At 41.2% G+C, this 72,089-nt stretch overlaps 2 protein-coding genes, 1 long non-coding RNA gene and 1 pseudogene across 3 annotated transcripts; 1 reads left to right on the top strand and 3 right to left on the bottom strand.

The window, feature by feature from the left end:
* Positions 1 to 22,040: 22,040 nt before the first annotated feature.
* LOC121758481 lies at positions 22,041 to 47,241 on the bottom strand (annotated as a pseudogene).
* Positions 31,017 to 32,699, top strand: LOC121803146. Its single transcript, XR_006050925.1, has 3 exons — positions 31,017 to 31,270; positions 32,090 to 32,154; positions 32,664 to 32,699. It is a non-coding gene; the product is annotated as an uncharacterized LOC121803146 (long non-coding RNA).
* Positions 47,242 to 53,519: 6,278 nt separating the features above from the next.
* LOC121758380 (DEAD-box ATP-dependent RNA helicase 24-like) lies at positions 53,520 to 54,644 on the bottom strand. Its single transcript, XM_042153820.1, has one exon. The coding sequence runs from the start codon at positions 54,642 to 54,644 to the stop codon at positions 53,520 to 53,522; it is 1,125 nt and encodes a 374-aa protein (XP_042009754.1).
* Positions 54,645 to 60,713: 6,069 nt separating this feature from the next.
* On the bottom strand, positions 60,714 to 62,634 carry LOC121758282 (ankyrin repeat-containing protein At5g02620-like). Its single transcript, XM_042153731.1, has 2 exons — positions 61,864 to 62,634; positions 60,714 to 61,574 (listed from the first exon to the last, which is right to left on the bottom strand). The coding sequence occupies exons 1-2, from the start codon at positions 62,632 to 62,634 to the stop codon at positions 60,714 to 60,716; spliced, it is 1,632 nt and encodes a 543-aa protein (XP_042009665.1).
* Between the last annotated feature and the right edge of the window lie 9,455 nt (positions 62,635 to 72,089).

Below are 72,089 nucleotides of genomic sequence, written 5' to 3'. Positions count from 1 at the left end.
GACAAATAATTAATTAATTTCTTTACAGAAATTTCGTCTCTTTCTCTCTACAGAAGGAGACAATTTTTCTTCAGCTCTCCTCCGTGAGATTTTTCTGTCTTCTTTATTCGAGTCCTAGTATTTTGATAAGATCAGCCCACCCTGATATCGAGATACAGTTCGGGAACCAGGTAGAAGATCTGTGGTCTAGTATTGAAGATCATCACGTGGAGAAGGCGCAAGCAATGGACGATTCTTTGGAGAATCAAATCAGTAACTCTAAACCGTAGTATTCATGTTTAGGATTTACTTTCTTTAAGCATGAATTATTTGCGTTCTAACATGCAATTATCTGTTTAACATGTGAATTGATTAATCGCATAATCGGTCAAATATATCCATGTCTGATTTATTTGTTTTGTACAAGTCTTCTGCTGTGCAAGGGGCACCAAACCCCATCAATTAGTATCTGAGCCAGGTTTTGGCTCTGATTATGTGGATTAATTTCATGGGAATTGGCTGAATGCATGATCATGTGTGTTTTCGGCGTCTGTTATATGTTTAGAATAACGAAGAACACTGAACATATATGATATCAATTTGTGAATAATTTATATGTAATATTTGTTTGTTCACAATTACGTGTAATTCTTTCTTGGTAATCATCTTTTTGATTAAAGAAAGGCTTACGTCATATTCGTTATGAGAATTGGTGTTGACGAGGACGACGGCTACGATCTGTCCCAAGAGTCTGCAGCAGCGTTGACGAGGACGACACAGCAGCAACTGCAGCGACTTCGTCACACAGGCAGAGGCGGAGATCGGGCAGCGGCGGGTGCGACGGGTATCCTGCAGAGTAGCGGCGGGTGCGACAGGTGCGAAGATGCAACAGCGAAGGTGTAACGCCCCACTTTCGGAATCCTAATTTGCGAAGCATAAAATTTTTGCATTTAATGCTTTTAATGCCGTGAAGTAGGTGAATTAAATGATGAGTGAATTAATTGCATGTTTTCTGTGTGACCTAATTGCGTTTTGGAATTTAGATTTGATTAGTCAAATCCGTTGAGCATATGACGTGGCCACTGAAAGGTCAAAGTGTTGAGAATATGTGGTGGAAGTGAAAATGGTTGAAATTGTGACGTGGCTGTGTGAATAATCTATGCGGGGTGAAATATATTGTGGCGAATTATTTTTTAAGGGATGAGTGAGATTAAATAGGAGCATCAGTATTCATTTGGCATTTTCAACTCCTGTTATTATGGGAGAAGAAATCATATTTTTCCTTGGATTTAATTAATTGCTTGGGATATTTATCCAAATTATATCCAAAGTCCGATTATTCCTTATTCTCTCCATGAGAAAAACGACACCTATGCCTTACACCATGGAGATTTCGAAATTCTCCTATTTATGGGAGGAGGAAATTATTCATTATATATTTTGATTCCTTATTTATTCCCTTCCATGAATAAATATAAAACATCCTAGCAAATCTTACCATATCTAATGAGATCTTGCCATATCCTATTTAAATTAGGATTTGAATTTAATTCCCTGTGGGAGAATATATATATAAAAATCGCCTACTCACTATTTATTTGGAGGATTTATTATTTTCTGCTCCGTAGCATTTTATTCTACTCCGTGAAATATCAAATTAAATCATAGGCTAATTAAATAGCCTAGAATTCGAAAATCCTCTTATTTCTCCCCAGATTTCACGCCAATTCCTTTCCCCATATCTTCTCAAATCTCTAATTATTTAATTGTGGGATTATATTCTTGATCTATATAAATACATGAGAAAACCCTAACCCTAACCCCACTAACTACACGCCTACTCCCTCTCCCTCACGCCACTCTCCTCTCCCCACTCTCTCCCAATTTTTCTTCTATTTTTCTCCATAAATCCTTCATCTTTTGAGAAGAATTTAAGTTGAAGCCTCAAGAATTGTTGAAGAATCAAGACTATACTTTGTTTCTACCGATTGCTTTTGATCAAGAAAGGTATAATTGAATTTCTTTTCCTCATCCTCTCCATTGAAACCTTGATTTTTATTCCATCATGCATATAATAAGTGTAGAGATCGTAGATCTAATATTTAATCGGGTGAGATTAATGGTTGCATGAAAAAAGGGATATGTATATGCATTTAGGTTGTTTATGAATGAACTTGTGGATGCTTTGTGGTGAATGCTATGTGAATATATGAGAACATGATGGTGAGATCTTTTTGAAGCATGATTATGTGTTGGAAGTATGAATATATATGTTGGGATGAATATTTGATAAACCCTAATTCGAAATTTGGAAGCATGACAACTGTGGTGTTCGAACAGTAGATTCCGACGTATGTTTGACTGACCAAACAATCTTATTTTGGTGTGAAATTTTAACCGAGTCAACTTCAAGGTGTCTTCTGTGTTGTGTGTGAATATATCAGCCTTTTTGGTTGGAAGATGAATTTTTAATGAATTTTTGAAGTCGACTGCGCGGTTCTATCAGAATTTGTATTCTCGACCAGTGAGTTTTGTTTTTGATTTGACCGACCTAAGGATGTGATTTTTATGTGAAATTTTAACTGGATGATCTTTGATATATCTACTGTATTGTGGTAACATTTCAGCCCCAACGGAGGTCGGATGGATTTTTAATGATTTTGACAAAACGACTGTGCTTTTCTGCCAGATTTAAGTCATGCAAAGATAATCTATGTTGTTAAGCTTTGAATGATATACATGATGCATATGTGTTAAGGAACCCATTCTATGATGTATTGATGTGTTGTACGTTGATGTATGCGATGGTGTGTTTCCTTATGTTGATAAAACGAATTGATGGGAAAGGGGAAACGTTGGAGACATGCATGATTTTGAGTCGATAATTAAGACTGATTTATGATACACATAAATTTTAAAGGTGATAACTCGCGCTCTCAGCGTGATAGAAAGGGGAAGAAAGTACTTGAGATCTAAGCCGTCGAGGTGGGCTTTCTTTTAAATAAGGACCATGTCCTAAATATCTTATCGATGGGAATGCAACTATATTTATCATGCGGTATTTTAATTTTAACGTGCCTATCTGATGTGGCTTTGGCCACTATTATTTAAATCGAATTCAGGTCCTCGTAGGGCCGCAAACCCTACTTGGATTAGTGTACACCTATGGTAGACTGTGTGCTAGCGTATGGGCTGGCCGATCTAGTGACTTGGTTTGTGGCCACATTCCAAGTCATGTATTGGCAGATATGGTTAACGTCTATGGGAAAATGACTGACCAGACGACTTTTACAATTAGAAATAATTTTTAGTGCCTCGGGCCTTTTTAAAGCTAAACCCCGATGGTTACTTATGTGTAGCATGATAAATAATACTTTTATTGAAAATGTTTTCGGCATGAGCTCACTGAGTATTTTATAGTACTCAGCCCTGCATGTGTTTTCCCTATGTGCAGGTTGAGCGACGACGAGAGTATGGTGGTGTTGAGCAAGTTAATTGAAGAATGAATTGTTTATCTTTGATATGTGAGTGTTGTTGTGTCTTCATACATAACTTCACTCTTCTCTTGCATGCTTCCGATGAAACCTGTTTTACTTATTGTTTAATCTAGACACTATTTTGAGTTCCATTTTAGAATCTAAAGACATGATACGTTTTGGAGTACGTTGAACCCGTATTATTTTGAATACCAATGATAATAATTGTTTTCTCCTTTTGGTCTATCTGTCAAAGCGTCACTCTTTTCTCTTGATTTATTGTTCATTTATTTCCTTGGTCAAACCCCTTTTTATAAAACCCTAGCCCTTTTCTTTGATTGCATTTAAGTCCTATTAGGTCACGATCGCCGCATTTAATTACCCTAGAAGGGCGGTCGTGACAGTTTGGTATCAGAGTCTCAGTTCTTTCCGCTCTGGACCCAAGAGCCTTGTTGAGTCAAAGTTTATTCATGTGTAAATTTACTAATTGATAGTCGTCGAAGGCTCAACACCACGACTCGTCTCCGCCCAACCACGAAAAATGAGGTAACAAGCGTTTCGATAAGTTTGATCTGAACCTGTTAAATGTTGGAAAGTGTGATGGTGATATTCCTCTGGTGGAAAATGAAATTATTTCGATGGGAATCGAAGATAATATGACGTCTTTGAAGATGTTGTTTGGAAGTGTGGGATGATGAAAATACATGGATATGAAATTGCTTAATACGATTATGCCAAAAATGATGAATACTGTTGTGCACACCCCGATAAGGAAAATCGGCGAATATGTGATTGGACTTCTATGAGTTTGGATAGATGAAATTCTAAATGATTGAAAATTACATTAATTTTGAAACGTGGAGTACGAGTGTGATTACTTGATTATACTATGAAACAACACCTGCGAGAAATAAGTAAATACTATGGCTTTTGGAAAATGTTGTGAATATATGAACCGGGAGACACTATGAGATTATACAATTGCTTTTGTTTAACAATGAGGCATGATGGCGTTGAATGTGCTGGATATTGAAGTATGATTGTGAACTTGTATTGGTTGATGTTGAGATTTGCTATTACGTCCACGAAACTGCAAAATTTACTTGAAGAAAATACATGTTGCTTCCAGGAGCGACAAAATTTTATGCCTGGGCGGTTAAAATTTCATGACTATGAAACTGTGAAATGCAAAGCATCATACGCGTGTAGTTGCGAGTTGTGATTGTGATACAGATGAGCATGAACTGCATGATTTATGAAATGCGATTCCATGGATGATTGTTTGACTGAGTGTTGCTATTCACATATATTAATGTACGATGTTTGTTATGCTATGGAACACCAAATGATTTATACGAATAAATGTGTTGATTGTGCAATATATGGATGACGTTTATGTGGTGAAATTTTATGACCGATGAAGTATGAGGTATTGTGGAGAACCACTATTAAAGTGAAATGTGGAACTTTTGAACTTCGTTGCGAACGTAGGAGCCATATGAAGCTTGAGTTAGGTAATGATCAAATATACGTTGAAGTACGAGACTTCAAGCTATACTTGAAATTATAGAGTGCCTACAAGGTAGGCCAGACTGAACGTGCTAGAACTTAGTTGTAAGTTGACAACTGCAATATCACTTTCCTGAGTGATAAAACCAACGAAAGTATATATTTCTAACTTTGGTGTATCCTCACAATGGCGAGATCAAACCTAAGATCTAATAAAACTATACAGTCTAGCATACCATGCCAAAGTGGCGATGCGACACAAGTACGACGACGTTTACGACACTTTAAGACCACGTGTACAATGGCAATGCATTTCGAAAACTACGTGGCATGGCAAGAAGACTTTGAAGATGCGACCATCAAAAATAGTTATTAATTTCGACGATACGATGAATCTCAACTTGGAATCCACGATTTCATAGAACAATGTTACCATGTTCAGGCTCGGGAAAATGCGCGAGGGAGTGCGACCCTCGTAACTAGAATGAACGTTTTACTTTCAACAGTACTTACTTGGATTCTAAGTTCCTTTCGGGACGTTTTGAATAAACGTGAGCCCTTGTCTATTTAAACACCTTGGTTGACTCCCAATTTGCAAGAAATGTCCATTATTTCTTTTTTCCCTATATCGAGTCATGACTCACTTGTCTCGAAAGTTTGTGTTTGCCTTGTAACGTTAGATAGCTTGATTGAGTAGTCTTCTTTGATCCTTCATTCATAAGGACAATATTTTGACCTTATGAACTTTCGTCATTGAACTTCATTCCTAAGGTTGTTTGTAGTTATGACCTTCAGTATGATCACACCTCCAGACATGTTTTCTTCAAAGAATGGAATTTTATTCTTGGAACTACTGGTTCACCTCTTTATTTTGTAACCATGTATGTGACAAGTTCTTTCTTGCAGAAGTGGAATTCTTTTTAGCTCGGTTTCACTACATATATTGTTTCATACTCAATGATTTTTTTTTCTGCAACACCAAGTTAAGGCTATCATGTTCTCTTCTTCCTTAACGGGTTGATCGTGTTAAATTTCTGAAAAGTTCCATTCACTTTGAGTTGTCTTTAAAAAACCCGCGAACCCATTGATGTGATTTCATCTTTTCCAATAACCTGATGTTGTTGAACCATCATTTGTACTACTTCATGACATTTGTCCATGTTTCTAAATCCTGCCGCGACTGATTATTTTAGGCCTTGACATGTTTGAACGATATCTTTCATTGCTGTCCGGAATTTTGCAAATTGTGATCTAGCAGTTGGCTAATTTTTGCAGTTTCATCCTGTTTCCATGACCTATCTCATGTTCTTCCGAGCTCTCATCAGAAGTAAATTCTCAAAGCTCTATGGGTTTTATTTGATACCTCTAAACAATTTAATTCTCAGAATGGACGGGTTGAGTCCAATGAAACTCAATCATTGCATTGTTGTTCTTGTTTCCTTGATTAATTTTGGAGCCTTCCCGACTAAAGACATCCTTAGCAATGTTGCAATAATTTGAAATCTGTTCATATCCAAGTAAGACTGTTGGGTCAAATTTCGAATCCTTGATACTAGACGGTAGGGAAATGCAGTAGTCGACTCGGATATACACAAGGAATAATTTTTTATAGTTAGACATGCTCAAAAATGACACACCACTCCCGGGAGAAAAGGAAGTGGGATGATTCTCGAACTCCATACGACGGAAAACGGTACCAGTCGAGTCCGCATCGATCTCAACACGGAGGAGGACAACATACTTCTAGTCAGAGAGGAGACTACCGATCTAGGGCACCACAGTGCAACGTGTGCTCTAAGTATCACTTCGGAGAATGTCGGCATCAAAACGTTACCAAGTGTTACAAATGCGGAGGGAATGGTCACTTCTCTAGGGAGTGTCTGAGCAAGAAGGGAGGATCGGGATCGAGGCAGAACGATCAAGGATCCCGTCAGCAATCAAGGGCACCGCAGAGTGAATCGAGGGGAAATCGCGACCAGCTGTCACGACAACAACAACCCACTCAAGACTTCCGTCTCCAGCTAGAATGTATGCATTGGAACAAAAACAACCGAAGATGGAACAAGACGATCGAGAAAAAAGAAACCTGACAGGTATGGGCGAAATTTTCGACACTCATGTCGTTGTGTTGTTTGATACGGGCGCATCGCATTCATTCGTATCTGATTTGTGTGTGAATACATTGAGCTTGCCTGTTAGCAAATCTGAACATAAGATGGTAGTGTCTTCACCAGTGGGTGGGACAATAGAAATCTCTCGAACATGCTCGAACATAGAAATCGTTATGGGAAACCTTAAGTTAGTCGCTCACGATCCGCAAGTTATGGAGATGGGAGATATCGACGTAATTTTAGGAATGGATTGGTTGATCGCGAATTTTGCGACGATTCGTTGTAAGGAGAGACAAATATCTCTACAAGCTCCGAGGAAAGAAACCCATCGTGTACCATGGAATCTCGATGAACCGGCGAACCGCTATAATCTCTGCACTTCAAGCTACCGCAATGATGAAGAAAGGGCGTCCTGTATATCTCGTTTATCTCCACGGAGAGAAGATGGAGGAAAGGAAAGTGGAAGACGTCGCTGTTGTGTGAGAATTTCCAGACATTTTTCCCAAAGCGTTACCTGGACCGCCGCCAAATCGACAAGTGGAGTTTACAATCGACCTCGAACCAGGAGCCGCACCTGTGTCTAAGGCACCGTATCGAATGGTGCCTAAAGAGTTGGAGAAACTCAAGATACAACTTCAAGAGCTCATGGACCTAGGATTCGTTAGGCCTAGTGTCTCACGGTGGGGGCACACCAGTGCTTTTCGTCGAGAAAAAGGACGGGTCGATGAGAATGTGTATCGACTATAGAGAGTTGAAAAAATTCACTCTCAAGAACGAGTATCCACTGCCGAGGATAGATGACCTGTTTGACCAATTTTGAGGAGCCGACGTGTTTTCAAAGATGGACTTAAGGTCCGGATATCACCAACTGAGAGTTCGAAGGGAGGACATACCGAAGACCACATTTCGTACAAGATATGGTCACTGTGAGTTCGTTGTGATGTCGTTCGGTCTAACGAATGCACCTGAGGTATTCATGGACTTGATGAATCGGGTATTCCATCCGTACCTGGATAAATTCATTTTGGTCTTCATAGATGACGTCCTGGTCTAGTCGAAGAACGGGAAGGAGCATGAGGAGCATCTATGAATCGCTTTGGAGACGTTGAGGACCGAGAAGTTATACGCCAAATTTAGCAAGTGTGAATTTTGGCTGAAAGAAGTAAACTTTCTTGGACACATTGTATCGGCAGAAGGAACCCAAGTGGATCCCGCCAAAGTTGAGGTAAGTTTTCAACTCTTGAAGGAGAAATTGACCACCGCGCCAGTGTTAGCTGCGCCGGAGCCTGGAGTGAACTACGTAGTCTGCACCAACGATTCAAAGGTGGGACCAGGATGCGTGTGATGCAGAACAACAAAGTGATCGCCTAAGCGTCACGACAATTGAGACCGCACGAGTTGAACTACCCAACCCACGACTTGGAGCTAGCAGCAGTAGTGCATGCCCTAAAGATTTGGAGGCACCATCTCTACGGAGTTCGATGTGAAATCTTTACGGACCACAAGACCCTGAATTATTTCTTCGAGCAGAAAAATTTGAACATGCGACAATGAAGATGGCTCGAATTAGTAAAGGACTACGATTGTAGCATCAACTACCACCATGGCAAAGCAAATGTAGTGACAGATGCTTTGAGCCGAAGGAACCATTCGCAACTAGCTGCTTTTCGGACGGAAGAGGAAAGTCTAATACGAGAGTTTAGTAAAATGCAATTGGAAGTGGTAAGGGCACCTGAAACAGTGGAAGGCCGAATTGCCACCTTAGTGGTTGAACCTAATCTATGAACGAGAATCGTTGCAGCACAAAGGATGGATACGAAACATGAAGAAATTCGAATTGAAGTGAGAACTGGCAAATCTGGAAGTTTTAGTGAGGAGTCCGACAACGCCCTCACTTTTGAAGGGAGATTGTGCCTACCAAACGACGTGGAACTCAAGAACGAGATGATGAGTGAAGCTCATGAGATTCCATACACCGCTCACCGGGAAGCACGAAGATGTATCAAGACTTGAAAAAGTCCTTTTGGTGGAATGGCATGAAGAGAGACATAGCGGCATTTGTGAAGCGCTGCTTAGCCTGCATGCAAGTGAAGGCTCTACATCAACGACCGTACGGAAAGTTGCAACCACTAGAAATTCCCGAGTGGAAATGGGAGCACATCGCCATGAATTTTGTGACGACATTGCCAAAGATGCAAAAAGGGAATACTGCCATATGGGTAATTATAGACCGACTCACCAAGTGTGCGCATTTCATACCGATTCCCGTAACGCATGGATCGAGCAAGCTAGCTCAGATCTACATAAAGGAAATAGTGCGACTGCATGGAGTCCCAGTGACAATCACGTCCGACCGTGACCTGAAATTCACCTCAAGATTTTGGATAAGTCTGCAACGCGAGCTTGGAACTCGTTTGAATTTTAGTACGACGCTTCACCCGCAGACCGATGGACAATTCGAGAGGGCGATCCAAACTCTCGACGACATGTTAAGAACCGTGGTGCTCGACCACGGAGGAAGTTGAGAATCAGTGCTACCGCTGATCGAATTCGCTTATAACAACAATCTCCAAGCAACGATAAACATGGCGCCATACGAAGCCTTGTATGGAAGAAAGTGTAGATCTCCGCTCTATTGGGACGAAGTTGGCGAACGAAGAGTACTTGGACCTGATGCAGTTAAAGAAATGATTAAAATTTGTTCGACAAATTCGTGAAAAAAAATCAAAGAAGCCCAGGACAGACAAAAGACGTAGGCGGATGTCCGACGAACCGACTTGTGATTTCAAGCCGGCGATAAAGCTTTCCTCAAAGTATCCCCGTCGAGAGGGATAACGCGTTTTGGTGTTAAGGGAAAGTTGAAACTGCAATATATCGGGCGTCATGAAATTCTAGAAGGAGTAGGACTCGTTGCGTACCGACTGGCACTACCGCCAAGTCTCGGAAATGTGCATAGCGCCTTTCACGTATCACAGTTGCAGAAATACATGTTCGGCCCAAAGCATGCGATTCATTACGAAGAAGTTGCGTTGAATTCCGATTTGAGTTACGAGGAGAGACCCCAAATGGTCCTGGACAGAAAGGTTTAGAATTTGAGAAATAAATCGATAGCTAGCGTTAAAGTGTTGTGGACAAACCACGGGTATGAAGAAGATTATGGAATTGTACCCAGAACACTTCTCATGAAGGTACCAAATTTCGGGACAAAATTTCTTTTTAGAGTGGTAGGATGTAACACCCCACTTTCGGAACCCTAATTTGCGAAGCATAAAATTTTTGCATTTAATGCTTTTAATGCCGTGAGGTAGGTGAATTAAATGATGAGTGAATTAATTGCATGTTTTCTGTGTGACCTAATTGCGTTTTGGAATTTAGATTTGATTTGATTAGTCAAATCCGTTGAGCATATGACGTGGCCATTGAAAGGTCAAAGTGTTGAGAATATGTGGTGGAAGTGAAAATGGTTGAAATTGTGACGTGGCTGTGTGAATAATCTATGCGGTGTGAAATATATTGTGGCGAATTATTTCTTAAGGGATGAGTGAGATTAAATAGGAGCATCAGTATTCATTTGGCATTTTCGACCCCTGTTATTATTGGAGAAGAAATCCTATTTTTCCTTGGATTTAATTAATTGCTTGGGATATTTATCCAAATTATATCCAAAGTCCGATTATTCCTTATTCTCTCCATGAGAAAAACGACACCTATGCCTTACACCATGGAGATTTCGAAATTCTCCTATTTATGGGAGGAGGAAATTATTCATTATATATTTTGATCCCTTATTTATTCTCTTCCATGAATAAATATAAACATCCTAGCAAATCTTACCATATCTAAGGAGATCTTGTCATATCCTATTTAAGTTAGGATTTGAATTTAATTCCCTGTGGGAGAATATATATATAAAAATCGCCTACTCACTATTTATTGGGAGGATTTATTATTTTCTGCTCCGTAGCATTTTATTCTACTCCGTGAAATATCAAATTAAATCATAGGCTAATTAAATAGCCTAGAATTCGAAAATCCTCTTATTTCTCCCCAGATTTCACGCCAATTCCTTTCCCCATATCTTCTCAAATCTCTAATTATTTAATTGTGGGATTATATTCTTGATCTATATAAATACATGAGAAAACCCTAACCCTAACCCCACTAACTACACGCCTACTCCCTCTCCCTCACGCCACTCTCCTCTCCCCACTCTCTCCCAATTTTTCTTCTATTTTTCTCCATAAATCCTTCATCTTTTGAGAAGAATTTAAGTTGAAGCCTCAAGAATTGTTGAAGAATCAAGACTATACTTTGTTTCTACCGATTGCTTTTGATCAAGAAAGGTATAATTGAATTTCTTTTCCTCATCCTCTCCATTGAAACCTTGATTTTTATTCCATCATGCATATAATAAGTGTAGAGATCGTAGACCTAATATTTAATCGGGTGAGATTGATGGTTGCATGAAAAAAAGGATATCTATTTGCATTAAGGTTGTTTATGAATGAACTTGTGGATGCTTTGTGGTGAATGCTATGTGAATATATGAGAACATGATGGTGAGATCTTTTTGAAGCATGATTATGTGTTGGAAGTATGAATATATATGTTGGGATGAATATTCGATAAACCCTAATTCGAAATTTCGAAGCATGACAACTGTGGTGTTCGGACAGTAGATTCCGACGTGTGTTTGACTGACCAAATGATCTTATTTTGGTGTGAAATTTTAACAGAGTCAACTTCAAGGTGTCTTCTGTGTTGTGTGTGAATATATCAGCCTTTTTGGTCAGAAGATGAATTTTTAATGAATTTTTGAAGTCGACTGCGCGGTTTTGTCAGAATTTGTATTCTCGACCAGTGAGTTTCGTTTTTTATTTGACCGACCTAAGATGTGATTTTTATGTCAAATTTTAACTGGATGATCTTTGATATATCTACTGTATTGAGGTAAAATTTCAGCCCCAACGGAGGTCGGATGGATTTTTATTGAGTTTTACAAAACGACTGCACTTTTCTGCCAGATTTAAGTCATGCAATGATAATCTATGTTGTTAAGCTTTGAATGATATACATGATGCATATGTGTTAAGGAACCCATTCTATAATGTATTGATGTGTTGTACGTTGATGTATGCGATGGTGTGTTTCCTTATGTTGATAAAACGAATTGATGGGAAAGGGGAAATGTTGGAGACATGCATGATTTTGAGTCGATAATTAAGACTGATTTATGATACACATAAATTTTAAAGGTGATAACTCGCGCTCTCAGCGTGATAGAAAGGGGAAGAAAGTACTTGAGATCTAAGCCGCCGAGGTGGGCTTTCTTTTAAATAAGGACCATGTCCTAAATATCTTATCGATGGGAATGCAACTATATTTATCATGCGGTATTTTGATTTTAACGTGCCTATCTGATGTGGCTTTTGCCACTATTATTTAAATCGAATTCGGGTCCTCGTAGGGCCGCAAACCCTACTTGGATTAGTGTACACCTATGGTAGACTGTGTGCTAGCGTACGAGCTGGCCGATCTAGTGACTTGGTTTGTGGCCACATTCCAAGTCATGTATTGGCAGATATGGTTAACGTCTATGGGAAAATGACTGATCAGTCGACTTTTACATTGGGAAATGATTTTTAGTGCCTCGGGCCTTTTTAAAGCTAAACCCCGATGTTTACTTATGTGTAGCATGATAAATAATACTTTTATTGAAAATGTTTTCGGCATGAGCTCACTGAGTATTTTATAGTACTCAGCCCTGTATGTGTTTTCCCTATGTGCAGGTTGAGCAACGACGAGAGTATGGTGGTGTTGAGCAAATTAATTGAAGAATGAATTGTTTATCTTTGATCTGTGAGTGTTGTTGTGTCTTCATACATAACTTCACTCTTCTCTTGGATGCTTCCGCTGAAACCTGTTTTACTTATTGTTTAATCTAGACACTATTTTGAGTTCCATTTTAGAATCTAAAGACATGATACGTTTTGGAGTACGTTAAACCCGTATTATTTTGAATACCAATGATAATAATTGTTTTCTCCTTTTGGTCTATCTGTCAAAGCGTCACCCTTTTCTCTTGATTTATTGTTCATTTATTTTCTTGGTCAAACCCCTTTTTATAAAATCCTAGCCCTTTTTTTTTATTGCATTTAAGTCCTGTTAGGTCACGATCGCCACATTTAATTACCCTAGAAGGGAGGTCGTGACAGAAGGTTTGCGCGAGACAGCAGTTTTCTGACTGTGACAACTTTTCGAGTGGGAGCCTTTCTTGGGCAGTTTCCGGGTTCGGAGGAAGCTGTTGTCACAGCCGCTGCGAAGACGACGTCGCAGCAGCGACGATGCAGCAACAGCAGCAGCGCCAGAGAAGATGCAGCGGCAATGGCCGCGGTTCAGTGGGAGTACGACGACGCAAGATTGGATTTCCCTATGCGTGACGTCGCTTTGTCTCGTCTCGTGAGTTTGCTTTCCAAATTTAGATTAGGGTTTTCTAACCCTTGGAATTAATTTTGGAAATAATTCAAGATTAATTTAGGATTAAGATTTGAATATATATTGTGGATTTTATATATTTTATAAGATTTGATTTTATATTAAATCATGAATTAATTATAGATTTTATCCTTGTTTTATGGATTTGTAGGGATTTAATTTCTAGATGAATCATAGTTAAATTTGGATAATGTCAATCTAATTTTTTTATCTATATCGTATGGATTAATGTGGATTTATGCCTAGACAAATCCTAGTTGGATTTAGATAATGATAATATTATTTTATTCTTATCCTATGAGTTTATATATATTTTATTCATAGATAAATTCTAAATGGATTTGGATTGTGATAATATAATATTTTATTCTCATCTTATAGATTTATATGGATTTGTTCCTAGATAAATCTTGGATAGATTTGAATAATTATAATATAATATTATCTTATTCTATGGATTTATATGGATTTATTTCAAGATAAATCCTAGATGAATTAGGATTAACATTTATATTAATTTATTTTATCCTATGGATTTGAATAGATTTAATTCTATTAAGACAAATCTTAGATGGATTAAAATAAGTATTAATCCAAGTGATCCTTATCTTTTGGATTTATGTCCTAGATAGATTAGGATGTTTATGATATATAAGAAAATCCTTATTTAATTGGATTTAGATAAATTTATTTATCTAAGAAATCCTAAATAATGTTGGATATATTCTGGATGTCTACTCTAAATAGAATTCAGATTTGTAAAAATCTTGGTTGATAGGATTTTATTTTTATCTTATGGATTATGATGGAACTGTTTCTATCTAGTAATATCCTAGTACGATTTAAATAATGATAATCCTAGATCAAAGTTATCTTGAATTGTAGGATTTGATTTTATCGAAATAAAATCTAGAATAATCCTAAGTGGATTTCGATAATTTACTCTATCTTGATAAATCCTAAATGGATTGGATAATTATTATCCAAGATAAAACTTAATTATATAATTGTTTCTCCCTTGACTAGATTAAGTAATTGTCTTTAATTATCCTGTGTGTTTAAATGCCATGCATTAAATGGATTTATCTGTTTATTTGGTATTTATCTATTTTAAGTGGATTATTTGCTTTATCTGCTTATGTGATAATTATGCAAAAACCATATAAATTATCTAAGTGATAATTACAACAAGTGCGTTGTATAGGGTCTCCATCAATTGGTTTGTAAATTTATGAAGCCAATTTATAATATTATCGCTACCCATGTTGTAGGGACAATAATACTAAGAAATAGCAAGTTCATAAAGGCAGACTTATCAAATATAAATAGTACGAACTAAAAAGCAGTTTCTAATATTATCGCCACCCATGCCGTGGGGACAATAATCCTAAGAAATTACAAGTTTCAGAAGTTCAAACAGAATTTATGAGATAGCTTGGTTTTATTATCAACACATGAGCATTGTTATGGGAGTGTGTTGTAGAAATAAAATTCTGTAATGCTAAATCTGATGGTCGTTCTTAGGCAACATTTGGCGGCCATGCCATGCTGCGGTCTCTGGACTATTCGTTGGTGTTGTGACCAGTAAAAATGCTAAAATTTTAATGCGTATTGACCTCTGCTTGAGGCTACAAAATTTTAATTTTACAGTTGCAAGATACATAATTGTTTTGTGGTTATTTGCAATTATATATTGAGTATAGTATGTGATAATAAGTTTATTTTCCAAATCTTCATAATGTCATTCAATTTTTGTCTGCGATCCTTAAAGAAAGTAAACTCGAATGCCAAAATTATATAGACCGGAAACGAAAATGGATAAGATTCTCATCGCTGAAAACTTAGAGTTTATACTCACCGATTCATGTCCTCCATTTCCTCAACATAATTCCATGAAAAATGTTCGAGAATGCATTATGCATGTACTTGACAAGCTCTTTTATGAATGAGGTCAAGATATTTTCCTTTAAGTAGCACGACAAGTCTTGGTTAATGACGATGAAAGATGGATATCAATAGAATCTGTCAAGATGATTCGATTGGAATATCCTAGAGTGACAGAATGTTTTGAGGATCTTTTGAACACTCAACATTGAGGATCTTTTAATCACTCAAATAGTTTCTGACACAAGTCATCGCCTAAAGTAATAAGAAATGGCTACAAGAAGGTTTAATTGAAAAGTAGAAAATCTTCAGTATAATAGTCGTTGTATTACTGTTAGAGGAAAGCAACATGATAGATGACGAATTCATAAAGGCTGCATTTTTCCTAAGTCCTAGTTCTTTTGAACAAAAGACTAGATATGGAAATCGGGGAGCCAGAATTGTCATCAATGTTTGTTTAAAAGCGAAGTGAAGATGCTTTGTAAGCTGGATTGACCTCTTTTAGAGAAGGACAATGACTTACATGACAATGCAACTTCTAAGTAAGAGATCATGATCCAGTTAGACTTTTGATGAGATGAGAGCTATTAATGCTCAACTATTGTTTTATGGTTGATGTTTAAGGCATCATAGTATTAAAACAATAATAGTGCAACAAGATTGAGTATTAAAACAACACATCAACTTCTTAAACAATGGATGATAAAGTATTTATGGCTCTTAGTCTTAAGGCCAAGAAAATACTTAGCAATTGTTCGAACTGATCTACACTATCAAGATTTTAACATTTTGTTAAATAGCTTGAGAGTTGAGAATGTCTGTTTGATGCACTATGAGTTAGAATCGTTTGATTTTTCAAGAGATTCAGAATACTTATAGAAGTGCGACATATAAAGACTAGCAAGTCTCAATGGTTTACACCATAAGGAGACGAGCAAAGGGTTATGATCAGTAGTGGGAGTCTATTCTCCATTGACGAATCCAAGCATTCTTCTAATGAATGGGATAGTTATGTAAGAAGGAATCGAAGTCTTTCTAAGACAAGTTTGATTAAGTGATGAGTTGTACTCATTAAAATCTTATCATTGATGGGATAAGCGTTAAAGAAACTACCAACATCAGTACCTTCTACAAAACACGAGTTGTGGACTAGCGCATCTCTAGTCTATCACATCTCAAGGTGAAATGTTGTTCCAACACGTGTTGGAAAGGTGTCCAAGAAATTGGAGTTGAGTACTGAACCATGTTTTAAGGTTGTCCCAAATGACGTAATGTTATAAGTTCTGTAATCTTCAAAGATAGAATTCTTGTATGAAGATCAAGAGAGGAACTACAAGCCTAACAGTGTGATAACTCTCAAGATAAAGAGAGAGATATCAGATTTTCCACATTACCAAGAAGTCATACCATTAGAAACTTTTGCACTAATAAAATCAACTTCAGTACCTAAGATTGTAAGAACCATGTGGTAGTGGGAGGGTTCCTGTGGAACACAACAAGTTCATGGGTTTAAGAGTGTCGTAAGACTCAGTCTTAGATTAACTTGAACATAATCCCTTTAACTACAATGTAGCATTGGTTAATTTGGATAAACATCTTTAAAAAGGTGTTAGATTCCATATTACAATCTAAGATAGACAACATGTTTTACAAGACTTGCAATACTACCTACAGGCTGTGTCAGTCAGTGGGAGCAAGTATCTTTACAAGTGTAAATATGAATCTCAAATGGCTAGACAATGACAATGAGTTATGCCTAAAGAGAATTATCTTCTCGCTATCTTTGTGCCAGGATTTATTCGATCATATTGTCTATTAGAACTTACATAAATTAGAATGTATGTATTATGATTGTCAAGACAACCTTCTATAAATAGAAGTCTTGAGGAAATCATCTACTAAAACATCCTAATGGATATGTAATTAAGGGCAAGAAACGCATGATTGGAAGCTTATAAAGACCTTCGTGGTCTTGGCAAGTATCTAAATCAGAATATATGTGTTTTATCAAAATTGTCAAATATTTGGAATTTAACTTGTGTCCTTAACAGTGCTGCAAGCACAAGGAAGTTGAAAGTGCATTATATATGATATTATTGGTACTCTACGATGATGAAATCTACAAAAGTTGCAAACAACTAAGATTGACATCTGGCGTAGGAAATTGGTTGTCTGCCCCGTTTAAGATAAATGGTTTAAGAGAAACTATTTACATTCTTAGCATCTAAGTCCTTTTAAGATTGCTAGAAAGAATGTTGAGATTCTCTTAGGAATCCTATATCTATACATTGTTTGGAACATTTTAGCATTAGAAATTCCATATAAAGGTTTATACCTTTCAAGATGGAATTATCTTGTCTCTAGTCAAGTGTCGTTTGACGCTTAGTGAGATCAAGAATTATGAGACTAGTTTTAAAGATATATGTCTCATGTGTGCTAAGTTTGATATTAGTTGTGCTTATGCATATCAAGTGTATATCATACTAACCATGGCAAAGGACTTTGATTGAGGTAAAGAATATACCATAGAGCTTGAGAAAGACTAATCGCTATATTCTAGTTTACCAGTCATTCATGTTTCAGTGATCGAGTGAGTCATCCTTTGAACATGTGTTTACCTTAGGAGTATCTTCCTAATAGCTTTAAACGTAAGTTTGAGTATGCGTATGAGTATTACATTGGGTTATGATTACTCCAGTGAAGGCTAACTCAAGGGACACACGAGCTAATAAATCTAAGCAATCACATAGAGAGATGAAATTAATTAAAGATCAAGTACGCAACAAGACATTATGGTGGAAAAGATATGATCAGCGAGCAACCAAGCAGAATTTTCACAGAAAATGTCTTTGTGGCAACATGTTTCAAACATGATGTAAAATAAATGGTGGTTCGATATATCTAGCTCCAAGACCTGTTTTGTGTATAAGTGGGAGAGTTTTTGGCAGTGGGTATACTCGAAAACATGTTTTGAGTATTAGTGGGAGATTGTTAGGTTTGGTATACTGAAAAGCATATTTCGAGCAAGTTCGCGCGAATAGAATCTTGCTTGTATACGACAAACTCAACAATCCACTTTTAACCCGATTCAGTATTATTGGAGCAGTATCGCACGAATAGGATCAGTATATTATTACATTGTGTTTGCTTGTGCATTTATAAGATGTTTTATAAATATTTTAATGTATAAGAAACAAACAAAATCTAAGTCTTTTGCTTAGTAGATTGGTTGTGGGCGTCGTCCACTTTAAAGTAACACAGTCGGTTCTATGTAATGCTTTGCAAAATTAAAAGAAGAATTTCACAACCCAAATAGGCTTAGACTACCTATCGTGAAAGGTTGCAATGTCAGTCCGATTATTTCTAAGCCTTTATGAAATAAGATGACGTTAGTGTGGTATAGCACTGAATGAATCTAACAGCAAGAAGTATCTTTATGCTATCTACTGAAAGACTAGGTCTTGATAAAATACTATTTCTTAATCTACATACGTTAGCATTGAGCATACAGTATTGATTGTGCACTACTTTGACTTATAAAATGGTTCGCAACCCAATAATTCAGATATATTGGGTAGTGGTGATTAATATCTAGCGGTGCTAGCATGGCTATTATGTTGAATCGCGCACAAGGTGAGTCTCGTTTGATAATGTCCTCAAGAGGAGCTAGAATAATGTTTTATTATTCGGCAACTGGCCAGTTGGAATTTAATTATTCCATGAATAATAAATAAGTTTTTAGCTAAGTCTACTTTTGGAATTAATAAGATGTTAATTAATTAAGTCCATAGCAGACATTAATTAACTTATGAACATTTATATCTTAAGCAAGAGAAATAAACAATAAACATAACGGAAACCCGGATTACTTGTAATTTCAGATTTGGATGGGCAGTGCAATATTGCTTCTGTAGTGGCTGCTCGTAATATTCCAATATAAGCTTATATTAAATTGTGGGTTCAATTTAATTAGTAAAAAGTTAATTGGGTGAGGCCATATCCAAAACCTTCCATAGATCCCTGACTGGGCTCAATAAGAACTTAATAAAAGTAGGAGAATAAATGAGACCAATAATTAATTAATTTCTTTATAGAAATTTCGTCTCTTTCTCTCTACAGAAGGAGACGAATTTTCTTCAGCTCTCCTCCGTGAGATTTTTCTGTCTTCTTTATTCGAGTCCAAGTATTTTGATAAGATCAGTCCACCCTGATATCGAGATATAGTTCGGGAACCAGTTAGAAGATTTGTGGTCTAGTATTGAAGATCATCACGTGGAGAAGGCGCAAGCAATCGACGATTCTTTGGAGAATCAAATCGGTAACTCTAATCCGTAGTATTCATGTTTAGGATTTAATTCCTTTAAGCATGAATTATTTGCGTTCTAGCATGCAATTATCTATTTAACATGTGAATTGATTAATCGCATAATAGGTCAAATAGATCCATATCTGATTTTTTTGTTTTGTACAAGTCTTCCGTTGTGCAAGGGGCACCAAACCTCACCAATTGGTATCAGAGCCAGGTTTAGGCTCTGATTATGTGGATTAATTCCATGTTATGTGAATTGGCTGAATGCATGATCATGTGTGTTTTCGGTGTCTGTTATATGTTTATAATAACGAAGAACACTATGAACATATATGATATCAATTTGTGAATATTTTATACGTAATATTTGTTTGTTCACAATTACGTGTAATGCTTTCTTGGTAATCATCTTTTTGATTAAAGAAAGGCTTACGTCATATTCATTATGAGAATTGGTGTTGACGAGGACGACGACTGCGATCTGTCCCAAGAATCTGCATCAGCGTTGACGAGGACGAAGAGGACAAGAATCTGCGATCTGTCCATGAAAGAATTGAAACTAAACTCAGAAATCCAAGTTAGGATTCATACCTTGTTTTGGAGTGAATTTGAACGATGAAAGTTTGAGAATTGAGATGCAATGGATGAATGAGAGCGTGGGTGTGTGAATTTGATGATGAATTTGAGCTGGGGTCGTGTGCAAGGAAGAATGGGAAAATATGAAGAATGGAATGGGAAAATTTACCTTTATAGGCAGTTTTCGCATCACTAACTCTCACGCAGCGACCGCTGCGTGTTGTGCAGTGACCGCTACACATCTTCTGAAAACGGCTCGTCTCTCTGGGCCGCTGTGGCCAGCACAACGACCGCTGCAGCCCGCCCTAGGGCCCAACCCGTACCTGCACACGTGTAAAAAGGGTAGCGACCGTTGTGGATTGTGCAGCGGCCGCTACGAATTAAATTTTTATATTTTTTTATGTGCAAAGTGCACGAAAATTTAGGAAAAACAAGAATAACTAAAATAAAGAAAAACAAGTTGGGTTACCTCCCAACAATCGCCTTTGTTTTAAGTAGTTGGCTCGACATGAAGTGACCCAACTAGGTGGGCGGATCGACGACCCTTGTGCCGAAAACCGCGAATTGGACCAATTTAGTGCCCAACTTTTTCCACCATTTCTATTTCCCTTTCGAGGTCTTGATCACATTGATTTCGGGGTTGACTTGCGGTTGAGTCCTGTTTTTCTTCTTCCTTAGTTTTTCATGCGGAGGCCTAGGAAGTTTAGGTTTGCCCTTTTTAGGAGCTTGAGGTAAAGTGTTAACAATAAAAATAGAAGGGTTAGAAAGATCTTCCCCTTCTAGTGGTCTTTAAGGCTTTGTCGTGTCAGTCATCATGACCACCCAACATTCATGCACCATCTTAGCTCGTTGTGCCTCTTCATACTTAAGCATTACGCTCTCGATCTTGTAGGTTGGCTTGCTAACATTGTCACTAATCGTGATCTCGTCCTTACCTACATCAATAAGAGCTTTGCATGTGGCTAGAAAATCTCTGCCTAAGATTAGAGGTACATTCTTATCTACTTTAATATCAATAATAATGAAGTCGGGAGGGAAAATGAAATCGTCTACCTTTACCAACACATCCTCGATCATGCCCATTGTCTTGATTGCGGTGTTATCGGCCAACCTTATGATCACATCCGATGTTTTGAGTGGCCCGATGTTGAGCTTTTCATATTACTTTAGTGGCATGATGTTTATGCTTGCCCCTAGATCGCAGAGGGCATTGTCCACCTTTCCTTGCCGAATTGAGCATCTAATGATGAACTGGCCGGGACCTCTTTGCTTCGTGGCCTTCTCCCTTTGAATGATCTCGCTGCAATGATGAGGCAACTTAATGTCTGCTTTTGTAGGCTTCTTCTTCTTCTTCATCACGACCTCCCTTAGTAGCTTTGCATACCTAAGTATTTCCTGCAACGATTCAACAAGAGGGATGTTAGTATGAACTTTACAGAACATGTTTAAGAAATGCTTGAATTGCTCTTCAAGCTTAAACTTCCTCTTTGGCTGGAAAGAGAGTACTATTGACAATCTTTTTGGATGCCTAAGCTCGCTCCAAATAAGGATCTTCCTGTTCAAACGAGGTTCTAATAGTGACCAAAGCAATGGCTATATTATTTGACTAAGAAGCAAATGCATATATGTTTTTCATAGTGTGATAAATCTGGACCACTAAAATCAGCAGTAGTAACTGAATGGGAATTTAAAAAATAGAACTCACCAGCTGCCACATTCAACAGCATCATCCACAGAATTGTCCAACATTTCGATCAGCGAACCATGAACAAAGACAGTATCAAGGGCCTTGCCTTCGGGATATCTGGACTATATTGATTATTAACAAAAAGAATTATAAAAATTTAACCTAGTTACGTACTTGGAATATATTCTATTGTGTTTGAGTCATGAAAAACAGAGAAGAGAAGGAAGGAAACAAATAGATTAAAATACCTGCAAAAACTGAATAGGCTGTGGTATTCCAAGTTTGTGAAGAGTTTCATAGCTTATAAAAGAGTTCTGCAGCACAAAGAACAATGATGCACAACATCCATTTAATTGTTCAACTTTCATAGTACTTTTTCTTGATAAAAGCACTGAATTTGAATAATAGCATTTATGCTGAGAGAAATAGAGTGAGAACTGTCAAATTTTGATCACGGTGAAAATCAGAGATGAAACATGAAGAACAAGAGGGAAAAGAAGATGTTGCTGCATTGATGGAGAACATTTACAGAGATGGAGAGAACCGAAATTTCACTATGGACTACATTTTGTCAAGTTGTGTTTACAATGAACCATGGAAGGCGTATATATAGCTAATCAACTAACCGACTAACCGCCTTCCTAACTAATTCATAACGGCTAGTCCACGTCATACTTCGAGCTATCATCTTCGAGCTGTTGCTTCCTGTTGCACACTTGCTGCACTTGCACCTACTCTAATAGCCCCCCTCAAGATGGAAGCAACAATTGCTACCATCTTGACAACAAACATAAAACTACATGAGAAACATCAAAAAAATGATGCATCAAACTACAAAACTAATTCACTCAAATTCCACGCATGGTTGAGCAAGGTGGTCAAGCAATTGATCAAGCAAGTAGCAGCTTGTATGTGATCAATCGAGCAGAAGCATCCTTTATCAAGCATTGATTTAGATCAAGCGAGTAACAGCTCCATCTTGAGCATCCAACTGATCAAGCAAGTGACAACTCCATCTTGAGCATCCAACTAATCACGCAAGTGATGCAGACATTTCATCAAAAGTTTGAAACAGATAGAGAGAATCATGACAATATTTCACAACACCAACAGATAAAAAAAATGAAAAAGAGGAGAACAGACTTGATTAGAAAAGAAAATCGAAGAAATAGAAACAGAGGATTCATCCGACGATTTCATCGGTGACAATTGAAAAAAAAGATGAAAAAAAACAGAGAATCATCCGAGTTGAGAGAGAACAGATATTGAGATTGATATTTCAGATTCATAGAATCCTATTTCAATCCTTGAGAATAGAGAAAACCGAAAACTATCGATGAAATTAGAGAAACCGAAATATATCGGTGAAATCAGAGAAACCAAAAAAAAACTGAAGAACTCCGTTGATGCGGCGGAGAATCGAACCGATTCAAAAAAGAAGAAAAAAAAAGAGGTATAGATCGAGAATCAGAGTGATATGCGGAAGATTTTGCTCTGATACCATGTCAAATTTTGATCACGGTGAAAATCAGAGATGAAACATGAAGAACAAGAGGGAAAAGAAGAAGATGTTGCTGCATTGATGGAGAACATTTACAGAGATGGAGGGAACCGAAATTTCACTATGGACTACATTTTGTCAAGTTGTGTTTACAATGAACCATGGAAGGCGTATATATAGCTAATCAACTAACCGACTAACACGAAAGGAGAAGTTCTCAACCTGTGAAAAGAAAGAGTCCACACTTTCTTTTTGAGCCATCGCGAATACCTGGCAAATGAAAGACATTTAAGCAAGATATACAAGAATGTAAGTGCTTAATCAGTGCATATAAGCAAATTGATCCATAATTGGAAAATATTGTATCAACTGTGGATGTGTGTCCATGCAAATCATGCAAATTATCATTCTTGCATAAGCAAAGTATCATTCTTGCAGCCGCAAGTTATCATTCTTGCTGCCGCAAGTTATCATTCTTACACTGGCGGACTATCATTCTTGCGCAAGGAAACTATCATTCTTGAGCAACTCATTCACGTCAAGCTGCTGATTTGATTAAGTGATAGAGCCGTTGGAGCTCGAGGAAGAGATCAAGAAAGGAGCTCAGTTTGGTGAGCTGAAACTAGCCGTTGGGAATCAGCGGTTATAACTGTTTTGTGTGAAATCAGTTGATGGGTTATTTCTTGTTCTTCGCATATATAGCTCGATAGTTTCCAGTTGAAAAGATAGAAGAAAGAATACACAATACACATACACAATTAGGAGATTATTGCTCCAGCTTGCGATTAGTTTGGAGTGATTGAATTGTGAGTGTGAGTTCATTGTATTTGAGAGTTGTTCATCAATAAGATTCCGGTCATCTTCTCCGTGGACGTAGGTGGTTTATCACCGAACCACGTTACATCGTTGTGTGCTTTATTCTTTCGTTCGTGCGCGTGTGAGATCGGCGGTATCACGACCCAACAAGTGGCGCCGTCTGTGGGAAGATCCCAGAGGTTTTCTTGTTGATTGTTTTTCTGGGTGAGTTAGGGTCCAGAAGCTCCGGTGTCTAAGCCGATCTTGACGATTGTCCACCGTCTGTTCGAAGAAATGTCCACGGCCAAGTTTGAGGTGGAGAAGTTCACCGGCAGAAATGACTTTGGGCTGTGGAGGTTGAAGATGAAGGCTATCTTGATGCAGCAAGGCCTATGGGATATCTTGAAGGATGGCACCGAGGCTAAAGAAAAGCCTGAGGCCGATGAGAAAGAAAAAGGAAGGCTTCAAGATATGCAATATAAGGCTTACAGCACCCTGATCTTGAACTTGACAGATAGGGTGCTGAGGGAAGTTTCCAAAGAGGAGACGGCTGCGGGCGTTTGGACAAAACTTGAGTCATTGTATATGACCAAGTCTCTTGCAAATCGTTTGCATTTGAAGCAGAAACTTCTTGCTTTCAAGTTTTCAGATGGAAAGAGCATTTCTGAACAGCTTGAGGAGTTTGGAAAATGCATAGATGATCTTGAAAACATTGATGAGGTGATTAAGGATGAAGATAAGGCTTTAATGTTGCTCAATTCCCTGCCCAAGAGTTATGAGCACTTCAAGGATGCAGTGCTTCTTGGTAGAGAGGCCAAGGTTACATATGAAGAGATACATTCTGCATTGAAGCTGAAGGAATCGCAGAAGGCTGATGCTAAACAACCTGATCCAGTGGCTGAGAGCCTGCATGTGAAGAACAATCAGAATAAGAAGGGTTCCAAGAAGAAGTTCCAGAAGAAGGAAGAAGGTGGGGGGTGGAAGGAGAAAAGGAGCTGTCACTACTGTAAAAAACCCGGCCATTTAAAGAAACATTGTTTTGCTTGGAAGAAAAAACAAGAGCAAGAAAGGGCTGGGAATGCAGAGACCGCTGATCTGGCTCAGGATGTTGAAGATAATGAGGCTTTGAATATCCACTTAGGGGCCAAGATTGAAGAATGCTGGATCATGGATTCAGGTTGCTCCTTTCACATTTGTTCCCACAAGTCTTGGTTCCAAGAATTATCAGATTGGGAAGGATCAGTGATACTAGGGAATGATCAAATGTGTAATGTCAAGGGCATTGGGAATATCAGACTGAGAATGAAGGATGGGAGTGTGAAAACTCTCACAGAGGTCAGATTTATACCTCAAATTAAGAGAAATTTGATATCTCTTGGAATGTTGGAATCAAAGGGGTGCAGGTTTGATTCTGGTAATGGGGTTCTTAGAGTAACTAAAGGCTCCAGAATTGTGATGGAGGCTCAAAGAAAGAACAGCCTATATTACTTGGTTGGTAAGACAGTGGTGGATTCTGTCAATACTGCTCAGTCAGAGAACTTGAATCTTTGGCATGCCAGGTTGGGGCATGTGGGTGAGAAGGGCATCAGAGAACTTGCTAAGCATGGGGTTATGAAGCTGGGTGCAACAGAGAAGTTGAGCAAGTGTGAGTCCTGTATGCTTGGGAAGGCCAAAAGGTTGCCATTCACTGGAGGAAAGCACACATCTACAAGACCTTTTGTGTATGCCCACAGTGACCTATGGGGGCCATCTCCAACAGAATCCATAGGTGGAGGTAAGTATTTTATCTCCATCATAGATGATTACTCTAGGAAAGTGTGGATTTATATTCTGAAAGAAAAGTCTCAAGCATTTGAAAGATTCAAAGAATGGCATACAAGATATGAGAATGAAAGAGGATCTGTCTTGAAGTATCTGCGGACTGACAATGGGATGGAATTTCTATCTGCTGAGTTTGATGATTTCTGTAAAATGAAGGGAATAAGAAGGCATAGGACAGTGCCTAGGACCCCTCAGCAAAATGGATTGGCAGAGAGAATGAATAGGACATTGCTAGAAAGAGTGAGATGCATGTTGTTCTACTCTGGGATGCCAAAGAAATTCTGGGCAGAAGCTATGTCTACTGCAGTTAATCTGATTAACAAATGCCCCTCCTCAGCAATATCAAATGAAACTCCAGATCAGAGATGGTATGGAAGCCTTGGTGATTACTCCACTCTGAGGGTTTTTGGATGTGGTGCCTATGCACATGTCAAGCAAGATAAACTGGAACCGAGGGCAAGAAAATGTGTAATGCTGGGGTACCAAGATGGAGTGAAGGGGTACAGATTATGGAACTTGGATAGAGCAGGCCAAAATATCATTGTGAGCAGAGATGTGACATTTAATGAAGAAGAGATGCCATTCAAGAAGAAGAAAGAAGTATCTGATGGTGAGAGCAGCAGCTCAGGAGTGCAGAATTTCGAGTTTGACAAAGAATACCACAGATCAGATGGTGATGAAGATTCTGAGATCACAGAGAACCAGGAAGAAGGTGGAGCATCTAACCATCAACCAGCTCAGGACACTAATAGCCAACAATCATCAGAACAGCAAACTGATGCAAGTCAAAGAGTTAGAAGAAATCCCAGAAGAAATGCAGGATTGCCTAGCAGATTTTCAGATTATGATATGAGTTTCTTTGCTCTTTGTGTGGCTGAGGTGCTCATGTTTTCAGAACCCTCAACCTATGAGGAAGCCATAAGTTGCAAAGAAAGTCAGAAATGGGTCAGAGCCATGGAAGAAGAAATAGAATCCTTGCTGAGAAATGGGACTTGGATTTTGGTAACTGATCCAGGGACTCAGAAGCTGATAAGTTGCAAATGGCTATTTAAGAAGAAGGTAGAGGTGGGGGAAGTTGAAAGCATACGGTTTAAGGCAAGGCTGGTTGCTAGAGGGTTCACACAAGTGGAGGGTATTGACTACACTGAGGTGTTCTCTCCAGTGGTGAAACACACATCTATTCGGATCTTGTTGGCCTTGACAGCTCATTTTGATTGGGAGCTGCATCAACTTGATGTGAAGACAGCTTTTTTACATGGAGATTTGGAAGAAACAATCTACATGGTGCAGCCTAAAGGCTTTGAGAAGCCTGGAGAGGAAAAGAAAGTGTGCTTGCTGAAAAAGAGCTTATATGGCCTCAAGCAAAGTAGTAGGCAGTGGAATAAGAAATTCCATGAGCAAATGGAGTTGATGAATTTTGAAAGGTCAAGCTTTGATAGTTGTGTGTACATCAAGAAGAAGGGAGATCTGATAATTGCCTACCTGTTGCTGTATGTAGATGATATTCTACTGGCAGGTTCAAACAAGAATGAGCTGCAAACTGTGAAAGAGGAGCTGAGGCAGAAGTTTGAGATGAAGGATCTTGGAGAAGCCAAGAGGATCCTGGGTATGGTTATTGTCAGAAACAGAAGGAAGAAGGAATTGAAGTTGTTCCAGGCTGACTACATCAGAAAGGTGGTGGAGAAGTATCAAGTGAAAGATGCAAAGCCGGTTTCCACTCCACTGGCAGGTCATTTCAGACTTAGCAAAGAACAAATGCCAAGAACAGAGGATGCTAGGAGAGAAATGAGCCTGATACCCTATGCGAATATAGTGGGCAGTGTGATGTATTTGATGATATGCACAAGACCGGATGTAGCTCATGCTATAAGTGTGGCTAGTAGGTACATGGCTGATCCGGGTAGAGAGCACTGGGCTGCTCTGAAATGGATTCTGAAGTACCTAAAAGGATCTGCAATGATTGGTTTGAAGTTTGGCAGTGAAGCTTGGTCTGAAAAGGATGAAGTTCTTGAGGGATTTTGTGATTCGGATTATGCAGCCAACTTGGACAACAGAAAATCCCAAAGTGGCTACATATTCACCTTATTTGGAACAGCAGTCAGCTGGAAATCGAATCTACAGTCTGTGGTTGCGTTATCCACAACCGAGGCTGAGTATATTGCATTAACAGAGGTTGCAAAGGAGGGAAAATGGCTGCAAGGGATCATGCAAGATCTGGGAATGGAGTTGGGAGCAGTAAAGATTAACTGTGACAGTAACTCAGCAATATGTTTAGCCAAACACCAAATGTTCCATGAGAGGTCGAAGCATATAGATGTGAGGAGACACTTCATCAGAGATGAGATTCAAAGTGGAAAGATCAATGTGGTGAAAGTTCCTACCGAAGAAAATGCATCAGATATGTTGACAAAATCTCTGCCAACATCGAAATTCAAACATTGTTTGAAGTTGGTTGAAATTGTGGAGTGTTGAGATTTGTAACAAGGATTGAGAAGGGAATCTAGATATTGATGGAGCTTTGCAAGGACAAGGTGGAGATTTGTGGATGTGTGTCCATGCAAATCATGCAAAGTATCATTCTTGCATAAGCAAAGTATCATTCTTGCAGCCGCAAGTTATCATTCTTGCTGCCGCAAGTTATCATTCTTACACTGGCGGACTATCATTCTTGCGCAAGGAAACTATCATTCTTGAGCAACTCATTCACGTCAAGCTGCTGATTTGATTAAGTGATAGAGCCGTTGGAGCTCGAGGAAGAGATCAAGAAAGGAGCTCGGTTTGGTGAGCTGAAACTAGCCGTTGGGAATCAGCGGTTATAACTGTTTTGTGTGAAATCAGTTGATGGGTTATTTCTTGTTCTTCGCATATATAGCTCGATAGTTTCCAGTTGAAAAGATAGAAGAAAGAATACACAATACACATACACAATTAGGAGATTATTGCTCCAGCTTGCGATTAGTTTGGAGTGATTGAATTGTGAGTGTGAGTTCATTGTATTTGAGAGTTGTTCATCAATAAGATTCCGGTCATCTTCTCCGTGGACGTAGGTGGTTTATCACCGAACCACGTTACATCGTTGTGTGCTTTATTCTTTCGTTCGTGCGCGTGTGAGATCGGCGGTATCACGACCCAACATCAACTATGTACAGGAGAATTCAGTCAGTACATTTAACTACAGACAGTAATTAACTCATTAGAATTTTCATGAAACAGAATTGAAATAATACCAAGTAATCAACAAAGAAAACCATGATCAACATTTATAGCCAAAGTTAAAGAATATGATTATATTCTCACGCACAGAAGGTGTCCAGTGTACTCCAGCGCGTAGTGAGCCAAGAATCTCTCCTCCTTTAACCAAGTTATTAAATAATGACTGGAAAAACTACTCACAACTGCCACTCCACTAAACCCATCCATATCTTGCAACAGAACTTGCAATGAGCTCCACCACGCCGACATATTCATAGGAACAGCAATCCTTCTTGCTGCTCCGCGCACCATTGCATTCACACGAGCAACATATGCTGGTGTATACAGTTGTCCACCCTCAAGCCCACCCTTGATCTATTAAAGCATATTCCAAATGAAGAAGTCAGAAATTTTCGTAACAAGTAAATTTTATAAACCGGAGCAAGTCAGAAAGATTGAAAAAATCAGTCATTTAGAGCATCTCCAATGGCGGACGTCCGGTCGGATATCCGCGACGGGCGACCGGGACGTCCGCCATTGTGGCCTGGAAGGTAGGATACGGACGTCCCGTAAGGACGTCGGATGTCCTCGGACGTGCAGGAGACGGGCGGGCGGACGTCCGCCATTGTGGTGTGGGTCGGATGTCCGGGCCGGACGTCCGGTATTAATTTTTTTTTAAAACTCTATATATACGGCTCGTTGCACTCCATTTCATTCACACCACTTGTGTTAACAAGTTTCTCTCTTCTTTTACTACAAATTTCATTTCTACTTAATGGAGAACGACATAACCTCCCCCGGCACGAGCGAGTCGCTGACTCCGACGTTTCCCGCCGAACTAGAGGGAAACTCTAACGGAAATGCGACAATGCTTCCGGCAATGTCGGGGATGGGTGGAATGGGTAGGATGGGTGGTATGGGTGGGATGGGTGGTATGATGTAACGCCCCGCTTTTCGAACCCTAATTTTCGAACCCTAAGACGTTGTATTTATTGCTTTGATTGCCGCAATTAAATGACGATTTATTTTGTGCATACTTTGGTGACCTAATTTGTTTTGACTAAGTCAAAACCGTTGATTTTATGACGTGGCTTTAATTAATTGTCGGGGAATGAGATATATTGCGGTGAATTATATTATCTTCGGGGAGTGAGATTTAATTAGTATCATAAATAATTTCCTTGCCTTTCATTGTGGAAATTTCGACCACTATTATTTTAAGGAGAGGAATTCTATTTTCTTGGATTTAATAATTTGTTTAGGGATAATTATCCAATTAAATCCAAAGCCTAATTATCCTATTTCCTTCTTGAGAAAATCGGCCCCCACTAATTTTCCTAAAGGAGATTTCGAAATCTCCTTACTTGTGGGAGAAGAAATTATTCATTATTTATTTTGATCCCTCAATTATTTCTTTCCATGTCTTAATTGGAATATTCTAGCAAATCTTTCCCTATCTTATTTTATTAAAGATTTGGAAATTATTCCTTGTGGGAGGAATTGAATAACACGCCTATTTCCATATTGTTTGGGAGGATTTTTATTAATTTTCTTGCTCTGTATTATTTTATTCTGCTCCGTGAAAATACCAAATAAAATCATGGGCTAATTAAATAGCCATGATTTTCAAAAATCCTCCTTAATTCTTCCCCCTTATTCACGCCATTTCCCCTCCATCAAATCTCAATCTTTATTACAATTATTCTCCCAAATATTCTCTAATTAATTGTGGGATATTTTCAAGCTCTATAAATAAGAACCTAACCCTAACCTCACTAAACACACGCCTACACTCCCTCTCACACGCCCCCTCCCCTCTTCTTCACTCTCCCACACTTGTTCTTCCACTCTACTCAAGATCCTTTCGATTCGCCAAGAGTTTGTTGAAGAACCAAGAGTTTTAAACGTTTCTACCGATTGTTTTGTTCAAGAAAGGTACATTCAAGCCTCTATTCTTCATTCCTCTCCATCCCAACTCTTCTTTTGTTCCCTCATGCATCTAGTGGGTATATGATTTCAAATCTAAGGGATTTAATCGGTGGGAATGAATTGAGTTTTGAATGAATTGTTTGATGATTTAATGAATCTATGACGAATGATATATGATGTTATGAAAGCATGAGTATAAGGACCCTTTTGAGCATGTTTGTGTGTTAAAACCATGAAAAGGTTGATTTTGAATAAGTGGGTGAAAACCTTAATTCGAATTTCTAAAGGCATGAGAAACTGTAATTTCGGACAGTATGTTCCGACATGTATTTGACCGACCAAATGAACTCCGATTTGATCGATTCTTTTTCCTGAGTAAACTTCATGATGTGTTCTGTGTTGTGTGTGAATTTCAACTCATTTGGACGAAAGATGAAATTTTGGTGAATTTTTAAAGTTTACTGCGCATTTCTGGCAGAAAGAGTTTCCTCGACCAGTAGGTTACGTTTTCGATTTGACCGACCTAAAATGGTTATTTTGATATGAATTTTTAACTGGAAATTATTTGATGAGTATACTGCCTTGTGGTAAAATTTTAGCCCCAACGGAAGTCGGGTGAATTTTTAGTAAATTTTATAAAATGGTTGCGCATTGCTGCCAGATTTCTATCCTTACAAAAACACTATGTTACTATAAGTGAATTACATGATTGATATATGTGATGACGTGATGTGATGTTCAAAGATGGGAAAAGGGAAAACGATAGGGACATGCATAATATTAAGTCAATGGTTGTGACTGATAAGTCATATATATTATCTAAAGGTGATAACTCGTGCTCGAAGCGTGATAGCAAAGGAAAGGCAGTAGTTGAAATCAAAACGGTCGAGGTGGGCTACTTTTCTACCCTACACTATGTGTGGGTTTCTCTTTTACTAAAAACTCTTTTACGTATGACTGTGGAGCTATAAGGGTGGTTTTAAGCGATTATCATGCCGTGATTTGTTTTAACGTGCCTATCTGATGTGGCTGTTGCCACTGTTATATAAATCGAATTCGGGTCCTCGTAGGGCCGCAAACCCTACTTGGATTAGTGTACACCTATGGTAGACTGTGTGCTAGCGTACGGGCTGGCCGGTCTAGTGACCTGGTTTGCGGCCGCATTCCTTGTCATGTATTGGCAGATATGGTTGACGACGATGGGGAAAAATGACTGCGCAGTCGCTATTTTGAACAATGGAAAATATTTTGGTGCCTCGGGCATTTCCAAAGTAAAACCCCGATGGTTACTTACGTATGGCATGATAATATATACTTTTATTTAAAATGTTTTCGGGCATGAGCCACTGAGTATTATTTTTATAGTACTCAGCCCTGCATATGTTTTCTCTATGTGCAGGTTGAGCAGCGACGAGCGGTTGGTGGTGTTGAGCAGAAATAATAATATGGTTGTTTTGAAACTTCGAGTGTCGTTGTGTCTTTACACATGACTTCACTCTTCTCTTGGATGCTTCCGCTGTGATATTTTCTTTACGTACATTTTTTACTTAACTATGGATCTTTTTGATTAAATGTTGAGAACTTGTTACCCTTTTTATTAATGTCAAACCTTTGGTCTTTTCATTTATTTTAATATAGATATCATTGGTCGTTTAATTATTAGACTTAAATTTTGGTCAGACTTTTATCGAAACCCTAGCCTTCTAAGCCCGTTCATTTAAACCCCTTTAAGTCGCGATCGCCCGTTTTTATTAACCCTAGGGGGGCGGTCGTGACATATGATGTCCCCTTACTTCGGTATGTATAATTGGATGGGTGGGATGGGTGGTATGATGCCCAGGGCAGCGGTGATGGGGGGCATGACCCCAAATATGATGGGGATGGGTGGGATGATGCCGAGGATGATGCCGGGGATGATGCACACCATGCTTGGTGGAGGGGGTGGCAGGGGCCCTGAACCACTAGCGGACGATGTCTATCGCCCGGTTATCGATATGCTGTCTACTGATACCCCCTCCAGTTTTATTCCGGAGACTCAGTTCACCGGCGTGGAAACTTTCTCTTTTGAGGAGTTGGGGCTATCTCCAATCAGGGAGACTCCCGATGATGTGGGGACAGCGGCAAGGGGCAGGGGCAAGGGCCGTGGCAGGGGCAAGGGCAAGGGCAAGGGGAAAGCCACGGGCTCTTCCTCGCCAACGATGGCTGAGGAGGAGGATGATGAGGAGACGGGAAAGCGGACGGTCTGGAGCATGTGGGAAAACGTCGCGCTTTCGAAGGCTTGGGTTTCAATAGTCGAGGATCCCTATGTGGGTGCTAACCAGCATATTGACAGACTGTGGCATCGCGTCGCTAAAGCCTACCTCACACACAAACCGGCTGGGGCGAAAAGTCGCGTTCCCGAACAATGCCGGAAACAGTGGGAGCGGTTGAGGCCTAAGCTTAGTCGATTTGCCGGTCTCTACCAAAACAATCTCCGCCAGGCAACCAGCGGTATGTCCGAGGAGGATGTGAAGAATCGTGCCTTGGCGCAGTACCCCGACAGATCTTTGAAGTTCAAAGATTTCGACCAGTGGGAGTCCTATCTCGTGGTGAAGGATTCCCAAAAGTTTTGTGGGGGTGTCGAATCGGGCTTGCTGAAGTGGACGAAGATCAACGCTTCCGGTGAATACAGCAGCAGTGCTGGTTTGCACGAGCTCCCAGAAGCTGAGGAAGTGTCCCCGCTACCTCAATCAGACTCCCGTCGGCGTCGTCGCCCGATTGGGCAAAAGGCTGCGCAGCGGAAGGCTAGGGGAAGCAGCAGCGGGTCGTTCGAGGTCCAATCGGAGGCCCCTGCTCCCCCAGAAGAGTACGACCGTCTCGCCCGCGCGCAGATAACGACTAGCTTGGTCCGGACCATGCATAGGTGGCATAGCACGACAGATCCTGTGTACAAAAGGATGTTGAAGGATGTCATCGATGGATGTCGGCGCGATTTGGGCATGCCACCCATTGGAGATGATGGCGCCGAGATTAGCGGCGGGGACGACGGGGGCGGCACGGGTGACGGCGAGGGCGGCATGGACGACGAGGAGTGAGCCGAGTAAAAAATTTTATTATGTAATTTTTTCTTTTTTATTATGTAATTTTTTTTCTTTTTTTATGTAATTTTTTTTAATGAAGCATTTGCAATTTTCCCGTATTCCGTGTCAAAATTATAATTCCGTTACGTATATTTGTGAATTTGTGATTTTTTTTATTGCGGGAAGTCCTAGTGGGAAGGGCGATGGGAAGGGCGGATTGTGAAGGGGATGTCCTAGTGATGTGGCAGTGGGATGTGAAGTCCTAGTGACGTGGCAGAAGGTGTTTTTGGGAAGTCCTAGTGGATGTCCGAGTGGGACATCCGCCCACTGGAGATGCTCTTATACAAGCAAAATTACCAATGTTCCAATACGAGGTTCAAGAACAGAGACGATCAATTCAGAGCCGACTTGCAGCTGTGCCGCAATCTCTGCCAACTAAAAATGGCTGCACTCCTGGAGTCTTTCATTGATTTCCTCGGAAACTGTGTCCCAATAAGAAGTCCAAACTATCTCTCCATTAGAGCATCAGCAGTGACGCGGAATTCCCAAAAACACTTCCGGCCACGTCATACGGACTTCCCAATGCACTGCCACGTCATAAGGACTTCCCACTGCACAGTGGTGGACATCCCCAAGGACTTCCCAAAGGACTTCCCACAATTAAAAAAAACCACAAATTCACAAATTAAACAATTTATAGAATTAAAATTTCGACGCAAATAAGGAAAAAAAATTCCATTAAATAAAAAAAAGTACATTTCACCAAATTAAAAAAAACATTTCAATAATTAAAAACTACATCAACGATAACCCCTCCGCTGCCATACTTCTTCAATAATATCGTTCTGGAGCCGAACATGGGCTTGTCTTTGACGCATGTCGGCAAATGCACGGACTCGATCGACATCGTCATGGGGTATCCCCATGCGTACATTGCTAGTGGCCACGTCGTGGCTTGGACCCGCAACACCAGCATTATCATTGGTTCAATCAGTCATTGCTGGACCTTCATCTTCGACAATCATGTTGTGCATGATAATACATGCGTACATGATGTCGGAGATACTGTCAACATACCACAACAGTGTTGGACCATTCACTGCCGCCCATCGAGCCTGGAGCACACCAAATGCCCGCTCCGCATCTTTGTGTGCTGCCTCCTGGCGACCTGCAAAATATATCTTCTTTTCATCTGTTGGGCATCTGATCGTCTTCACAAAGACGGGCCACATAGGGTATATCCCATCCGCCAAATAATAGCCCATATTGTGTTGGTTGCCGTTGGCGACGAAGTTGACGGTCGGACCAACGCTCATGCACTGCTCGTTGAAAAGAGGCGATGACTGGAGGACGTTGATGTCATTGTTAGACCCGGCTACTACAAAATAGGCATGTCAAATCCACAGCCGGTAGTCAGCTACCGCTTCAAGGATCATCGTGGGATTCTTGGCCTTGAAACCAGTAGTGTACATCTCTTTCCAGGCAGTAGGGTAGTTCTTCCATACCTAGTGCATACAATCTATGCTGCCTAACATCCCCGGAAACCCGTGCTGATTCTCGTGCATATCCATCAGAGCCTGACAATCTTCGGGGGTAGGCCTCCGAAGATACCTATCCCCGAATATCTCCCTAACACCCTATCAAAAATACTTCAGGCAATCACGGGCAGTCGTCTCGCCGATGTGGAGGTACTCGTCGAACATGTCGGCCGCACCTCCGTATGCCAGCTGCCTGATTGCGACAGTGCACTTCTGAATCGGCGTGTGGCCGGGTTTACCAGCTGCATCCTCCCGCACCCTGAAATACCCGTATCGACGCTCCAAAGCGCCCACGATACGCAGAAAGAGCGGATGATCCATCCTAAACCGTCGCCGGAACAGGTTCTCCCCAAACCGTGGCTCCGGTGCAAAGTAATCCTCATACAACTGAGCGTGGGCAGCGAGGTGGTCCCGGGGTATTATAGTTCGACGATGGATGGGTCGAGGTACCTCCGGCGCCAAGGCCGCTTGTTCCTCCCTCTCCGCTGATTCCCGCACACGTGCATGAATCAGACGCATCATGTGTTCATAATGCCCACCACTACCACTACCACTACCAGCCATTCCGGATATATAAAAGAAATGTAGAGAGAGAAACTTGTTAAAACAAGTGGTACGAATGAAATGCAGTTCAACGAGTCGTATATATAGAAATTAAAAAAAATAATGCAATAAACGAAAATCATAGCGGACGTCCGCACGTCCGTCGCGACGGAATTCAACGTAACGCCGCGGAACTGTGGTGTCCTCGGCGGAATTCCGTATCCATGCATACCAGCATAATGGCGGACGTCCGCCACGGAATTCCGGCACGCCGGTCGGAATTCTGTTGGGACGGGCGCCATTGCTGATGCTCTTAATCAACATAAGCGAAGAGTCATTGGACACAAGCTGCTGAGATTGTTGTTCGACATGGTACAAATCTACCCCAATTGTATCCGCTAAATCAATCAAAGATACTCGACCTCTCTTATTTATTTTAGAAATGATTTCACTCCTGAATTGCTCCTATCGAAGCCAGACATGCAGATCAAATTGATAAAATTGAATAAAGGAGTAAACATCTTTAAAAAGAAATGATACATTCAATTAATCACCTGAGTGATGTATTCTTTTTCGGGGGAAGTGTGGAGAAGTTCGAAGTCGATGATTTCAAGTTGCTGGAGTTTCTGGACCAATTCGACGACGTTTCGTTCGGACAAATGGATGCTGGATTTCGCCTGCTGTGCAAACTCGAATTGCCTATGCAGTTCTAGTAGTTCCTCTGGTGTAGAATTGGGGTCACTGATAAGTCGTATTCTAGGACTTGGTTACTGGTCAGTATAATGTGCATAATTGGTATATATTCTGCAAAACAGTTGCTTAAGTGTACAGGTTGAGTGTTCTAGCCAGTAGGCAAAGCTTCAGATACTTCAGGTGGAAAGGGCGTCAGGATGATGTTATCCTGACCAGTATGCATGTCAAAAAGGCTCGAGATGGAGAAGAAGGATAGCTGGGAAGATCAGCCGCAAGCAAGGGGGCAAAATAGTCATTTCATATTCGAAGTCTACCCTAAAAATCAAGGGGGGCCTCCCTATAAAAGGAAGCCACTTGGAGAGAGAAAAAGGGGAATTAGTTAGTTAACTCCTACGCTTAGTTAGCAATTTCTCTTCGGTAGATCCCTCCTTCAGCATTATCCTTCGTAATTCTCGTTCCTCGCCACAGCCATGGTCACCTGAAGATCATCAGTTCGCCGGAGTTTCATTCTCTCGTTCCAGTCAGCACGATCGTAGTTAGCAGTTCCATCGCCCGGAGTGGCAAAAACAATCTTTATTTGCTTTCAAGTTAATCTTGTTTGTATTCTCTACGTTGGATCTTTCGCATTTCCAGTATTTTGCTTATTTTGAAGTCTTGGTTGTGATTCAAACGTTTTCTAAATGTTATGAAGTTATTTTCCAGCATCGGTTCATGTTTGTTTTCGCTTCTTTCTGCCTAGATAGCTTAGATCTAGCTGTTACGGTAATTTCCAGTGTGGATTCGCATGTTTTAACTTCTGTAGTTAATATCTCTGAGTTTGCAAATCTAGATAGCTGTTAGATTTTAGATCTGAATTAGTTTAGTGTGAAAACTCAGTTTACGCGATTTCTGCCACCCTACATGTTGACCAGTAAGCTTAGTTGCAGTTTCAGTGTTCGATCTTTTGATTTGAAGTTTTAATCGTAGATCTGTGTTCTTGAAGTTGTTAATCTGTGTTTTTATGGTGATGAATCTGGTTTTGCCGATCTGATTTGATTTATGTTGAAGAAGACAACATCTCCATCCAAGTTTGGGACCACTTTTGCTTTTTAACAACTTTTTACTTTTGTCCTTACTTTTCAGCTATTACTTTTCTGATCTGCATGTCTAGTCGCCTAACTACCTCTTTTCCTCTGATATTTCGTTTAGCCTTTTATAGTAAACTCGTACCTTCTACATTTATTAGCCAAACATCATGTTCCCCACTCACACGTACACAGCCGTCTGTATAACATCTCTCCCGCCTCCTAGTCAATAGAGTACCACTTTAATTTCCCGTCTAGGTAGAAACTCAACCCAAGCGTGGTAGCTAACCAAACCTTCCAGAATATCACCACAATTCCCAAAACGCATTCATCTCTGTGGGATTCGACCCCTACCTTCACTATACTACCCAGTAGAAGAGGGTTGAGGAATTATTGATACCAGGTTCAGGTTTAGCAGGGACTTCCATACTGATTAGTAGGATACACCCTTTGCTTGAAACGACACCTGCACAAACCTGCTCTTTCAAATGGCGCCGTTGCCGGGGATGAATGGCGTTATTTATTGTTATTGTGGGTGATACTTTGGCGTATATATTATGGATAATTTTTCTCTTTCTTTTTATTTCAGTTTATGAGAAGCAGTTCGGCTCCTGACCAGTGGAGACCGAAGATCCTTCAGCGAGGATCTATACTCGTAACCACTCGATCCGGCCTGTCGACGGCTTTGTCTGACTTGGGTTCGAGTAGTGACGAGGAGCAATACACCATAGAAGGACCAATACCGGAAGAGATACCAAGGATAGAGGGAAACCCGAGAAGGATGGCCGCTCAAGGAGAAGAAGATCCTGAGATCGGGACGCTGAACGCACATACCGAGGGAGAACCACCTCAAGCCATAGTTGTGACCCCAGGGCAAACTGCCTGTGATGTGAAGCCTCATGTGATCGCAATTCTGCCTACATACTGCGGAAAGAGCTATGAAGGCCCTTACGAGTTCCTTCATGAGTTTTGTAAGATTTGTAGGGCGCAGAGGAGGCCAGCAGGGGCAACCGAGGATGACTACAGATTGAAGGCTTTGCCTTTCGTTTTGAAAGGGGAGGCAAACACCTGGTTCATGCGCCTGCCCCCCGACTCCATTGAGAGTTGGGCTGATTTCAAGTCAGTATTCCTAGGCGAGTTTTTCCCGTCATCCAAGACAAGCGCGCTGAAAAGGGAAATAACTAGTGTGAAGCAAGGGTACGATGAACCTTTGAGCGATTATTGAGCGAGGTATATGGGCCTTTTAGATGCATGTCCCAATCATCGCATGGCGGACATTGAGATACATCATGCCTTCTATGAGGGGATGAACATAACAACCAAGGACCTGGACAATTCATCGTCGGGAGGAAGCTTCACGCAGCTACGGGTCAGCGAAGCGAAGAGGGTCCTAAGGAAACTACTGAGTGCGAAGAAGGATTATGACCATTCAAGGGATGGATACAACCGAGAAAGGGTTGCAAGTGCCTCGTCTACTGACCAGGACCAGAAGCTTGAACAGAAGATGGATTTGAAGATGGATAAGCTGAAGAAGTCACTCCTGAGCACAATAGAGAAGAATACACCCCCGACTTCCCCAGTTGGGAACTACAAGGGTGCAGAATAGGGAAACCAAGAACCGAGCTATGATCAGCCAAACGACTCGGTCAGTATGGAGCAGGCTAATGCTGCCGAGTATTTTAACTCAAATGGGAATTGGACCCAGGGGAGACAACGGGACGCACCATGGAGGGATCACCCAAATTTTCAATGGAGAGATGGGAACCAAAATCAAAACCAAGGTCAAGGTCAGAACCAATATCACCCCCACTCGAACCCAAATCCCAACCGTGGGCCAGCAAACCCGGACCTCCAGTTCAACTGGTCAGGAAGAAACCAACAATCCCAAAACCAAAACCCACAACACCAAAACCCAAACCCTGTCTACATACCACCCCACCAGAGAAACTTCCAAAATTACCAAAATCAGCCGAATCAATCACCCTAACACCATCAGAACCAAAATCATTTCCAAAACCAGATCCAGAACCAATATCACCAAGACCAATATAACCAATACCCACCTTACCAGAACCAGCAAAACTTCCAAAATTTCCAGTCCAACCAAAGTTCTCAGTATAACCAGCACCAGGGCCCAAATCAGTCACAATATTCCAACAGGCCCAGACGATCCATGGAGGACATGATGGGAGAATTGCTCGCGTCGCAGCAAGGTATCAAGGGCGAGTTGCAATCCCACAACGAAGTAGTGCAGGGGATGCAAAATACCCAGAAGGAACATAAAGCGAACATGGATATGATGAATATGCAGTTGGCCCAGCTGGCCAGTTCGGTGGGTGATTTGAAAGGAAATGCAGGGAAACTCTCGTTTACAGTTCAAATACCCGAAAATGCGAATGTGAATAAGGTTACATTGAGGTCAGGAACTACTTATGATGGACCTCGACCCAAACAACCAAGTGGAGAGCCGAGTGGAACGAAGATAGGGGCGACACCATCTCAGTGGAAGAGCTTAATAGATCCATACGTCGGATGCAGGACCCATTTTTCTTGGGGGAGACGCTATGTGGAGGAGGTGAACCCGAGAACGTACTGGTCAGGAAGGAACCCCATCAATAGGTAGAATCCAGAACGGAGGCTCAGTTCCAGAATTTGCCCAAGGAAGATTCCAAGGAGGTTGCTGAGGGACCGGTAGAGGAAAGAAAGGGGGAGAAACCATTCCCTTTCCGCTTTGATACAAAATAAAAGAAGGAGAACCCAGTGGATTACTTGTCGATTTTTGGGAAATTGGATGTCACCATACCATTCATCCAAGCCGTGAAGCTACCCCCTCTTGGGAAATTCATTAAGGAGTTCATAGCCGGGAAAGCCCAGGAGGATGGGATGATCATGGTGGAAGGGATAGCGTCGGCGATTGTGCAGGAAAAACTACCACCCAAGAGAGCCGACCCAGGTATGTTCACTCTACCCATAACTGTAGGAGATGTAAAAGTCGAGCATGCAATGTGTGACCTGGGGCCTCTATAAATGTTATGCCATTGTCAATCTATAACCGATTGAAGGGAGTTAGATTGTCGAGTACTAGGGTGTTGATCTAACTGGCTGATAGGTGACTCCACTTATTTTAACACAAGAAATTCCCGCAAGTGTACGGGGCTAGTGTAGCACAAAGTAAGCAAGAGTATCGTATCCCACAGAGACAAATTGTATAAACTCAAGTACCACGGACCGATTTTAACTACTATCTAGATGATTCAACGATTTGGTTTGATTCTTGGAAAAACAATTAAGCATAAACAAGTTAAAAACACGCGACAAAGGATAGGTTTCAAATAAGAGAAAGAAGTAGAGCTTTAGATCCAACTACAACGAACACAAAGTGAACAATTCAACAACTTCGATTACCCAATTGAAGTCTCTAGGATTACTAGGAAAGCCGCTAGTCTAGGCTAAGCCCTCTCTCGAGTGCACCCAACCCGTTGATTAACCATTAATATTGAAGTCTCCTTCTAATACTTCACAATTAACTCCTTAAAACAAAAGGCTCAAGCCCTCACTCTAGAATCCCTTCTCTCGAATGCAAATTATCTAGGTGTTGTTCATTCTTTTATCAATCCTAATTAGGTATCTCTCGATTACTCAAAACTAGGTTAACAAACTCAATTGGTAGCTAAGCAATTGAATTGAAAGAGCACAAGAATGAAACAAAGAAATCACAAGAGCATAGGTAATCAAAAGTCCTTAAATTAATCAAAAGCGTTCATTGTAGTCTTCACTAAAACTCTACAAGGGATTTAGCTACTCATATTCAATGCAAATTCACAAGATAAATCCATGGAAAGTGAACTAAACATAAGAAAACTAATAAAGATACTCCCAAAGGTGGATTGAGTGGGCAAATCGTCTTCGTCTTCAACCTTCTTGATGAATCGAACTCTTTGTCGCTTTAATCTGCTCTCCAATGTGAAAACTGCTCTTGGGGGCGTGTCTATTCTCCCCTGGGCACGAAAACCTAGCTCTCCTTTTATACCCGGGGCGGAAATAATAGCAATTAACTCTCGCAGAACACCTCGCCCGGCCGGGCGATTTTAAGTCGCCTAAACGCCCTGTCGGGCGTTCTCTCGATGGCCCTGATTCTTTCACATCGCCCGGTCGGGTGATTATTCCGAGGCAGAACGCCCGGTCGGGCAAACTCTCTGGATTCGTTCCTTCTTTGCACGAACGCCCGAGCCGGGCGTTTCTCTTGTACATGAACGCCCGGTCGGGCACTTCTTCTGTAATCCAGCTCCAAGCTCGTTTTCAAGTAATTTTCACCTGTTTTATCCCCAAACACTAGACAAACTCATCCAAACACTTAAATAGTGGATAATGAATGCAAACTCAAGTAATATGCTACAAAACATTGAAGTATTCACGTTAAACATCCAAAATACTTGCTACACTACGAGTTTATCAATAGGTCATGCATAAGTCCTGAGGGTGTGTTAGAGAATGTGTTGGTTAGAGTGAATGATTTTACCTACCCTGCTGACTTTTATGTGATTAAAATGAGTGAGTCCGAGGCTAGGCAATCTAGTGGCATATTGTTAGGGAGACCATTTTTAAGAACGGCCAAGACAATAGTAGACATGGCTGAGGGGACAATTTGCATTGATTTCCATGGGGAGAAATTTACTTTTGATATCAATGAGGCCATGAAGAAGCCTATTGATTCTGAAAACTTATGCTATGTTGATGTGATTGACCCCTTAGTCCAAGATTTTCTTGAAACCGAACTATTGCAGGAGAAACTTCAAGCTTTTGATGTGTATGAGCAGGCTGACGTAGAAGCTGCTGCATGGTGCGATCTGATCAGTAGCCAAGGGTTGACTGATGAAGAAATAGAAGGAGCGATCAAGGAATTTTGCCATAAATCAGAGTTCATTGGAGCCGCAGGGGCTCAGCTACCAGCTAGTATAGAGGAACCCCCAGAGGGAGAATTAGAAAAAGAAGGAGAAGCTGAAAGAAACCCTCTACCCGAAGACACACTTCCACCCCAAGTCGAGCTGAAGAAACTGCCATCGAATCTGAAGTATGCTTTCCTCGGAGAGGAGAACTCATATCCAGTGATCATCAGCAGCAGCCTTACAAAGGAACAAGAGGCGAGGCTACTGACTGTGCTGAGCAAGAACAAGAAAGCGATTGGATGGAGTCTTACAGATTTGGTGGGGATAAGCCCCGACGTCTGCATGCACCATATTAGGCTGGAGGAAGGAGCAAAATCGCATCGAGATGCTCAAAGGAAGGTAAACCCTAACATGCGAGAAGAAATATTGAAGGAAATCTTGAAATTATTGTTGCTAGGGATTACCTATTCAGTGCCGGACAGTGAGTGGGCCAGCCCGATCCACATGGTTCCAAAGAAGTCGGGAATCCAAGTCGTTCAAAATGAGAGGAATGAGCTGATCCCAACGAGGCTAGTCACGGGTTGGCGAATGTGCATCGATTACCGAAAGCTGAACAATGCAACGAGGAAGGACCATTTCCCTTTGCCTTTCATCGACCAAATGTAGGAGAGACTAGCTGGTAAGAAGTACTTTTGCTTTTTGGATGGATACAACGGATATTTCCAAATTTACGTGGATCCTGAGGACCAGGATAAGACTACATTCACTTGCCCATTCGGAACCTATGCATACAGACGCATGCCTTTCGGCCTATGCAACGCTCCAGGTACGTTTCAAAGATGTATGATGAGCATATTCTCCGATCTAATTGAGGACTGTATATAGATATTTATGGATGACTTTACGGTCTACGGAGATTCTTTCGACTCATGCCTTCATCACTTAGACATAGTTCTCGAAAGGTGTCAAGCAAACAGTTTGGTTTTGAACTTTGAGAAGTGTCATTTTATGGTCACCGAGGGATTGTTCTAGGACACGTGGTCTCAGAGAGAGGAATCCAGGTGGATCAAGCCAAGGTGGACGTTATATCCAAATTGCCGTTTCCTACTGATCAGAAGGGGATAAGGGGCTTTCTGGGGCACGCCGGATTTTATCGAAGATTTATCAAGGATTTCTCCAAGATCGCCCAACCCCTTACCTGACTTCTTCATAATGAAGTGGAGTTCGTTTTTGATGAGCAATGCAAGGCTGCTTTCAACCTTCTCAAGGAAAAGCTGATATCCGCACCTATCATACGGGCTCCTGACTGGGACTATCCTTTCGAAGTAATGTGTGATGCCAGCGACTATGCAGTGGGAGTCGTACTGGGTCAGAAGATCGATGGGAAGAGGTACGTAATTTTTTATGCATCTAAGACTCTGAATCAAGCCCAGCGAAATTATGATACCACTGAAAAGAAGATGCTGGCAGTGGTGTATTCTTTCGAGAAGTTCAGGCCATACTTGTTGGGATCCAAGGTCATCGTATATACTGACCATGCAGCGATTAAATATCTGATTGCCAAGAAAGAATCCAAACCCTGTTTGATCCGATGGGTACTCTTGTTACAAGAATTTGATTGGGAAGTGGAAGATAAGAAAGGAGTCGAGAACAAGGTGGCAGACCATTTGAGTAGAATAGTGCAAGATGGAAACAGCGAAGAGGTGCACGACAAGTTTCCAGAGGAGCATTTATGTGAGGTGATTTTTGAGGTCAGGAAAATTGACTGGAAGGAAGTGATGAAGCTTACTGGCCAGTATGATACAACAAGAGGGAAAGAAAAGGTAGGGCAAGAACCATGGTATGCAGACCTAGCCAACTACCTACTGACTGGAGAGCTTCCAGAAGTGCCGAGTATTACCAAGGCCCAAAGAATGAAGATTAAGAGTGAAGCAAAATACTACTTTTGGGACGACCCCTATCTGTGGAGAGTGGGATCCGATCAAGTGATAAGAAGGTGCATTCCTGACTGGGAGCAGCGGGATGTCTTGATCCATTGCCATTCGTTAGCGTGTGGAGGACATTTTGGGTCCAAGAAGACGGCAAGGAAGATTCTGGATAGCGGTTTTTATTGGCCAACCCTCAACAAGGATGCATACGAATTCTGCAGAAGCTGTGAACGTTGCCAACTGACCGGAGGAATATCTGCCCGGGATGAAATGCCGCAGGTACCCATCATCGTTTGTGAGCTGTTCGACATATGGGGAATGGATTTCATGGGGCCTTTTCCTTCATCCTATGGCAATCTGTATATCCTAGTCGCGGTGGATTACGTTTCCAAATGGGTAGAAGCAAAGGCCACGAGCACGTGTGAAGCAAAGGAGGTGGCCAAGTTCTTAAAGAGTCAGATCTTCAGCCGGTTCAGAGTTCCGAGGGCGATCATTTCTGATCAAGGTACACACTTTTGTAACCGTACAATTGAAGCTGTAATGAAAAAGTACGGTGTGCACCATAGACTTTCGACCCCTATCATCCGCAAGCTAATGGTCTAACCAAGAGATAAAGAAGATTCTGGAGAAGACTGTAAATCCTTCTAGGAAGGATTGGAGTGTGAGGTTAGAGGATGCTCTATGGGCCTATCGTACATCCTACAAGACCCCTATAGGAATGTCCCCGTACCGGATCGTTTTTGGGAAGATGTGTCATTTACCGGTTGGAATTGAGCACCGAGCATACTGGGCAATACAACAAGTGAATATGGATGCTACAGCCTGTGAAGAGGAAAGGAAGCTGCAGCTGTAGGAGTTAGAGGAACTCAGATTGGAGTCGTTTGATTCAGCCGTGTGGTACAAAGAGCGAACCAAATTGTGGCACGACAGGAATCTGAGGACCAAAGATCTTCATGTTGGGCAGAAAGTACTACTCTTCCAGTCGAGGTTGAAGCTCATGCCTGGAAAACTCAAGTCGAAATGGACAGGGCCTTATGTCATCACCGCACTCCGTTCTAATGGAGCAGTGGAGATTTCAGGGAGTCTTCCTAACTCTGAACCCTTTATTGTGAATGGGCATAGGCTGAAGGTATTTAGGGCAAATAGTGATGTGGCTGTAGTGGATGAAATCCCACTGCAACCACATACCCAGGTTTCATACTGACCGGTAGGATGGGGATTGGAATTCCACTGGGCTAGCTCCTTTTAGCGTAATGTACATATGCTGGCAAAGTAGAATTCCAATTTTCCTAAGGAAGATGTGAATATGGTACATATGTGGTAGTTAATTAATTTGAACCTTTGCATGCTAGTTAGTTTTAAGAAAAACTAAAAATATTTTTCGGACCTCAAATATTAATTGGGAGTACGTACTGACCATCAGAATACCATTTTGGTGAAACTCATATTTTTTTTAAGTGTCCTTTTTACTTTATTTCTAATCTAGGAAAATATAGGGGGAAATCATTAAGGGACGAATTTGAATTTGTGGACTTTCTGCAGCTTTTGCAGGGTGGCAGCGGCTGGAAGGGGCGCGTGAGCAGAGAGGGTAGGCACGCCAACCAATCGGGAGCCAGTATTCTCAACCGCCTCTCCCTCGAAACGACGCGATTTGGAACCGCCTATAACCGGTTGCAAACCCACAACTGCCCTATTCCAACCCATAACCAGCCGTCTCCCCAATTTTTCACTTCACAATTTCACTCTGCAAATTTTTCTCTCTGCAAAATTTCCACCGTCACTCCACAAACACCAACCCCCATTTTATACCCAGAATTTCACAGATCTAAGCCATGAGAAAGAAAGCATGGGCAACAAAAATCCAACCCATTTCAAACCGCCGGGAAGAGGTCCCAGAAACACAACAGCTGCGAGAAGAACCACCGTCCACCCAACCACCGCCGAACCCACAACCATCAGAGCCGGCTCCTCAAGCACCAACAATGGTCTCCTTGGAAGCAATGGTGGCGCTTCTTCGACAGCAGGACCCCAATAGGGATTGGTCGGCGGCGCTGGCCGATTGAGGTCAACCCGGGGGACAAGAGAGAGTAATCGGAGAAAATCCTTCGGAACCGATTGTGCCATCTACAGCAACACTCCCCACCCCCATTGCGACTTCCTCCGGAATTCCACCAGAAAGAGAAGCTCCATCGACTACCCCACCACCTAAGTCCTCGGAACCCTCAGAAACTCCACAACAGAGTGATTCAATGGAGATTGACCCCATTTCAGCTCATTACGATTCCGACTCGGAAGAACGTGAAGCGAGGAAAGGTCAGGAACAGGGGAGCCTACAGGGAGCAGTTGAGTCAGAGAAAATGCTAACGGCGGGAGTCGTTCCCCGAAAAGTGGCGAGGGAGGAGATAGATCTGAACGAATCAGCCAAGAAGCAGGCCTAATGACCGATGAGGAATTTCAGGCAATTTTAGATGATGTCAATCGGATGGAAGATGACACTGCGGTGGTGGCTGAGGGGCTAGACCTCGCATCACGAGCAGTAGGAGAGAGTGAAGAAGCCGAAGAAGGAAACCGCTCGGAAAGCCAAGCTAGGGAAGAAGAGATTTCCTCGTTTCCCGGAATCACCCCAGCCAGAAGCAGAGAGGGGTGATACATCTATTGAAGCACGGGAAACGAAAGCAAAAGAAACAGAAGCAAGACCAGAAGTACCCAACCCAGTGGCACCTCCGGTGACAAAACCGAAGGCCGTCAAGAGGAAGTTGGTGTTGAAGTGCGAACCTAAGGCTAGTCGGCCAAAGCCGCAAAGGGTATCTCAACGATGCTTAGGGAAGTGGGCAGCTAAAAAGGCGAAGCCGAACACAGAGGCAGATCCCGTGGAGATCTTGAGTGAAGAGGAGAGGACCACTCCCACAAAACCTGGGGAGGAGTCTTTACCTGTTACTGACCTAGAGGATACCGCAATGGAAACCGAAGCGGTCTCTCCAACACTGAGTGGCCAAGGTGAAGAGGCTGACGGGATGGCTGAGGGTCTGGACCTCGCATCCAGGTCAGTAGGCCACGAGGAGACCAGTCCTACTGCCCAGGACAAATTTTCAACACAAGCTGAGAAGGAACCCGAAGAAGAGAAAGAAGAGGATGATGGAGAAGGAGCTAGATACCGTGAAGAGAGAAAACGGAAGGGGAAGGCCCCTATGAAGAAGAAGCCCAGCAACAAGAAGCCACGTAGAGTGAACACTGGCATAGTCATTACTGAGTCAGTTCAGCGAGCCTAGGAATACCGAAGGAAACAGAGTGATAGCGAATACGATGTCAGTGAAGAGTCAGAATCGGACAGCGATATTTCCCTAGAGAATGAGTAGTACAGTGAGCAACAGCTTCCGCACTATCATCGGGAGCTAGTACATCCCCCGGTAGAGAGACTGAGGTACCGGCGTTGGACAGTGGACCTTACTGATGATCTGGTGGAGGAGATGAAGCTTTTCGACTCAAAGGAGCTACAAAAAAGTTTTCGATAGCAAGGATGAAGGGAGTAAGCAAGTGAAGAGCGGAAAGGTACTCCTTATTCCTTCTTTAGATGAGTTGGGTGCCCGCGAGCAGTTTCTCTCTTATTTGCACGCGTTAGGATTCGAATGGTTGTTGGAGAATGGAGATCCGAGTGTCCCGGTTAGATTAGCGAAGGAGTTTTTCACGACCTTTAGGTTTAAGGTCACCACTGATCTAGATGAGGAATGTATCAGTTTTAGGCTGTTTGGCGGAGAGATACGGATGAATCTGATTGAGTGGACCGTGCGTCTGGGAATGTGCAGTTTGGAGGAGGCCATAGAGCTTGAGTGGAGAAGTAGGGAGCGGGGAATTCCCCGCAGACATGTGGAATTTGAGCCCCAGGCGGCATGGGAGGAGTTAACTCGCCCAGCCTCTAGAGAATTTGCAACCACTCTTTCTCTCTCAATCCATTTCAATAAGCCAATCCTACGCCTAGTCCAGCTTCACTTGGACTTTAATTTGTTGGGGCAGTCGAACTCCGCTGTTAGGACATCGATGACGGAGTTATACCTTCTCTGGTGCGCCAAGCACGGAAGGAAGTTACATCTGGGTTTTTGGACCGCCTACCAATGCCATCTAATTGCCACCCACCCAGCGAGAAACCTCACTCTCTGCCATATCTTGGGAGTGTTCGTCATAAACAACATCATCATCACGGAGGCCGAAGACTTATCCGACCAGATCATGGTGGATCCTCCTGGTCTCTTTGATACACCTTTGTTCGTCCGTACGAACACCGTTTACATAAGGCAGGGCGTACCACGTTTCTACGCAATGGGAGAAGAAGCTATACCGACTGGGAGATCTGCAGCACATCCGGGAACACAAGATCAGGAGCAGAGACAAGAAAGGATAGAGAAGGCAGTGGAAGAGTTGGCGGAAGAGAATCGAAAAGCAAGAGCGGAGTTAAGCCGTTTGGCAACTGTGATGGAAGGAATCTTGAAAGAGTTGGGAACCGGGAAGTTGGTCTGTGAATCTGGACCGAGTGGCCATGGAGGCCGAACTAATGAACCACGAGTATCAGAGGAGGTATTAATCGAGACGAAAGAAGCAGAGCAGAAAGAAGAGGAGGAACAAGAGGAAGGAGATGCCGAAGAGTCGGCAGAATCTGGGAACAAGCAGTCCGAGAATGAGGAGGAGCAACCGGAAGAACCACCTGCACCACAACCTGCCCCGCGAAGGAGCAGGAGGAACAAGTGACCACCACCCCACCTGACCAGTTAGTTTTCTTTTTATTTTCAGTTTTTAGTTTTTCGTATTTTAATTGTGTTTTGTTTTTTTTTAGGTAGTATAATCTGTGTAGTACGTGCGCAAACCCCTTTCATAACACTTAGCCTACGCAATAGTCTAAGTGTGAGAAGTAAAGGGTTTGCTATTTTTGGCGCATGTGTTTGTGTTTTTCTGTTTTTTTGTCTTGTATGCATGTTAACTCACACTTAGCCTATTATATAGTCTAAGTGTGAGGAGTTTGTTGTATATACATGTTTCGTTTTGTTGGTTTCTGTTTAGATTTTTAAACTCTCCCACTTAGCCTATTATATATTCTAAGTGTGAGAAGCTTTTAGTATAAGTATGTTTTGTTGAGTTTTGATATTTCTGTGCGTCAACCATACTGGCCATTACCTTTTTCCACTTCACAGCCCCATCTGAGGACAGACATTGTGAAGTGGGAGGGGGGAATGCACTGGCCAGTATGACATGTGTACATATGTGTTATATGTGTTTAAGTGTTTGCGTAGTGTCTAGGTCTAGTTTTTATTTGATTGGGCTTAAAACTCAACTGTCTTGAGCTGACGGTGAGGGGAATTGAGGGATATAAGACATGCTGGAAAATGGAAACCACCCCCCTTAGTATATCCTAGTCAGTATGGATGATGAGAGTATGAGAGAAAAGCCCACACTTAGAGCCAAAACACAAAAGCCCTCTTTAAATGTGAGTTAAAAGCCTAAAGTGGAACCACTTTCCACTAATTCAGAAAAGAAGAGTGGCTGCCACAAGGTGCCTAGGGTGAAGTGACTGCGTGTAGCAACACTGATGGCAGTAGGAAACCCCCCCCCCTAAAAAAATATTTATTTTCCAACCCTTAGAATCCCACTTTCTAGCCAGACATATACCCAGATATAACCCCTAGCCCCTGGAATTGTGTGCGTGCAAGGCATAAGACGAGTAAAGCTCACTGGCCAGAGAGGTGTACAAGAAAGCAGAATCCAACTGGGCAAGAGTGATTGAAGGCTCAAGGAAGAAAATCGACCAGGGAGTCATCCCAGGTCCAAAAAAAAAGAAGGAATAAGGGTGGAAAAGCCACAAAGGAAAAAAAAAGAGAAGAATATGAAGAAAAATGGTCAGAAAAACTTGAACACAAAAAAAGAAAGAGAAGGAATAAGGGTGGCGAAGCCACAAGAAGCTACTGACCAGTTGGAGATCAAAGCCAGAAGCGCCAGCCAAGAGAAGCAACAACCAAGAGCCCAAATGCACACGGTTCCCCCACATCAAATAAAATAGAAGTTTTTGAACCTTAGAGCCTTAGGAACATCCACCCAAAACACTATAAACCAATAACCCCGTTTCAAGCCTTTAAGCCCTTCAGTAGCTGCACGTGAAATCTAAGTCCGAAGCAATTGTGGTCGAGCAATATGAGAGAATGCAGTCCTAACATTCCCGGTGAAGATATGAGTGACTGAGTGAACCTAGTGTTTGGCCGAGAGTTTGGGCAATCTTGACGAGCGGATATACTGACTGGGAGAGAAAAGGGGGGCGACGGAAGTTCAAGGCTGTCTATGGCCGGATTGCACCTGATCCCGAGGGGAGGGATGGTTGAAAATCCAGCCCAATTACTGTGTTAATGTGTCTAAGTGTTTTAGTTTTCTTTTATGTGTTTGTCTTTGTTATGTGTTTTTCTTTGCGTCATAGTTACAGTCTTGGATAGGATAGAGTCGGTTAGGGGAGTAACCAGGCTAGAATTCGACTTACTTCTTTTTGTTTGTTCTTCACGCTTGAGGACAAGCATGTGGTAAGTGTGAGCAGTTCGATAAGTCGTATTCTAGGCCTTGGTTACTGGTCAGTATAATGTGCATAATTGGTATATATTCTGCAAAACAGTTGCTTAAGTGTGCAGGTTGAGTGTTCTAGCCAGTAGGCAAAGCTTCGGATACTTCAGGTGGAAAGGGCGTCAGGATGATGTTATCCTGACCAGTATGCATGCCAAAAAGGCTCGAGATGGAGAAGAAGGATAGCTGGGGAAGATCAGCCGCAAGCAAGGGGGCAAAAAAGTCATTTCATATTCAAAGTCTACCCTAAAAATCAAGGGGGGCCTCCCTATAAAAGGAAGTCACTTGGAGAGAGAAAAAAGGGAATTAGTTAATTAACTCATACGCTTAGTTATCAATTTCTCTTCGGTAGATCCCTCCTTCAGCATTATCCTTCGTAATTCTCGTTTCTCGCCACAGCCATGGTCACCTGAAGATCATCAGTTCGCCGGAGTTCCATTCTCTCGTTCCAGTCAGCACGATCGTAGTTAGCAGTTCCATCGCCCGGAGTGGAAAAAACAATCTTTATTTACTTTCTAGTTAATCTTGTTTGTTTTCTCTACGTTGGATCTTTCGCATTTCCAGTATTTTGCTTATTTTGAAGTCTTGGTTGTGATTCAAACGTTTTCTAAATGCTATGAAGTTATTTTCCAGCATCGGTTCATGTTTGTTTTCGCTTCTTTCTGCCTAGATAGCTTAGATCTAGCTGTTACGGTAATTTCCAGTGTGGATTCGCATGTTTTAACTTCTGTAGTTAATATCTCTGAGTTTGCAAGTCTAGATAGCTGTTAGATTTTAGATCTGAATTAGTTAAGTGTGAAAACCCAGTTTATGTGATTTCTGCCACCCTACATGTTGACCAGTAAGCTTAGTTGCAGTTTCAGTGTTCGATCTTTTGATTTGAAGTTTTAATCGTAGATCTGTGTTCTTGAAGTTGTTAATCTGTATTTTTATGGTGATGAATCTGGTTTTGCCGATTTGATTTGATTATGTTGAAGAAGACAACATCTCCATCCAAGTTTGGGACCACTTTTGCTTTTTAACAACTTTTTACTTTTGTCCTTACTTTTCAGCTGTTACTTTTCAGATCTGCAGGTCTAGTCGCCTAACTACCTCATTTCCTCTGATATTCCGTTTAGCCTTTTATAGTAAACATGTACCTTCTACATTTATTAGCCAAACATCATGTTCCCCACTCACACGTACACAGCCGTCTGTATAACATCTCTCCCGCCTCCTAGTCAGTAGAGTACAACTTTAATTTCCCGTCTAGGTAGAAACTCAACCCAAGCGTGGTAGCTAACCAAACCTTCCAGAATATCACCACAATTCCCAAAACGCATTCATCTCTGTGGGATTCGACCCCTACCTTCACTATACTACCCAGTAGAAGAGGGTTGAGGAATTATTGATACCAGGTTCAGGTTTAGCAGGGACTTCCATACTGATCAGTAGGATAAACCTTTTGCTTGAAACGACACCTGCACAAACCTGCTCTTTCAATCACCAATGATAGAAACGGCGACCGGAATCTCACCTATACACAATGAGCCATTGAGAGAAGACGAGAGAGATAAGGGAGAAGGAAATTCCATTAATTCATCATTCATAGCATAATACATTAGAATGACACAGATTATATAGCTGTACATATGAGCTAACAACACGGTGTAACCGTCTAACTTACTCCACTCCACGTGTACATTTATTGAGTTCCTTTTCATGCACCAAATCTCCCCTCCTTCAAATAACCTTGTCCTCAAGGTTTGGTATCAGAATATTTCCTACAACAAAAAGTTGAAACATTCCTTTGAAAACCCGAAAGACGCGCTATGCAGAGCTTGTTTGACTCCCCCATTCATACGATTCCCGAATTCAAGCACGACCTCCAAGAGTTTGAAGAATGGTCTTCTGTGGAGCAGCTGTGAACAATCTGCCACCAATACCTCAAATGAATCTTGTAGCATTGGCGTCTCTTCATGAGCTTGCCAACATAGAGTCTCGACTCTTCATCAAATGAAGCATCAAACACATTATTCTCTTCCCAAGGCATGAAACATACTCAGGATCAGTACCTCCCCTTCCTTTAGCTCTTTTACCACCTCTTTTTCGTGCATCACGTTTTGATCTGAACCGCCCATCCGTCATAGCAAGATCCATGAGCTCTGGGGATACATTTTGATCAGCAGCAATCAAACTGTTAACTAGTTCACCAACAAATCTTGCCTCCTTTTGCGTTATCAGGGTGTACGCAGTTCTATCTTTATCCCCTGCACGACCTGTCCTTCCGATGCGATGTACATGCATGTGCATGTCTTTAGCTATGTCAAAGTTGACTACAGAAGTAATGGATTTGATATCAAGACCTTGAGCAGCAACATCAGTTGCAACGAGTACATGGTATATTCCAGACTTGGATTTTTGTAATATCTCCATACGAGAAGACTGATCCTTATCACCATGAAATGCTGCTACCTTAAGACCTCTCTGAAGCAGTTGTGCTTCTACTTCATCAACTGCCGCCTTCTTTGAGGCAAAGACCAGAACACCACCTTCATCTATCATTACAGGAAGCTTCTCGAGAAGCCAGGGCAACTTTTCTGCATCTGATGGCATCACGTAGACAATTCGGGTAATATCCTCATTGGCCATACCCACCTCTCCTACTGTTACTCTTACAGGATCAGATAGAATCTCCCTAACAATCTTTTCAACCTTTCGCGGCCTAGTTACTGAAAAAATTAATGTTTGACGGTCTGGTCTTATTTGACCCACTATTGACCTTATTTGAGGCTCAAAACCAAGATCAAACATTCTATCAGCTTCATCAAGTACTAAGTAGGTTGCCCTCAGCATAGTCAACGCCTTCATTTTAATCATGTCCATCAATCTCCCTGGAGTAGCTACAACTATCTCACACCCTGCCTTCAATTCCTTGAATTGATCAAGCTTCGACATCCCACCATAAACTGCAGCCACACGAATACCACAAGATTTGGAAAACTTCTTAGCTTCCAAATATATTTGATGAGCCAATTCCCTGGTAGGTGCACAAATCACTCCAATGAGGCCTTCTTCTTTAGCTAGCTCAGGTTGATCCATAGTATGGACTATCATAGGAAGCACAAATGAGGCAGTCTTTCCTGAGCCCGTTTTTGCTATTCCAATTATGTCTCTTCCCGAAAGCACAATAGGTAAAGCCTGGCACTGTATTGGTGTAGACTTTTCATATGCTTGTTGTGATGCCCCGACTTTTTTTGAACTACCGTCGAATTTTTTTAGCCAAATATCGTTCCGTTTTATTTTGAGAGTCTATGGAATTTATTTTTTTTTAGAAGCCCGAAATATTAATTATTCATTCTAGTCAAGCAGTCAAATTTTGGTCAAATATATTTCTCCCAAATCCCATCAACAACCGATTCCCCCATATCTCCACTCCCTAAAATCTCTCCAACAAACCAAATCCCGACATAATTTATTATATAACTATCCCCACACGTTCTCCACCTATCATAAAACGGAGAAAAGTAGAGTAGAGAATTTTCAGCCGTCTGAGAAGAGATCCGAGAGGGATAGAGAAGCAAAGGCAGATTCTTCGCTGCATAAGGTAAACCCCAAGGTCTCAAGTTCCCTTGTTTTGATTTCACAAGTTGCATATGCATTAGTACACCACATACCCAATATCTTTTCCCCTCTGCAATTGCCTCAAATTTTTGCATCCCATGAAATTTGAAAAAAACCGACCTCTGAATCGAATGAATCAAAGCAAACTGAATTAAAGAATCGGACTTTAATCCATGGAATCAAATTAAAAACTCATCTGCGGTGTTAATCGGCATTGTTTCGGGGGTGGAAACGGAGCTGCCGAAGCCGACGGACAACTTCGGTTGCGGTGGCTGAACTGGAAGGAGAGGAGGGCGACGACGGTGATCGGTGTTGGAGGCGGAACCTGAGAGAGAGATAGACGGAGGTCCACGACGGTGAACCGCCGCGCGCACAGCAGCGGCGGTGGTGTGAGCAGGGCCAAGAGAGGAGAGGAGAGGGGAGTGGGGAAAGAAAGAGAGAGGTACTGCCAGAGGCAGAGGCAGACGGCGGCGACAACAGCGGTGGAGACGGAGAAGCAGTGACGGCACCGGATTTCGGCAGCCTTGGGCGGTGGCTGCTGGAGCAGTGGAGAACGAGAGAGAGAACGTAAGGTTTGAGATAGAGAGAGAGAGTTGTTGGATTTTTTTTCATACATAGGAGCTCGAGATACATTCGGCAAGCAAACTAGCCGGCCACAGCCCCTCGTGGCTCGAATACTTTAGCTTCCCTCCGACGGGTTCGGGTGTGAACTAGCCAATGCTGGCTCGTAGACTGCACTCCCTCTGACGAGTTCAGCCCCGATAGACTACCCGCCACCCTCAGACGCGTCCAGGCTCGAAAGCTTGCCAAGCCCCAAGGAAACAACCTTGAACATGCCCACAGGGAAATTAATCCCAAAGTCGCGCCATCTAGGAGTCGAACTCAAGACCTCCAGGATGGTGTCATATCCTTGCCACCCTTCTCAACAACCACTTCAGCTAGGGGGCTTGGATAGAGAGAGTTGTTGGGTTAACTTTCTTTAATTTAATAAATGATTGAAAATTGAAATTTATATTTTGTACGAGGTAGATAACTTGCTGGCATGGAGTATAATTTTTGTAATCAGAAAGTTAGACACGTCGATGGGTTGGCCGTTTGGAGTGTATTTAGTGATGGGATGGAGATCCTTGTTATGGAGTTAATTAATTTAGGACAGTTAATTAAATATTTTTCCGGTGCTGATGCTGATCCGAGTTTTAGTGTACGAGAATCTAGAAATTTCCCTAAGAAGAGACCAAGGATAAAATGAGCACTCACATAGGAAGCATACATTCTTTTAATTAGATGTTTTCTCGAGTTATAATGAGCTTATTATTTTATTTTTAAAAGGTTTTTCTTTCGCAAGCGAGTTAAGGACATAGTGAGAATTTTCAAGTTAAGAAATTTAAGCGAACGAGGTGGGCTTTTTTTTAAATAAGGACTATGTCCTAAGCAGTTTATTTCAAGTATGAGTTATGTGCTTAAATTCCAAATATGTTGTGTCATGTCGTATTTTGTTTTTGAGGATGTGCCTATCTGGTCGCCTAGTGGGGAGTGAGTCCCTACTAGAAGTTATGAGTTTAATCGAATTCGGGTTTATCTAGGGAGTCAGTCCCTATTTAAGCTAGTGTACACAGAGGGGATCGTGCTCTATCTTTCGAGTTGGCCGGTCAAGTGATCGAGAATGTGGCCACGTTCTCGTTTCACATATGAGGTTCAGATATGGTACGAGGAGAGAGAAAAATGAGTTGCACGGCCATACTTTTCAGCGAGAAAAATGTTTTGGTGACTTGGCCTTTTATAAAACCCCGAGTTCACTTTTAAATGCTGACACAATATTTTATGAAAATTATTTTGGCATGTGTTCACTGGGTACATCAAGTACTCATCCCTGCATTTCTTTTTAAAAATGTGCAGGTTGAGCGTGACCGGTGCGGTGGGTGTTGAGCAAGACCGTTGAAGAAATTTAAGTGTTTAGAATGTGTCATGTCTTCACACGTGGCATATTCCTTCTCTCAAATACTTCCGTTGAGTAGTTGTCCTTCTTTTGAGTTCTTGTATCGCTGAGATAATATTCATTTTTGAGTTGTTGATTGTTGAGACACTCTGATTATATTCGAGCTATTCCCGATTGTTTGGAGTTATGGTCGATTTGTGTTGTTTTCCCCTTTCTTCCCCGCTTCTTTAATCCTCTCCTAGTCGCGATCAACCGTGTTTTCTATCCTTAGAAAATGCGGGCGTGACACTTGTTTTGCTATTGCTTTCATTAGTTCCACAGAGAATCCACAATCTTCAAAAGTCTTAACAGGTCGTGGTACATCGAAACCCGAAACACGGATAGCCAAGGTCTTCATGTATTCCGCAGCAGTGAATGATGTGGCAGCACACATGGCATCACACATTTCAGCCACATCCACCATTACTGAATTTACCTTAGTAGTCAAGCCACTAATAGCATTGATTGGAGGTCAGAGGGTTATCATCCTCCATAGCTTCATCCCCAATGTTTCCCTCTTCAGTAGCCTCCCCACACTCTGAATGTTTTCCTTCAGCAGCCTCCCCACACTCAGAACCTTCCCCTTCAATAGCATCCCCACACTCAGAGATTCTATCTCCCCTTCAACTACATCCTCCTCTGACTCCAGCCGATACAGTTGCTTCAATTTCTCATCACGACCCATTCCCTCTGATGTGAAGAGTCTACGGCTTTTAATAGTAGGCATAATATGTGTAGGAAGCATGGGTGAGTTGTTCACAATAGAACCACCTAGGTTCCCAACATCCTCATTCTCACAATAAATTCCTCTAAAATTCAAAGCTGACTCTTATAGTCTAGCCAAAGCAAATGCGTGAACAAGTGATTAAGGCTTGAACATTTTAACTGATTTTTGTACATGATAATTCAATCCACTCACAAAAAGATGCACATCATACGATTCAGTTAACTCAACCTTTGCTAGCAATGTTTTGAATTGATTGAGATAGTAAGAGACCATACCTAATTGTTTTAGGCTCTTAATTCAAGCATAGGATTGGAGAAGTTACTTCCGATGAAGTTACTGATTTCTGCCGGAAAACGTGGGATACATTCCTCCACCGATTTATCCCTCGGTTGCAGATTTTCAGAGGTCGTTGATGCTGGAGATTGCAGCAATTTTGGAGCAGTAATACCAGTACCAGAACCGTTCAAATCATTGACAAAGACTATCGGATAATCAACCTTAGATTGGCATGTGGAGAAGCATTGATCACGCGTGTTTGATCCGGTCAAAGCTGCCAAAAAATTGCCTCCATTATCGGCCATAAGCTTCACCATCAACTCAGAGTTTTGGACTTTAAGAGCAATGAAACCATCCCTCAGCTCCTTCAAGGTTCGATCGTAAGTGCGATCAGCTTGATCACGCCTCCGATTGGACTCGTCGAGCCTCTAATTGGACTCGTCAAGCCTCGAGAACAAATCACCCATGGCCTTGCGAATTGTCTCCTCCATCAGTAGCAGATCTGCCGATCGAGATTGGATCGACATCTTCATAGTCAGATCGCGAGCGCCATCAGATGTATCCCGCAATTTATCGATCTCCTCCTGCCGACGATCAGAATCGGCAATATTGGCGGAGAACTCAGCTATGGCAGTCGTGAAAAGCTCCTCCAGTCAGCGCAGATCGCCGGAGCGAGTTTCCACCATCGCAGGACCCAGATCGGGTAGTCTGATACCACTTGGTGCAGAATTGGGGTCACCGATGATAGAAACGGCGACCGGAATCTCACCTATACACAATGAGCCATTGAGAGAAGACGAGAGAGATAAGGGAGAAGGAAAATCCATTAATTCATCATTCATAGCATAATACAATAGAATAACACAGCTTATATAGCTGTACATATGAGATAACAACACAGTGTAACCGTCTAACTAACTCCAATCCACGTGTACATTTATTGAGTTCCTTTTTATGCACCATCCTCATCCATGGCGGCGGCGGCGGAGGTGTGTGAGTGTTGACTGCCGGTGGTGGTGATCGTTCTTCAGTTTTGCTGAAGGGCTTTTTTCTGGCAAATGGATTTTTTAAAATTAAATTAGAGGATACTACACTTTAAAATCCTACAAAAAAAATTATTTAATTTATAAATTGTAAATGAACTGAATAATTAATTCTACAACATACATCCACAAAAAATAATATTTACTAATTCCACAAAAAATAATCTCATATGTAGACGAAAATAGTTTTAATGTGAAATTGATAAAGTGGGAGAAGGAGAAAAGGTGAGTAAAAAATACGAGACAAAAATTTTCATTTTTAGAAATGAGACTATTTTTCGTAGAGCTCCCCAAAAAAATGAGATTATTTTTGTAAACCCAGCAGTCCGTCTAGACCATCCCGAAGAACATAATGAAGTAGGCGAACCGTTGACTTCCCTGACCGTCAACCCAACGGTCCACTAAGATTGCATCAAGGGTCTAAAGAAGAGCCAAGTGACACTGGAAACAGACGCGAGAGAAGAAGAGAGCGCCGAGGAGCGAATTCTTCCAATTTCTGGCAATTTCTAACGATTTTCTATTATATTTGGTAACATTTCTTCAATGTTTTGGTATTACTCCTTTATTCGTTATTTATTGTATATTTTGTGTAGGTTTTTTTCCAATTTTCAATTTTGTGTAGGTTTTTTACTTCACGACGGAAATTATTCAATTTAGTCCGATGATTTGTTGTTTTGTTAATTGCAATGTGTTTTTATTGGTGATATGCAAGCAATTGATACAATATGTTTGTGATATTAATCCAATTATTAAGTTGTGATGATTATTGGTTTATGAAATTCATTCTAATTATTGAAGTTGTGATGGAAGTAGGAAATTCTAATTGCCACCAAATTATTTAGATAAATTCAATGAGTGTGCTACACACTAAGTCAAAAAGGACCAAAAATCACTTGTAAATAGCTAACCCCTAATTGGAGATTGATACAATTGAAAGTCATTGTAAATCGCTAACCCCTAATTGGAGATTGATACGTAGAAAGTCATTGTAAATCGCTAACCCTTGATCGGAGATAGATTAAAAGTACTCCCTCCATTTTATCTAAAGCGAAGCATTTCCTTTTCACCACTAGATTTTATATAGTATTATTTTGTGAGTTATGTTGAAAGATAATTAGGTCGTGAAAGAATAAAATAAAAGTAATATTGTTTCTATTTTAATAAATTTATTATTTTAAGTAAGACCTCCAATAGGAAAATGAGTCACTTTATTTAACCGATCATTTTCAACCTTTTGAATGGACCCACGGTCACACATTAAATGATTAGGGGTCAAACTATTTTGGTCAGGAATTCAATATTTACAATACCAGGTAAAAAATACATTAGGAATATTTTTCTTTTTTATGCATCAATTAAAAAAATTCACTACAATAAAAAATAAATTATATACGATCACAACATATAGTCTTGCTTTTTCATTCTATTCCGCACATAAAATTAGCAGAAAAATGTAAATTCTTTATAGTTGAGTTTGTATGTGTTCAAACAAAATATGGTGAGAAAGATGAATAAGAGAATGATGATCAAATTGCATACATTTTATCGAATTCTGCATCGGCAACCTCTCCATCGGAGGGCAGCACGGAGAGAGTTCCCGATCTGGACCTGCTTGCTAGAGCCATTTTTCTAACCATCCTTTTGTTCTTGCTCTCAATCCTATGCATCACCACCCAAAAACACATTGTCCCCAACGTCGTGGCCATGATCGTCGTCCCGACTATTGTCACCAACACCGCGAGCCATCTCTCCCTGTCCCCGACCACCACGAACGACAGTGCCAAGTACGCCACCGACACCATCACGCACGCCACCCACATGAGCTTGTTTATGATCGCCATCATCTGCTTCTTTGCCCTGCTCTCTATCACCACCACCGACGTCTGCACCACCACCACCGCCAATGATATGAACAGCGCGATCGAGTCGACCACGAAGAACACCAGGAATGCCACCCTGGGCGCAATGTTGGCCTCCCCGAGAGAAAGCCCTGGCGGGATGTCGTTCGGGTCGTCCACGTACTGCCCTGGCACCGTGAAGATGGCCGCGAACGCCACTGTGGCGATCAGCACGGCCACCACCGTTGTTGAGTTGATTGCGTTGTTCAGCCCCTCTACGTGCATCTTGTTGAGGCGTTTCGCGATTCCCTGCACGCGCTTCCGCGTCTGCCTTGTGTGCTCTAGCTGGTTGTGCACCTCGTGCTTTATGTCGCTCACTGTCTTCTTCAGCTCTGACGCCTGTGGGTTTATGGCCCGCGCACTTAGCACCCCATGTCCCTGCAGCAGTGACGTGATCTCCTTCTTCTCTGCTGCATCCAGCGCTGTCTCGTTGGACCGGTTCACCACTCTCGTGTCCGTCTCCTTATGGCTCAGCAAAAAGTTGACGATCTGGTGTAGTAAAAAGAGTGACTCATATTTTAAAATAAAAACATCAATGTCTCTACTCTATTCTTTCTTCACTTAACATAAAATTATGTAGAAATACGGAGTACTTTATAGACATGCAAGTACATATATAATAATCCACCAGTATCAATTCTTAGTGGCACATTTTCCTCTTTGAAACAGAAACATCCCATGTCTAATTCAATCACTATCGTACTTTATTCCTTAGCACTGCATGAAATTATGTGTCGAATAAACAATGTTCCACTTAGATTGGGATGACTAACAGTACCTGGTCCCTGCCCTTGCGTGCAGCGATGTGCAGGGGCGTATTGCCCTTACTATCAACCATGTTAATGGTGGAGGCGTCGGCCCTGATGAGAAACGCCACGACGTCTAGGTTTTGGCCCTTGGCAGCCATGTGGAGCGCTGTTTGGCCCTTCTTATCCGTGCGTGTGGTGATCCTGGGCTCCTTACTCAGAAGGGCCTCGACAACTTGAACGTGCCCGTTTCTAGCCGCAGAGTGCAATGCCGTTTTCCCATTACTCTTAGCTATAGTAGCGAGGCTGCACTCCGATTCCAAGAAATAATTGACCACCTCAATCCGGCCCTGCGTGGCCGCGGTGTGCAGCGCTGTCGTGTTGGCTATGTCGACCGTCATAGACAGCTCCGGATACGCCTCCATGAGCACCTTCACAACCTCTAAATCGCCCTGTTTGGCGGCAATATGGAGGGCGTCGAAACCGTTCTTGGCCTTGATTCCGGCCGCGGCCAGATCGTAGAACTGAATCAACTCCCTCACCAGCTCGTGATAGCCGTACTCAGCGGCCACGTACAAGGCCGTCTCGCCCGCCCAATTCTCCTTGGATAAAACCTCAATCAGATCTTCCTCGGCAACGTCCTCGATCATATCTTGTATTGCCATCACATTCCCCGCTCGCGCGGCCGAGTGAAGCGCCGAGTCGTCGCGCTTACCCGTCAGCTGCTTCGTCATTTTCTTCCTCGGAGTCTGCCCCACCGGTGATGATATGTACGGAGTCTGCCCTGCCGATGAACTCTCCATTTTCACTATCCAAACAAAAACAACCCCTCTTCTTTTCTTCACCGATAATCAACATTTCCTCATCATTCAACGCTCTGCCAATAACAAATTCAATCATTTGCATGAAAATATATTTTGACATAGATCTGGAGATACATGATTGGATATGATTTGTACCTAGGCTGTGAAGAAAGAGACACCTTTTTGGGCTAATGTACAAATCAATTTCTGGTTGGATTCAAAATGAAAACAAATCAGATGTTTTCACAAAAAACAAAGTGGTAGTATGTCTATGAGAGTGTGTAGGTGTAAATCTGGACTGAATCCAATACAGAGCTCTCAAATAAAATTGAAGAAAGAAAAACAGAGATTAACGATAAAAGGTGGCAGAAAAGTGATGTGTGATGTGGGCATTTAATTTAAAATCAAATTTCTGACCAAATTGTTTATGTAAAGAAAGATCTGAAAACAACATACAAAATACAGTCCTAGTTTCGTGCCTGATAAATTTGAAAGCGTTAATAAATGTTTATTTTTCATAAATTAGAAATTAGAAGAAAATTATTAATGAATACTCCATCCGTCCACAAATAGGAGTTCCGTTTTTCTATTTTGGTCCATCCGCGAATACGAGTCCTGATTCATTATTACTATAAACGGTAAAAAGGTCTCACGTTCCACTAACTCATTACACTCACATATCATTTAAAATTAATATATATACAAGTGAGACTCATATTCAACTAATTTTATTCCACCAACTTTCCTTAACATTTCTAAAAACTCGTGCTAGAAAGAAAGAAGACTCCAATTCATAGACGGAGGGAGTATTTGTACTGAAACAGTTGTGAAAAAATGAAAGGGAAGTGCCGAAGAACAGCAACTAAGAAGTAATAGTATGAGATAGATGAGTTTCTTCCTTGATTAAGTTGGTAGATTTATTCCTTTGAGCATTAGCAATGGTTGGTCGATGGAGAGGGCCGATCAAACCGCCCCCTCCCAAGGGTCGATATATCAGCCTTAGCCGATGAAGAGAGCCGATGATCGGCCATCCATCAGCCTATACCTTTTTTCGTTTTTTTTTTGTTTTTATTTTTGTTTATTTCACTTTTTCTACGATAAATACCACATCTTATATTTCCCACACCAACATTCTTTACAAATTATCTTCTCTCATTTTATTTCAATACACTTTCTCTAGAGTAAAATATCAATGTCATCCGGTAACGATTCCGACAATGAAGTCATAAACCGAATGGTGCAGCGCGTGCTTGCAAGGGCAGCACGAGGAAGATTTCGTATTAATATTTTTTGCATTTAAATCTATTTAATTTGATAACATATTAAATATAAAAGTGTTAAAAAATTAAAACAAAATAGTGATGATGTGGAAATGAAATGAAATGGGAGGACCCTTCTATTGCAGGGAGATAGGCCCTTAGGTCAAAGGCTGATGTGGAATGGGAGGGCCCTCTGGGAGGGCCCTTCCGTTGTGAGTGCTCTTATTCATTTAGTCTCCCTGCCTTATTCAAGATGGTGATATTATTGAATGATACGACATTTAGGTGGAGTAGTTGAATATGTAAAATAGAGAGAGAAAAGGGTGATTGCATATTTAGTGAAAAACAAGAAAGAAATGTATTTACAAATAAAGTAAGTGAACATCTTTGTTGGAACAAATTAAAATGGAAAGGTGAACTTCTTGAATGGGACGAAGAGAGTATAAAAGGAAATGATATTTTACATACCTGTGAGCACCACCCTTGATCGACACACTTTTAGCGTTGGGTGTTTTGTTTTGCACTATATTTTGTTTCATTCTAATATATTAAAAAATGTTATTAAATTTTTTTTTGGTTTGACCAAAGGTGTTCTGAACCTGCCCTCGGCGGAATCGGATTAATCCTGCTCGACAGGTGTATAGATTTTTTTTATTTTATAAAATTCATAAAAACCAAAGCTCGATTTGTTCATTTTCTCTATATCTACAAATAAATGAATAAAATAATAAATCAATATTTGATTTTTATGAATTTTATAAAATTAAATATTCCAATAATATTTTTTAATATATTAGAATCAAATAAAATATATAAAATAAAATGAATAACGTTAAAAGTGCGTCGAACGAGGAAGAAGCTCACATAAAATATATAGCATATCATTTCCCGGAGTAAATGATATAAAGAATAAATCTAGTTGCAAAAAAATTATACACATACACTAAAACACAAATTTATCACATAATCAATAGCTTATTCAATGAATTAAGGATTAAATTTGCGGACAAGCGCTCAGATCTACAAAATCAAGCTCACAATCGATAGTCACATCCCTTACAGGTGATGAGGCACTCATGTCAGACGAAGAATTACCAAAGGTTGTGTTTGGTACACGGAATTGGAGGTGTGGAATAGGAATTGAAGTCTTCAATTTCAAATCCAGTGTTTGGCATTATAAAAATTAATGGATTTGGAATTGAATTCCAATTCCAAATCCTCCAATTCCACAATTTCAATTCCATATCAAAAGTAGTGGAATTCCAAATATTCACACACATAGGGAGACATACACACACTTCACACACTATACATACTTCACCCACTACACACGTTTCACACACTACACATACTACACACATTTCACACACTACACACAATACACACATATCACACAGTACACATATTTCACACACTTCACACACTACACACATTTCACACACTATACACATTTCACACACTGTCTCTTCTATATCCAGCGCTGTCTCGTTGGACCGGTTCACCACTCTCGTGTCCGTCTCCTTAAGGCTGACGATCTGGTGTAGTAAAAAGAGTGACTCATATTTTGAAATAAAAACATCAATGTCTCTACTCTATTTTTTCTTCAATTAACTCACGGAAAATTGCATAAAATTATGTAGAAATATGGAGTACTTTATAGACACGCAGGTACATATATAATAATCCACCAGTATCAATTCTTAGTGGCACATTTTCCTCTTTAAAACAGAAACATCCCATGTCTAATTCAATCACTATCGTACTTTATTCCTTAAAACAGCACTGCATGAAATTATGTGTCGAATAAACAATGTTCCACTTAGATTGGGATGACTAACAGTACCTGGTCCCTGCCCTTGCGGGCAGCTATGTGCAGGGGCGTATTGCCCTTACTATCAACCATGTTAATGGTGGAGGCGTCGGCCCTGATGAGAAACGCCACGAAGTCTAGGTTTTGGCCCTTGGCAGCCATGTGGAGCACTGTTTGGCCCTTCTTATCCGTGCGTGTGGTGATCCTAGGCTCCTTACTCAGAAGGGCCTCGACAACTTGAACGTGCCCGTTTCTAGCCGCAGAGTGCAATGCCGTTTTCCCATTACTCTTAGCTATAGTAACGAGGCTGTACTCCGATTCCAAGAAATAATTGACCACCTCAATCCGGCTCTGCGTGGCCGCGGTGTGCAGCGCTGTCGTGTTGGCTATGTCGACCGTCATAGACAGCTCCGGATATGCCTCCATGAGCACCCTTCACAGCCTCTAAATCGCCATGTTTGGCGGCAATATGGAGGGCGTTGAAACCGTTCTTGGCCTTGATTCCAGCCGCGGCCAGATCGTAGAACTGAATCAACTCCCTCACTAGCTCGTGATAGCCGTACTCAGCGGCCACGTACAAGGCCGTCTCGCCCGCCCAATTCTCCTTGGATAAAACCTCAATCAGATCAATATTTGATTTTTATGAATTTTATAAAATTAAATATTCCAATAATATTTTTAATGTATTAGAATCAAATAAAATATATAAAACAAAACAAATAACGTTAAAAGTGCGTCGAATGAGGAAGAAGCTCGCATAAAATATATAGCATATCATTTCGCGGAGTTAATGATATAAAGAATAAATCTAGTTGCAAAAAAATTATACACATACACCAAAACACAAATTTATCACATAATCAATAGCTTATTCAATGAATAAAGGATTAAATTTGCGGACAAGCGTTCAGATCTACAAAATCAAGCTCACAAATCGATAGTCACATCCCTTACAGGTGATGAGGCACTCATGTCAGACGAAGAATTTCCAAAGGCTGTGTTTCGTACACGGAATTGGAGGTGTGGAATGGGAATTGAAGCTTCAATTTCAAATCCAGTGTTTGGCATTATAAAAATTCATGGATTTGGAATTGAATTCCAATTCCAAATCCTCCAATTCCACAATTTGAATTTCATATCAAAAGTAGTGGAATTCCAAATATTCACACACACAGAGAGACATACACACACTTCACACACTATACATACTTCACCCACTACACACGTTTCACACACTACACATACTACACACATTTCACACACTACACATACTTCACACACTACACATATTTCACACACTTCACACACTACACACACTACACACATTTCACACACTATACACATTTCACACACTACACACAACACACATTTCACACACTACACACACTACATTCACTTCACACACTACACACTACACACATTTCACATATTTCGCACATTACATAATTTCACACACTACATACACTTCACACACTACACACATTTCACATATTTCACACACTACACACATTTCACATATTTCACACACTACACACATTTCACATATTTCACACACTTCACACATTTCAAACACTACACAATTTCACACATTTAACACACTACACACACTACACACATTTCACACACTAAACACATTTCACACACTACACATAATACATACATTTCACACACTACATAATTTCACACACTACACATATTTCACACACTATGTGTGAAATATATATAGTGTGTGGAATGTGTGTAGTGCGTGTGGTGTCTGAAATGTGTGAAATATGTGTAGTGTGTGAAGTGTGTGTAGTGTGTGAAATGTGTGAAGTGTGTGTAGTGTGTGTAGTGTGTGAAATATGTAAAATATGTAAAACATGTGTAGTGTGTGAAATGTGTGGAATGTGTGAAGTGTGTGAAATATGTGGAATGTGTGCACTGTGTGTATATTTTTCAAACATGTCAATTCAATCCCATATCAATTCTCATTTTACCAAACATAGAATTTGGAATTGAATTATAATCCTTCCAATTCAATTCCATAGAATTCCAATTCCAATTTTGTGTACCAAACGGAGCCAAATAGTTTTTCACCAAAGAGTGAAAAGCATGAAGTGAGTAAACCCCAAAATCAACACCTCTAAGCCAAAGGGTACTAATGGAAAAGGACTCACTATCGTCACATACTGTTTAAATCAAGGAACGTATCCCACCAATATTGTTGGATACTATCTTCGTCCCACAATAGGAGTCGCATTTGGCGTGTGCACAAGTTTCAAGAAAATGTAAAGAATAGTGGGTTGAAAAAATTAATGAACTATGATGCTCACTTTTTTATATTGGTTTTATAATAAAATGTGAGTGAAGTGAGTTAGTGATATGTGAGACCTACTTACCATTTATGGTAAAAGTGAAATGTGACTCTTATTATAAGACGGACTGAAATGGCAAAATGTGACTCTTATTATGGACGAAGATAGTATATATCTACCTAGAATAGTGGATTTTCAAGAAATGTGCCTTGGGCCTTGGGTGAAATATGGGCAAGCAAGAAAGCATAAATTGCATATCAAACATCGAAATATCATTGTTCAATGCTAACACTTAAAACATACTTGTAACGCCCGTACTTTTTATGGTACTTGGAACAACACCAAAGTTACTACGAGACAAATAATAATTTGTCTAAACAAAAGGAAACGAACAAAAATAAATAAGTTGGGCTTGATTTATTTACAACAAAATAAATCATTTTGGGCCTATGAATTTCAACAAATAATTAAAGTGTGGGAGCCCAATTCTTTTCCAAAAAAGTGGGAGCAAGCCCAAAAATCTTTTCTTCTTCCTTCTCTCCCTCTTGGCCGATTCCTCCCTCCATGAGACTCCCCATCTTTCAACTTCTCCACTCTCCATCTTCCACAATAAATCCTACAAATCAAAGGTCACACATTAATCCATGAAGCTCCTTCATGTATCCCCTCCCCTAACTCCTCACAATACACTTTACATCTTCAAACAAAATTGAGAGAGAGTGCCGAGAGAGAGAGCCGAGAGGAGAAAAAGTGGAAGAAGTTGCTACCATTCTTTGTTTTCTCCACAACCAAGTTAAATTCATTGAGGTATAATCTCTACCCATCTCCAAAGCATGAAATTTTAGCATATATCTCATCACATATCTCATATTTTACACCCACACATAAGTCTCCCACAAGTAATTCAAACAAGTAACTCAATCATCAATCGAACACCCGCCGTGGTTAATCGAAAACACGAAAGAACATAACTTGGTAATGAGAACTTATCTTGCGGGACGTTTCGGGGTGGTTCGGGTTAAGTTCGGGGCTGCCGGATAGCGATTCGGGGGGGGGAGAGGCAGCCGGCAGTGGCGGCTGATTACTCTCGGCGCCCCCACTGCGACGGCGGCGCTGGCTGGCTGGCTGGCGGAATTGGAGGAAGCCGGCGAACACAGCAGCGGCGACGGAGTGTGATGGCAGCAGCAGCAGCAATTTCCCCCACCGCCGAGGAGCAGCAGCAGCGACGACGCTCCTGGGCTGTCCGACCACCGACGGCTCGCTGCTGACGGCGACGGTGGCTGGCGGAGTCGGAGAAAGCGACGGGCTGGAGGGCTCGGATCTTCCGTCAATACAGAGAGAGAAACAATGGGGGATAGGGAGAGAAGATGAAATCGGTAGTGAGAGAAAGAGATAGAGATGAGATGGTGATGGGGCTTTTGTTTTTTTGTTGTTGGACTTTTGTTTTGGGCCTCATAAGTTAAATGGGAGGGTTTATTTAAAGTTCGGCCTCATAATTTAAATGGGAGGATATATTAAATCTATGGGCTCCATTTAAATCTTTGGGCCTTTAAATTTTAAATTGGAGATATAAGGTGGGGAAATAATTAAGTTTTGGGCCGCCGAATAATCGAAAATACACGAAAATCGAGAAACGAGATAAAAGACTTTAATTAGAGTGCATGCATTCTAAATGGTTTCTTTCTTGAGATTGATGTGTACTTTAATTTTCTCAAAAGGTGGTTCGCACGCTCGCTAAAGTCGGAACGAGAAGGTATTTAAGGAAATTACTAAGCTTTTGAGGTGGGCTCTATTACTTAAACTCTTTTATTTGCAATAATATGTTTATGGAGAGATAATGGTGGTTTGAATGTTATGTCATGCCGTATTTTATGTTTTGAATTACCTATCTGATTGTCTATTAGGATAGGGTCCTACTAGACTTTGATGGTTAACGAATTCGGGTCTGACTAGGGAGTGAGTCCCTACTCAGACTAGTGCACTGATGGGGATCGTGAGCCGTCCTTTGGGTCAGCCGGTCCAGTGATCGAGTTTGTGGCCACATTCTCGTTTCACATGATGGTTCAGATATGGTACATGATGGGGGATGATGATGATGCTGGGCTACGCAGCCATGTTTTACGATGGAAATGATTTTAGTGTTTCTCGATTTTTTTTTAAAGTAAAACCCGAGTTTCACTCAATGATGGCTTGACATAACTTTATTGATAAAATGTATTTTGGGCATGAGTTCACTGAGTGCATCAAGTACTCAGCCCCTGCATATGTTTTCCCTATGTGCAGGTTGAGCGTGGACGGGAGGCGGAGGATGTTGAGCATTGGATCGAGACCATATTCAATAAATGTTTCAATTGCTATTGTGTCTTCATACATAGTAGTAGCTAACTCTCAATTGTTTCCGCTACTCTAAGTTTTACGAACTCCTATGTTTTTCTTAAATCCGTTGTACTATTTTTCATTCGAACCATGTTGCTTTGTGATCTAAAACTATGATGTGATAATGAAGTTTCGATTGTTGATCTACATGTTGTACTCCTTTTGATTGTTTTCCCCCTTCTTCCCCACTTCTTAATTCACCCATTAGTCGTGACCCACCGTGCTTTCTATCCTTAGGAAGTGCGGTCGTGACAATACTGGTCCTCAAGTATAAAGAAAAAGAAAAGAAAAAGATAAGAAAATTTCAGGCATGGTTTACTCTTTTCAAGAAAGTAAAAGAAAACGAAAAAGAACACAAGACTAAAAAAAGACACATTCACATAGATGCATAAAACCGAATAAACTTCCAATAATCATACCCAAAGTCGAGGTCAATCCATTTACCAGCGGTTTACGTTTCTTCCCTTTCGCGTTTACTTGATCAAGGTGTCAATTTGTCAAGATTGCTCAATTTAAACTAACTGCTGGATTCGCTCAGTCACTCATTTCTCACCAGAGATGTTAAGACTGTTCACTCAGTAATTGCCACACATTTAATACCTCAAATCGGACTACACAAGATAGTTCCTTGAGAAAATGCTCATCATGCATCTTTGGAAAGTGCCTGGGGCGTTGCAGAGGCCAAACGTCATCCTTCTGTAGGCATAGGTGCCGAAAGGGTAGGTGAAAGTGGTCTATTCTTGGTCCTCTGGATTCACCGCGATCTGGAAGTAGCCACTGTACTCATCAAGGAAACTGAAATATTGTTTCCCCGCCAATTTCTCAAGCATCTGGTCGATGAATGGCAACGGGAAGTGATTTTTCTTTGTGGGCGCGTTCAGCTTCCTGTAATCAATACATATTCTCCACCCAGTGACAGGCCGTGTCGGAATCAATTCACTCTTCTCGTTCTTTACAACTTGGATTCCGCCCTTCTTTGGCACAATATGTACTGGGCTGACCCAGTTGCTATCAGGGATGTAGTAGATGATTCCTATGGATACCAAGTTGACTATCTCTTTGAGTACCTCTTCCCTCATGTTTGGGTTGAGTTTGCGTTTACTTGATCAAGGTGTCAGTTTGTCAAGATTGCTCAATTTAAACCAACTGCTGGATTCGCTCAGTCACTCATTTCTCACCAGAGATGTTAGGATTGTTCACTCAGTAATTGCCACACATTTAATACCTCGAATCGGACTACATAAGATAGTTCCTTGAGGTCTTTGTGTTGGTTGTAATGGGGCTTAAGGGGAGTAATGTGTTAGGGTAGGGTCCTAGGGGTTCTAAGTTAAAATTACAAAAATATAAACTGGAAAAAGAAAAGCACATGAGTCAAGGGACCAAGATCTGAACCACTCTTCTGGATCAGGCTGGGTTGTTATTTTGGCTCTTGATATTTCACTTGGTCAAGCTGCGACCCTTAGCCTTTATCCTTCGGCTTATTTTCTAACTCTCGACTACTGGGTCAGGTTATTTTTCTTCTTCAGCTTCTCTCAACTTTCTCTTTTTCCTTTTTTTCGAACTGGTCAATCTAACCGTCAACCTGGCTGACTAACTTGCTCAACCCGGCTACCCTTTTATTTCAGCTTTTCTAACATTATCCCTTTTTCTTTTGAAATAATTCATCTCTCGACCCCTTTTTCTCATGTGTTACAAAATGTAAATATTGGGTTT

This window comes from Salvia splendens, chromosome 1, assembly GCF_004379255.2.
Source record: "Salvia splendens isolate huo1 chromosome 1, SspV2, whole genome shotgun sequence".
Lineage (NCBI taxonomy): Eukaryota > Viridiplantae > Streptophyta > Magnoliopsida > Lamiales > Lamiaceae > Salvia > Salvia splendens.
The sequence above is the reverse complement of the archived record's forward strand: the minus strand, read 5'-3'. Positions and strand labels throughout refer to the sequence as shown.

Coding starts and splice junctions, on each gene's coding strand:
- LOC121758380 (XM_042153820.1), bottom strand. CDS start 54,644: ATGGATCAACCTGAGCTAGCTAAAGAAGAAGGCCTCATTGGAGTGATT.
- LOC121758282 (XM_042153731.1), bottom strand. CDS start 62,634: ATGGAGAGTTCATCGGCAGGGCAGACTCCGTACATATCATCACCGGTG. Junction 61,575..61,863: donor CACGCAAGGGCAGGGACCAG/GTACTGTTAGTC, acceptor TTACTACACCAG/ATCGTCAACTTTTTGCTGAG.